General features: G+C 55.2%; 2 protein-coding genes across 10 annotated transcripts in view; one reads left to right on the top strand and one right to left on the bottom strand.

Moving 5' to 3' along the window:
- Positions 1–677: 677 nt before the first annotated feature.
- On the top strand, positions 678–41,017 carry TMCC2 (transmembrane and coiled-coil domain family 2). 7 transcript variants are annotated; one of them, XM_078441224.2, is made up of 7 exons: positions 26,189–26,732; positions 29,648–29,714; positions 30,262–30,330; positions 34,072–35,615; positions 36,585–37,525; positions 38,756–38,891; positions 39,434–41,017. In XM_078441224.2, exons 4-7 carry the CDS (start codon positions 35,574–35,576, stop codon positions 39,743–39,745), a joined length of 1,431 nt encoding a protein of 476 aa, XP_078297350.1. In that variant the 5' UTR covers positions 26,189–26,732; positions 29,648–29,714; positions 30,262–30,330; positions 34,072–35,573; the 3' UTR covers positions 39,746–41,017. The 7 variants fall into 7 exon arrangements, with proteins under 7 accessions (XP_060500242.2, XP_060500243.2, XP_060500244.2 ...); XM_078441225.2 differs by lacking the exon at positions 26,189–26,732 and adding an exon at positions 27,594–27,683; XM_060644259.3 differs by lacking the exons at positions 26,189–26,732; positions 29,648–29,714; positions 30,262–30,330; positions 34,072–35,615 and adding exons at positions 678–1,503; positions 13,481–14,017.
- Positions 41,018–63,242: 22,225 nt separating this feature from the next.
- The window catches only part of NUAK2 (NUAK family kinase 2), an 18,512-nt gene continuing 12,962 nt past the window's right edge, over positions 63,243–68,792 (bottom strand). For 2 of the 3 annotated variants that reach the window (XM_060644267.3, XM_060644269.3), the window contains exons 5-7: positions 67,055–67,174; positions 66,348–66,480; positions 63,674–65,398 (exon numbers count right to left, since the gene is read on the bottom strand). In XM_060644267.3, the coding sequence (XP_060500250.2) occupies positions 64,335–65,398; positions 66,348–66,480; positions 67,055–67,174 (1,317 nt within the window). In that variant the 3' untranslated portion in view covers positions 63,674–64,334. Of the gene's footprint in view, positions 65,399–66,347; positions 66,481–67,054; positions 67,175–68,792 lie in introns of all 3 variants that reach the window. The other variant, XM_060644268.3, reaches the window with a different exon arrangement.

Below are 68,792 nucleotides of genomic sequence, written 5' to 3' on the forward strand. Positions count from 1 at the left end.
CTTTTTCTTCTCTTCCATATGTATCAACCTCCTGCCATTAACACGCCTTCTTATTTAAAAGCCTTTCCACAGTTTGCAAGGGCTCACACATATTATTGCGTTAAACAATGAAATACATTCTAATTTCTGAGCATAAAGCTAAAACTCATATGAGATAGTCACTTCAAGTGGGAGAAGGGATGATGGGGCAGAAGATCACCCCCTCCCCTTCTGCATTTGCTGCTGGTAACATAGGCATAAGGTTTGTGTTTCTGACCATGTGAGCTAGAGGGGATCACTGTCTTCCTCACCTACGAGATGTGTACACGTAATGTGCAAAGCTACAGCAAAATGCACTGATGATAAACATCCCTATCTCGCCCCCTCCCTGGCAAATAAAACGAGTGGGTGGGGGGAATCCCGGCAGAGTCTTTTCGGGGAGGGTCCCTCGGGCTCCGCTACAACCGCGTCTGGGTGGCGCGCCGCCCCGCCTCTACCCTGCAGCCCGCTCTCTGCAATGCCAAAGCGCAGCAGCACAGCCCTCCAGACCTCTCCTGGGGGACCGCGCGGTGCAACCAACCCTAAAGACGTGGCCGCGCGACGCCCCCTCGGCCCTCCGGGCTTCCCATTGGCCCGTTGCCGCTGTCACTCCCTCCTTGCCTCGCCTTCCCCCTCGCGGGCGGAGGCAGCGGGCGGGGTAGGTTGCGCGCTCGCCGCTGGCTCGGGCCGCGGCCGCGGCTTTGCAGCAAGCGGCGCGGCGGGCGTGGAGCGGGGCGCGCGGGCGGGGAGGGGGCCGGGCGCGCTGCGGGCTCCGCGGCGGGCCCGTGCGGGGCGGGGGCCGGCGGCAGGGCCGGGGGCCGCAGCCCGAGCCGAGGGCGGCAGCCAAAGACCTGCCCCGCCGGCTGCCCGGTGCCCCGCCTCGCCCAGCAGCCCGGCCCGCCGGGAGGGATGCGCGGTGCCGCCCGGCTCCCCTCCGCCCAGCCGACGCCCGGGAGCAGAAAGTTTGGGGGGCCGGGGGCTGCCTTCCTCCTCCCGCTCCAATGACTGCCCAAGGACTCCTGCTGCCCAGCCTCGACTGTGACCTGCCTCCGCTCCCCAGGTCGTAATGAACTATTCCAGGCTGTAACCAAGGCTCCCTGTCCTCGCCCCTCCCTCATCCTGATTTATCTTTCAATTCAAGAAATTGTGACCCGCCGACCCCTCCCTCGTTACTAATTCAGACCCCGGGCCTCGTTTTCTGAGTGCAAGAAGGGGTGCGGTCTCCCCCAAGACGGCGCGTTTGGAAGGACAGATTCCCCTTGCCGACCCACATACACCATGAAGAGGTGCAAATCGGACGAGCTGCAGCAACAGCAGGGCGAGGAGGATGGAGCTGGGCTGGAAGATGCCGCTTGCCACCTGCCGGGCGCGGACCTCCGGCCTGGGGAGGCCACGGGTGCTAACTCTGCAGGCGGGCCAACTTCAGATGCGGGCGCTGCCGCGGCGCCGAACCCGGGGCCCCGAAGCAAGCCTCCTGATTTAAAGGTGAGCGCAGACCTTCCCCTGGCAAGCTCAGCCGGCGACTTAGCTCCCCCGCCCCACGCTGAAGTGCTTTCACAGGAGGAAAGTGATGGGGAAGCCAGGCAAAGGTCAGAGAGGATGTTCAGCCAGAACCCCGGGCTGGACGTCAGGTACCATTTGTGCCTCCGTCTTTCAGCCCCATTTCAGGCCTCTGTGTTTGTTCCTCATTATTCAGCAGACGTTCTAGTGACTCACCCACCCGAGATTGTTTGAATAATGTGTGTGAAGTGCTGTTCGCAGACAAAGGGCTGGAGAATTCCAAGATGCTAACTAAAAAGTTGACATCACTTTCCCTCCTGTAAGATGGCAGGGGAAGAAAATTGCAGCGTGGGAGGCCAAGTAGAGGACCATTCGTTTCCTTTGCTGAATTAGTTTCCTCCTTTTGGGACCTTCCTGGATGAAGCTCAGTTTGCCCATCTGTGAAAGGGGAGTGTGGATTTCTTGCCGTTAGGTGGAGCCAGAGGTTAAGCTAGTGCTTGGAGATCCCTGCCTGCCTGCTGAACCAACCCCCAGGGTGGAGAACTGACAGGTGGCCAAGCGGTGCTTGGGCTGGCTCGGGGCACACATGCTGAGCCGGCAGTTAGAACCAGAATCCGAAACAGCCGATCACATGCAGCTGGGAGCCCTTTATTTTCCGGCCTGCGGTTGCCGACACAATTATCGAGCTATGTTGAATATGTCTCTATATTAATTAAAACAGAAGCGGGGATAAATAATGCGCCTTTGCTGGAGCTGCCACAGGGACTGCAGGCTCAGGATTTGCAAGCCGGCTCACCACGGGGCTGAGCGAGATGTCAGCCCAAGGAAGGAACTTAGATGCCTTGGAGATTGATGCCTCCGGAGAGATAGTCTCCAGAGGGGGTGCAAGGTCTGGGCTAGGGGAGCAAAAGGACTCCATTATGTTAAATAAAGCCCGTATCCTATGGCAGCAGCCACTAAGGAGCTTACCAGAATAAGCCAATGACATTCCTCGTTTGGCCTGAGCAGCTCAGAGTCAGGAAGTCAGAGCGCAGGTGAGTGTGCTCTTACCTGGGTGTGTTACCTGTCTGTGTGCCTCGGGGAGGGGTAGAAAGGGAGACAGCTAGCTCCTTGTGTGCACTTAAAAAAAAAAAATTGTGGCAGTTATGGGAATGTGACCTCTTGCTCTGCAGGTGCCCTGTTCCGATGTTTGGGGCAAGCCTTCTGTCTAAAGATGAGCTCCATTGGGTAGGCTGTGCACAGGAGGTTTGTTCTCTCGTCAGGCCCGAGGCATCCTTGGCGCCTGTCCCAGCTGTCACCTCTGAGCCCACCCTGTGTGGTCAGGAGGTGTGGTTCCTATTTTAAGTGAGGTAATGAACAGAAATGGGTGCCCTTAATGTTGATGTGGGAAGGAGGTGAGCCTTCTGCTGCACACTTCAGCCTCATTCTGGGCCCATCCAGAGGAGTCTGGCCAGCAAAACCTGATTCTCTGACCAGATGGGACCCTTGCCCTGAGTTTATGAGAAGCAGCCTTGGAAACTCCCCCACTCTCCAGTGCAGGCCAGCAGTGGGAACTGCCAGCCCCATTCATATCCCCCGCTTGCCTACGTGGGGGAAGGTGGGTGGGCTGGTTGTGGTGTGGGGGCTGCGGTGTCTTTGTCTCTGTCGATAACGCTGCCTTAAGAAAGCTCGTTCATCTCCACCCTCCTCTATCATCTCTCTTCTTTGTCTTTTTTATTTTTATTAGTGTGTGTGTGTGTGTGTGTGTGTGAGTGACGCCCTCGTTCTGGTCAGGCAGATGCAGCAACAACTCTACACCTGATATTAACCCCTGAACTTCCCTGAAGCAGAATTGAGATCAGATGTGAGAAAAGGAGCCTCACTGCCCCCTCCCCAAAACATATCACTGAGGTAGATTACAGCCATGTGGACCCAGGCTGGCAGCAAGGAGGAGAAAACATAGCTGCTGCTTGCTCAGTAGGAGGATGGGGAGACGAGCAGAGCCCTTTCCTGTTTATCTCTGTCTGCTTTATCAAAACATGTTTACGAGGTAGGGACTTCAGAACCAGATAAGGACTGGGCCATCGAAATTTGATTTGCTGTGTGCTCTCAGGCAAATCACTCAACTTTTCTGAGCCTTTTTCTCGGAAAAGGGAATAGGAAGACTGAAGTGTCCAAACTTGGTCTCCAATGCTGGAAAAAGTTGTTTACCAATGGTGGCACAGTTTTCCCAATGATGGAAAAATTCCATGACTGGCTCCAACACTGGCTAGAAGCAGACTTGTTTGGATTTGATGGTGATACCAGAAAGGGGCAAGTTTAACTTTTTTTGTAACACCTGTGTCTGGCCTAGAGCGACCAGCGGTTCTGGCTTGCTTTTGTTTTCATTTTAAACTTTGGAGATGGAGACTTTTGGTCCCTTAGTCCCACTTCTGTTTTCTTGTGACAGCTTCAGGCATTGTGATAGATTAAATGCATCGGAAGAAATCATCTTGAGAAAGGGGCAAAAAAAAAAAAAAAGAGGAGGCTCTTTGTCTGAAGCACTTCCATGGAGGTTGGGTTGGGGGGGGGGGATTTTAGTCTTTGCCAAATAGATCTGAATGGTGCCCTAACTAGTGGCACCTACAGGTTTCAGGGGCTCCTTTGGCCTCCCTTCAGTGTTGTGCAGCATATGACTCTGTGCTGTAAGTTTCTGCTGCAGGGGCCTGGGACCTGTAATTACGGGGTTGAGGGCCAATGAAAAGAAGGAAAAATAGTGAAACAGCAATCGTAAAGGAGCAATTATGTAATTGTTACTGAAAAATCACCTGCAAATGGACATTGCCCCCCAGGAGGTTCATGGGGGTACTTTGGGGGCCTTCTTAGCTCCTCAGCACACTTGACGTGGCTTCCCTACAACAGGAGCCCAACAATCCAGAGTCCCGTGGCCCCCTCCCTCCACTCGTGGCTTGGATTCCTATTTAAGCACTTCAGTTCATGTCTCGAGTCATTTGTCATCATCATCAAGTCCTTTGCCACTACCAGATTCCCTACTAGTCGGGAGGACAGGCCAGGATGGCCGGCAACAGAGAGAGTTAGCTGACCAAAAAGTACACTGGAATTCTCCAGGGAGGAAACCCAGCTCCAGTGAGAAAAGGGAGTGGGGAGGAGCTCAGAGGAAACTGCAGAAAGGGACACGGGGCACACATTCCTGTTAAAACTACAGTGGGTGGTAGCTGTTGCTGAGGCCTGGGATGAGTGGCGAAGCATAAGAGTCAGCTGGTTCTGTCCTGGGTTCCAGAAGCCTCAAGGCAAGGAGGAAATCACCAGCCTCACCACCTCTCCCTCCCCTTGTGCAGCCAGAGCAATTGAGCCTTTCCTGAAAGGGAGACTGAAAGTGCGAGGCCAGAGGCCTTCCCTTGACGTTCTCTTCCCCTCACAAAAGCCCCTGCGGATAATTTCCCCAGGGATTTCTGGGCACTGTTAATACTTTTCCCAGAAGAAAAAAGGGGGTATGCTGGAATCCCATTATTACAGTCCTGGCTCGAAGTGCTTTTGACTTTAGATTCATTTGGGTTCCAGCTGATGGTCTTCCATTCACCCCATGCACTAGCCTCCCTGCCTGTTCAGAGTAAGATGAGAAAAAGCGATTAGAAGCCACATAGCTGGCCGAAAGTCCCGGCCGAATCCTGTGTGGTTCCCCTTGCGGCCTCCCCACCTTTATTGGCGCTCACAGGTACTTGAGCCTCTCCCAAATGGCCCGGGTTCCTTCAACCCTCCCATAGAGAGTCCACTGGGGAAGGGATCATGGGTCAACAGATACCGAACCCCTTCAGTGGGAAAGGCGCTGTTCTAAAGTGTGAAATAAGACGTGTCTGGAAAAGTGTCTGAAAACGCATACGTATCGTTTACAACAGCAAAACAGACACCCCCTTTACCTACATCTGAGTCGAGAAAGAGAACGTTGACATTCCCAAGAAGCCCCTGCTTGTTTTTCTGTTCCTTTTTTTGTTTGACGTTTTGTTTTTTTTTTTTTTTTGCTTTTTTTTTTTTTTTTTTTTTAATTTTTTTTTCAACGGTTTTTATTTATTTTTGGGACAGAGAGAGACAGAGCATGAACGGGGGAGGGGCAGAGAGAGAGGGAGACACAGAATCGGAATCAGGCTCCAGGCTCTGAGCCATCAGCCCAGAGCCTGACGCGGGGCTCGAACTCACGGACCGCGAGATCGTGACCTGGCTGAAGTCGGACGCTTAACCGACTGCGCCACCCAGGCGCCCCTTTTTTGCTTTTTTAAGTAAGCATTACATCCAACGTGGGGCTTGAACTCACGACCCCAAGATCAAGAGTCGTGTACTCTACTGACTAAGCCAGCCAGCAGGCACCCCTTGTTTGTTTCCCCCACCCCCCCTTTTTTTTTTTAAGGCCATGGCTCTTGATCAGATTTCTGGGTTTCAGTTTCTCTACTGCATCAGTGGAGGAGAAGACAAGTTACTTCACAGGAAGGAACGTGTGTGCTCTGGGATTCTAGTGGAGGGTTCTGACGGTAGAGTATGGCTCTACATGCCTTCTCCTACTTCTGCTTTAGGAGTGATATGTTCAGGCATGAAGATTCCTTCAGTCTCACGCAGGGGCTGAACCCCTGGGATAAATTTCATCAGGGAAGTAGGATTGCAGTAGATGTAAGATCAAGGGAGGCGGAAATTAGGGGAAATTAGTTCTTTGGCAACAGGTAAGCCCCCAGCCAAACAGGATGAAATGCTTGCAGGAAAATCACCCATCAAAGCACACATAAGTGTAAGAGTGCTTTGAGCATCATGCAGTGGAGTCAGAAACATATGGGGTCGATCGGAAGAGGTGGGCTTAGAGCAAGATATTAAAGAAAGGGTAGGGGGCACCTGGGTAGGCTCAGTGGGTTAAGCATCCGACTCTTGATTTCAGCTCAGGTTGTGATCCGAGGGTCGTGGGATCGAGCCACGTGTCGAGCTCCCCACTGAGCGTGGAGCCCGCTTCCGATTCTTTCTCTCCCTCTGCCCCTCTCCCTCGCTTGTGCGTGCTTTCTCTCTCTCTAAAATAAAAATAAAAGATAAAAAAAATAATAAAGAGAGAGTAGAATGTTAATTACCAAAGAAGAGGAAAGGGGTTGGGGCACCTGAGTGGCTCGGTCGGTTAAGCGTCCGACTTTGGCTCAGGTCATGACCTCACAGCCCGTGAGTTCGAGCCCCGCGTCAGGCTCTGTGCTGACCGCTCGGAGCCTGGAGCCTGCTTCCGATTCTGTGTCTCCCTCTCTCTCTGCCCCTCCCCTGCTCATGCTCTGTCTCTCTCTGTCTCAAGACTAAATAAAAACATTAAAAAAAAAAAAAAAGGAGAGGGGCTTTTTTGGGGGGAAAGTGGGGCCAGTGCCCTTTTTGACTAGAATACAATTGTTCTCCCAGCCCTGTAAATAGTCAGGGATAGTGCAGGGGTGTGAAAAATGCTGAGGTTCCCTGGTTTTCACCCCACCTGCACCTAAGGTGCAGAGGGCGGAGGGTCCCGAGGCCCAGGACGGCCCCATCCCCACCCCTCTTTGCCTCCAGTAATATTCAGAGCAGCCCTGTATGTGGGCTCCGGAGGAATTGGTGACCGACGGGAAAGCACGTGGCAAAGGGAGCTCTCCGTTCTCCTGCCACGTATGGGGTTCTAGATAAATTCCCAGCTGCCCTCGTGGCTCTAGTGGGAACTGTCCCGCAGGCTCAGTGTTTGCCGAATGTACTTCTTTTTTTTTGTGGATCTAATTGTCCTTCGTTGCCAGTCATGCTAACAAGACTGTCTCCCTCAACAAGGAATTGAAACATCTCCTAAGACCTGGATTTTAGGTGGAAGTTTTAAGAAAAAGTGTGAGTGTTGGGAGCTGGGGGAAAAGCTCAGCTGGCTTCTCAGTGGTAGTTTTGGAGGCCAACTCAAAATTCTTCCCTGTTTTCGTCTCTCTTCTAAGAGATGGCCCCTGCCTTAGAAATCCTCAGAGACCAGGAGGGTGCATTCTTAGAACGCGGCCAGGACTGGACAAGGTCCACCGTTATCAGCCAAACACATAAGCCTCTCTCCACGTTACGAAGTTAGAACGAAGCTGTTGAGGGAGAGCAGGTATGTTTTGTGATTGTGTGAGAAGAATAATAGGTTACTTTTCAAATTGAATGGCTAAAGGCTTCCTTATTCCAGCCACGTTAACTGCGTCATGTCCACCCTGGAAAACAACACTGGCTGTGAGCACCTGAGCCCTGACCCCAACTGTGTGTGAAGACGGTAAACACGTTCAGGCTCCCGGGTCCCTGTTCATCTCCTTCCAGGCCAGTTCAGCCTTGGCCGTTACTGGGATGAGGTACCCTGAGATAAGACTTTGAACTGTAGCAGGAGGGATCTGGGTTAGACACAAGCTGCCTGGCTGAGCATTTTATGTCTTTGGAAAAGGTCATTGTCTAGGGATTAAGTCCTCTTTTAAGATGGTTTTGTAGGCTTGGATAGTTTCCACTCCGAAAATAAAGAATTACGCAGCAATTGTCAGGTAAAATTAGGGACGCAAAGATATAGATGATAGAACTCTTGCCCTCCGTTGAGGAGTCTGTCCATAAGCAGGTAAAAAGTTGGATAACAGTTTGAGAAAGCACTAGAAGCCGTGTCACCAGGCACGCGATTAATTGCAAGGTGAGCGGTGCAGATAATGAGCTCTCTGGAATTCAGAGCAGGGCAGTGAGACCTGGTGGGGGATGGCTCGATGGAGGGGGCAGGCAGTGAAGGGTGGGTAGGAGGAGAGGAGGCGGAGAGAGGGCGCACCACACGGGCAACTTTTAAATCTTCCGGGCTGGTATATGTCGAGTCAGTTCTGCCTAAAGACCCAGGGGAGGCGGTCGCCTTCCCAGACTTGCATTGGCACCAGGCAGAATTCTCTACGCAATAAAGGAAGGAGGAATTAAAATAAAATCGAGAATGGGGAAGTCATTTGCCCCTGTGTTGAGATCTGCCTTTTTTTAAGTGTCAGCTGTGATGCTGGGGGAGAAAAAAATGATTCCAAAAATCTTTCATCACTGTGTTTCTCACAGAAACCCCAGACAGGCCTGAACGCTGGCAGCTACTCACTTCTCTCCGTCATTCTCCTCGTCGGTGCCAGACCTGGGGCAAGGCTCCCTCTCCCAGCCCCAGGCCCCCCACCCAAGGCTTCTTAAGGGCAATTGGAGACTTCCTCAATCCACTTTGTATCCTGAGAGTAGGACTCTGTGGGTTTTCACAGCGATTAGCTCTCTAATGCTGGCCCTGTTTCCATAGAGACCCTATAAATAGAGAAACGTTGGCGACCTAGGCTTGCTAAGGCTCATGGTGACCCAGTCACCCCCCTGCACCCGAGGCTGTGGTGGGGCGGAGGGAGTTCTGAACCCAGGTGGGAGGAAGGGATGTGCATTCAGCTGCCAGGTTGGGATAATTTGCTATCGGTTATCATGACTTGTTAAGATCCAGCTTTTCTGGGAGTTAAGAACACAGGGACCTGTAGGAATCAGAGGCTGCTTTTGGCTATTTTTAAAAAATGTTTATTTATTTTGAGAGGGAGAGAGGGAGCGCGCTCGTGGGGCAGGGGAAGGGCAGAGAGAGAGAGGGGGCGGAGAGAATCCCAAGCAGGCCCCGCACTGTCAACACCGAGCCCAACTCGGGGCTCGAATCCATGAACTGTGAGATCGTGACCTGAGCCGAAAATCAAGAGTCCAGCGCTTAACTGACTGAGCCCCACAGGCGCCCCGCTTTGGGCTGTTTTTAACCAGATGGTGCCAAAGACGCTGTACCCTAAAGCATTTTACTTCTGATCTCATGCAGCTGTGTTTGCAGATTTTGGAGCAAACTTCCCCTTTGGGGGACCCACACCCAGGGAGGAAAACAGATGAAGCCTGTTGAGACACCACAAACTTCTCAGGAAGGATCTTACAAAAAATCATCCAGCTCATGCTTTCTTCCTGAGAGGATGACAGCACCCTAAGGAGAGGGGGTCCTTTCTGCCCTTAAAAATAGTTCCAGGGGGAGGAGACAGCAAGTGTCCTCTCCTCCCCCTCCCCAGGTGTCAGCCCCCGGCCTGGAAGCTCTCCTTTCTGGCTAACTGCTGGCCTCCGGGCTGTTCTGGGACAGTTCTCGCTCATTCTACTAGGTCCGGAGAGCTCTGTTTATGCCTCACCCCTGACTCTGAAACATCTCGGCTCTCTCCTCCTAATCCGTGGCTTCGTTTGGCCACCACAATGGTTCCTGGCAGCTGGGGAAAAGCAAAAGTCAATGTGGAAAAGCAAGTGACATTTAGGAGCTGGAACCTGTTAGTCAGAACAGGTGGCGCTTTCTGCTGCGTTGGTGGCCAAGTTCTCTCAAGCTAGTCACCATGGTTTTCCTCATTTCCAAAACTTGTGGCTGGTTATGTGTATGTGCTGAGCTGTGTTTTTTGTTTTTTGTTTTTTTTTTAAATACTTACCACGTTATGTCAAAACTTCTCAACCACCTCCTCTTGGACGCCTATATGCAGAAGCGCCCCAGCTCACGGGTCACCCAGCTCTCTTGTCTTGCACTTTGTTAGTGAGCAACACCCCCGTCTCATTATTCTTTGGCTGCTTTTTTGTTCTTTCCCCTCACGCCTACCATAGACTTTAGCAGACTCCTCGGTACTACGAAAGCAAAGGTCCTGTGGTCAGCCAGTCACCATCCTGGGCTTTCCTTCACCTTCAGAACAGACGGGGAAGAGGGGAAATGAAGGCCCACTGTGGTTAAAGCCCTTACCCAAGTCCTACAATGTGGCATGGGCACATCGGCCATTACGGTTCAGGGGACCCGACTCCCCCTGGCCCAGGCCTTTTTAGGTTTGTTGTAATCCTGCCTCTGATACTGTTCTGGGATGCATGTAAATACCACATCTGCTTTAGTCTTAGAATCAGTGTGTGAGCCAGTGAGGGTAAATTAGACTAGAAGTTGGGGGACTTGCCCATGTAACTTGGATGAACCACTTAACTGTGCTGTGCCTCAGTTTTTTTAATCTGCAAAATGGAGACAATTGATCTATACCTGTCCCGTTCTCCCTCCTAAGGTTAGGATGACAGCATAGATTGGAGAGCACTTTAAAAAATGCTGCATGATTTTAAAATAAATTGACCAAGGATCTTAGGATTCAAGGCAATATAGCAGACAGTGTGGCCGCTGTCCACAGCACCTCTGCCTGTTTCCCAGGGCTCAGAGCTCTGGGACCCGGTGAAGTCTTTTGAAGGGAACTCTTTTTACCTGAGCAGATACAGAAGATGGGCCTCTGAGTTGGAGAAGCTGGGTCAGGAGTGGTAGGGAGAGGACAGAGAGACCTGGAATGGGAAGCTGGGAGGACAGTTTGTAATATGTAATGACTGTTTGACAGGAGCAGCTCGGCAAATGCCAGAGCCAGCTGGCCCCATCCATGATGCCTGGAGGGAGGTCTGGTATAGCTTGGGCCTCAGGAGGAAGGAGTGTCCTGGCCGTCCCTGGTCTGGAGGCCACAGGATCTGGCCCCTTCCAAGTTGATGGCAGAGTGCGCTCCCCTGTCCGTCTGCCCTGGACATGTTGGCTCTGCCAGGAGCAGATTCAGGGGGGCCTCCTGGCCCTGCCTCAGGCTGGCCCTGCGGGGACAGTAACTCCCGTGGGAGAGCCTCACACTGTGTAACCTAATGTCTCCGGGGCTGCCCCAGAATTAAATTCTTGAGAAGCAATGGTGGTAGCCTTCATTTCCTCATCTACAAGTGGGGATGTTGCTACTGTTGCTTTTATTAGTGTCCGGGAAAATCAAGTGAGATCATGTAGAAGAAAAAAAAAAAAACCCTTGAAAACTGTAAACCGTGAGCCCTTAGTGACTTGTGCCGAGGTAACATATCTGGTCTGTAAAATGGGTGATGGAAGGTTGCCTGGCTGCCTACTTTGAGGATGGTGGGGAGACTCAAATGAGGCCACAACTGAAAGCCCTGAACTTTTACACAAATTTACGATAGCTTAGCTACTGACACCCAGAGGTCAGTGCAGCTGTCTCCACATACAATCCTGAGGTAGAAAAAACCAAGAGCCAGGTCAGCTAATTCACATCTAACATGGGCTTTTTTTTTTCTTGGTTTCTGCATGGTCTAAGGTTTTCTGTCTGTGAGTTTATTTCAAGAAGAAAAGAAAACTCAGGGGCACCTGGGTGGCTCAGTCAGTTGAGCGTCTGACTTCAGCTCACGTCACGATCTCACGGATCGTGGGTTCAAGCCCCGCCTTGGGCCCTGTGCTGACAGCGAGGAGCCTGCTTGGGATTCTCTTTCTGCCTCTTTTTCTGCCCCTCCCCCGCTCATGCTCACACTCTCCCAAAATAAATATTTAAAAATGAGGCTGGCTCATGAGACTATGGGTTGTTCCTCCCAAGTGAGGACCTGCTGGGGCTCACTGAGCCCCAAATGGCCAGGTTCCGAATTTTCCTTCTTAGGAGTTCCAGAGTGTGGCTTCTCACCTGGTCCCGCACGACCCAGCCCTCCCTTTGGCTCTGAAGCTCTCTGCCTAGGGCTCGGCCTGGCCAAAGAAGCCAGCCCCCTGACAGGCACGCTGTCCATCTCTGGCCTGAACAGTCCTGCCTGGGGAGCAGCAGAGCTGAGAGGGAAGGCTGGGGCCAGGGCAGCACTGGGCTCCAGGGCCCCTTTGGTCCGTTCCAATCTGAGGCGAAAGACGCTGACTTAGATACCTCATTCCGACAGGGATGCTGAAGAAGTGGTCACGTTACTGACTGCACTGTGAGGCATGCCCACAGAAGTAATATTTATTATTTATTTTTTGTTTACCAGTTCGTTACGAAGGGTATTACAAAGGATACAGATGAATAGCCAGATGGAGAAATATACATGGGACGAGGTCCAGAAGGGTCCCGAGTGCAGGAGCTTCTGTCCCGGTAGAACTGGGGTACACCATCCTCCTGGCATGGATGTATCCACCAACCTGGAAACTCCAGTAAAACTTCTTTTATTGCCAACTACATCAGGAATGAGACTGGCTGCAAATAACAGAAGAGCGTGCTAAGATAGGTACGGTGTTGTAGACAAAGACAGGTTTATTTATCTCATGTGGCCAGAATCCCAAGATGGGCATTCAGAACTGCTTTGGCATCAAGTTCCCAAACCTGTCGCTTGCGGCTCTGCCGTGTGTGTGTGTGTGTGTGTGTGTGTGTGTGTGTGTGTGTAGCCCTTCGCCATCATGCCAGTCATCTTGTGGTTGCAAGACAGCAGCTATGTGTCCAGGAATTACCGCTACATTCCAGACCTGAAGAAGTAGGAAGGGCCAGGAGCTTTAGCAGGAAAGCAAAAGTGCTGCTAGAAACTCTCACCTTGCTTTTCATTGGCTAGAGCTGTCACATGTCACTCCTAGCTGCAAGGGAGTCTGATGAAGTATAAGAATTTTTAGCAAGGGGCGTGAAGGCCAGGCCGTTTGGTTGGTAAGGAAGGGGAACACGTGTTGGGTAAGCACTCAGCAACGTCTTCTACAACAGTACAACCTGATGGTCTGACCCTGATCTTCTCAGAGAGCACCGCAAGGAGGCATCTTTGGAAATGGGTGCCTGGTGGTCTAAAAGAGCCAGCGCAGCTCGAAAGAGGACTGAACTTAGAAGGAGGGACAGACCGGAGGGCAGGGGTGGCGGGAATCGATCCAGAAGGATACAACCCCGTGAGCCTCAGACTAGTCACAAGATCGCATGACCAGTAACCCTGAACCGTGTGTTGATCGCGAATGTCCTGTGGAGGGCTGTGGGGGTACATTTCTTGGGGAATAGAGACTGGGTCAGGGTTGCTTGCTGCCTTCCTGCAAGATGCCCTTTTAGGCATGACAGGCCATTCGCAGGGATCTTCCAGGTTCAGACAGCTGTAGTAGCTCTAGTGATCTCCCAAGAGCACACCCCCCCCCCACCTCTGTCCCCAACAACTGGGCATTCCAGAGCTTTCCATTCACGAGGGTTCTTCATCTCTCCCCGTTAAGAAAATCCAGCAGCTCTCAGAGGGCTCCATGTTTGGCCACGGCCTGAAGCACCTGTTCCACAGCCGGCGCCGGTCTCGGGAGAGGGAGCATCAGACGTCTCAGGATTCCCAGCAGCAGCAGCAGCAGCAGCAGGGCATGTCCGACCATGACTCCCCGGACGAGAAGGAGCGCTCCCCGGAGATGCACCGCGTCTCCTACGCCATGTCCCTGCACGACCTGCCCGCGCGGCCCACCGCCTTCAACCGCGTGCTGCAGCAGATCCGCTCCCGGCCCTCGATCAAGCGGGGCGCCAGCCTGCACGGCAGCAGCGGGGGCGGCGGCGGGGGTGGCAGCCGGCGCACCAAGAGCAGCTCCCTGGAGCCCCAGCGCGGCAGTCCCCACCTGCTGCGCAAGGCCCCCCAGGACAGCAGCCTGGCCGCCATCCTGCACCAGCACCAGTGCCGCCCCCGCTCCTCCTCCACCACCGACACCGCCCTGCTGCTGGCTGACGGCGGCAACGTGTACCTCCTGGCCGAGGAGGCCGAGGGCGGCGATAAGGTGAGGTGGGGCACGAGGGGGCGTGGCCTCGGTGTGGTGGGGAGGCACTCGGGCGCGAGAGCCATCCGCCGAGGGGCCTCTGGACCTGCGGGGGGCTGAGCTGGGGGCCCTGCCGGGTGGGTACCCACACCCTGCTGCCCACAGAACTGTCCGCGGGGTTGGACCAAACCCAAGGCAAGAGATGATCCCCAAAGGGTTCGTTTCTCTTTGTCTCAGGGTTTTCAAAAATGAGGTTTTGCTCAGGCCGATGTTAATTCCGGCTTGTTTACCTTAAACAGGCCATCAAGGAGCAGTACCGGCAGTTGGTTCAGAGCCCAGGCTGGCGCCAGCCCTGGCTCTGCACTTAGTAAGCTGCGTCAGTCACTTAACGTCTGTGTGCCTCAGTTTCCCCAGCTGAAAGCGAGGATAATAGTAGAGTTGCTCTAGGTTCGAATGGGTTCATGTATGTATGAATGTCTGGGATGGAGCCTGGCACAGTATCGTTTTTATTATTATTACCAACCAAAGAAGGTAGGAGAGGAAGCCATGAGGGGTAAGGAGAGGGTAAGGGTAAGGAGAAACGCTAGTTTGGCACTTCCTGAAGTTCTGTCCTCATTCCTTCGTTCATATGACAAGTGCTCACTGAACGCTTGCTAATGCCATAAGAATGAACAAGCCGAGGTACTGTGTTCATGAGCTTACTGAATGGGGGGCGGGGGCAGATGGGCAACGGACAGAATAAGGTGGTAAGGCTGTGATAGAGGCTGTGAGGCCTTTGGGAGCAGGGGGAGGGAATTGGAGTTGGTAAAGACCTTCTGGAGGAAGCCATTGACTTGAGCCTTGAAGGAGTACAGGTTAGCCCAGGAAAGAACCAGGGGAAGAGGGGGGAGAGGGAGTAGCATGTACAGAAGTCCGCGAGCTGGCGCAGGGGTCCTCCTGGCCTTCGCTGTGGTCACAGCATCCAGCTGTGTTGGGGACCGATGGGTAGGCAGAGGCCAGACTACACAGGTAGTGTGAAGGTGTCCATGGGTGTTAGGCAGGAAGCTGGAAGGAAGTGGTCCCTCTGGATCTCAGTGTAGACAATAGACCGGGAAGGGGGTTAGGAGTGGAGTCAAGGAAACCGGTTTTGGAGCTGCTTCAGGAGTCTGGGCCGCAGCAGTGAGGATGGAAAGGAGGAGACAAATCCGGAAGACATTTGGAAGTTGGAATCAGCACTGCCAGGTGAGAAAGTGGATAGGAAGACAAAAGGAAAGAGGAGAGGATGATTCCAGGGTTTCTGGCTTACCAACCTCGCGGATGGGGCATCTTCTAGTTGAGGAAACACGGAAGTAGGAGCAGGTTGTGGAAGGAGAGTGATGAGTTCACTTTTGGACGCGTTGAGTTGCAGGTGCCTTTGGGAGCCGTCCGACTAAAGAGCTCCAGCGGGCGGTCGGGTTCATGGGTGAGAGGTCTTGACTCGGGCTGGCACTCTGGAAGTCAGCACTGAGCTTGAAATCATGGGTATAGAAGAGACCCCTGAAGGGCACGTGTCGAGTGAGCGCGAAGCCGAGGACAGATGTGACATAAAAGGGACAGAACAGCCAGACACAGAGGAGTCACCATGGAGAGAGAGAACCCTGAAGCAGGAGGAGGGAGTAGTCAAGAGAGTGAAACGGGGCAGGAGTGACAGGTCCTATCTGGGTATGGAAGTGTGACGCAGAGGGGGTCATTGGTAACCAGCAAGAAACCCGTTTCAGTGGATTGCAGAGCCGGTGGAAGTGGGGGCAGCCATGTGTTGCCCGTGCGGGGAGACAGGACAGCAGATAGTGGGTTGAGGCACTTTGGGTTTTATTGGGTTTTTAAAGATGGGTGGGGAGAGTTGTGGGTCACCTAGGGCCTCATGGGCCAGGAAAGGGGCTTCTGACTTTTTTCCCCAAGTGAGATGGGAGGTCATTAGAAGGTTTTTGTGCAGATGAGTGATACCTTTTCAGAAGACCACGCTGGCTGCTGTGTGAACAGGCTACGAGCCGGGGTGTAAACACGGAGTCCAGCCCGGAAGCTGTCGAAATACTCCAGGCACGGGGCGGTGGTGGCTTGCAGCTGGGTGGGAGTGGTAAGAGTGGGGAGAAGTGGCTGGATTCTGGATTTGCTTCGGAGATCGGGCCACGTCCACCTCTGACGGTTGTGGAGCGTGAAAGCAGGCAAAGACGGCACACGGCTTTTTGGCCTGGCAGCTGGAAAGACGAAATCGTCATTCACGGAGTTGGGAAAAAAGGCAAATGGAACAGATATCTGGCAGGGGCCGTGGTGGGGGGGGCGGGGGGGGGGGCGCGGGTGGGCAGAAAGCGGAGCTGGGTTTTGGACCTGTTATGTTTGAGACGGCTATTAAACATCCACATGGAAATGCCAAGTAGGCAGTCAGATGTATGAGTCTGGAGTCCTGGGGAGAGATCCAGGCTGGAGGCATACAGTTGGGAGTTGTCGGCGTGAAGATAGGATTCAGATGGATGGCACCGGACCATTTGCAAGCCCTAGTTTCAACTGTGGAGAGTGCGTTCCCAGAGTGAGATCTGCATGTGTTGGCTGAAAGGGCTTGTGGAATGGAGACCCCAGAGGGGCCGGCAGAATGAAGCAGCTTACCAGGCCACAGTGAACAGGTGCTCTGCGTGCAGCTGGACCCACCTCTCAGCGCTGAGTCAGTGAAGACACTTGAAAAACAAAAATAGAACCGTCCTGCCAGGCCAGGGTCCCCAGTACCACAGCTCCTTTATGAAGAGGAGCATGTGAACCTTGTGTTCTCTGGCTGCCTGAGCAGACGGAGCGGGTGGGTGGCTGGCCCCGTGAGAAGCTGGTGAAGGGTTGTTGATGTTTGCTGACCTCGAATGCAGGGGGCTGGGGGGCGCCGGGGTGGGCGTGTCAGCCGGGAAGCTTCTCCCCAGGCTTTTGCACGTGGCTCGTGCGGACACTGGCCCCGAGACAGCCGGGGTTCTTCTCTCGCTGCCGGTGAAAGACCGGGGCCGGACGCTCTTGGGCGAGCTGCCAGGCAGGACGGTGCCCTGGGGGACATGATTGTTCCTACAACTGTCTTATATCCTTATTTAGAACTTTCAGCTCTCCCCAACTCTGTCATATGTGTTGCCCAGTTAATCTGAACAACCTCCCTGTGAAGTTGCCAGAGCAGGTGTTCTTATCCCCATTTTCCGGATGAATAGACCGAGTCCTAGAGGAATCAAGAGACTGCTTGCCTGAGGACACCCAGCTACTTTCATGGCAGAGAGGAGACTAGAGCCCACATTCGAGCGTGTTCGCGAGACCAAACAGACGTGAGGTCACTGAAAGCACCAGGGGTCACGTGATGCAGTATCCATAGGGAGCAGACCTGCCTCGGCCCAAGAGGGTGACTTTATTGCTGGGGTACCGTTCCCCCTTCCGTGACACAGCTTTCCAGCCCTGTAGCTGTTCCTCCAGAGATAGGCGAGGCCTGGGGAGCTCCTGAGGAGCAAGGGGGTCTTCCAGCCAACCCGGCTCTGTCAGCTGACTCCCCCAGACCCAGAGGCCATTGGTTGGTGTGAGAAGCTGTGGTGGTTCCACCCCGGTCTGGGCATGAATAGAAGGTATTCTTCTCTCTAGTAAACACTGCTCCGCATGCTCTCTGCAAGCTCCCTGGTGATTACTAGCATCTATTTTTAATTCATAAGCCTCCCCCACTACCCACACCCCTTGCCATTGTTTGGAACTCACCAGCTGGCTTTCGGACCAGAGCGGCCCCAGCGGGGGTTGAGTTACTGGAACAGCCTGGAGGCAGCTATAGTTCCTCAGCTGTCATGGAGAGGCTCGCCCAGCCCCCACCCGAAGAGAGCAGGGGACCTGGAGCCCCAAGGACAGCAGGGGAACAGATAGGGGCTCATGGTCCTGGGAGGCAGCTCAGCCTTGGTGACATTGTTGGCTATCATTTGTTCCCTCCAGTTAGCTGTTTTCGACGTTGTGCCTCAAATGATTTCCCCTAAAAGCAAAATCGGGGGCACCTGGGTGGCTCAGTTGGTTAAGCGTCGGGCTCTCGATTTTGGCTCAGGTCCTGATCTCACGGTTCGTGAGATCAAGCCCCACGTCAGGCTCTGTGCGGAAAGCACGAAGCCTGCTTGGAACTCTCTCTCTCCTGCTCTCTCTGCCCCTCCCCTGCTTATGCGCACATGCGTTCTCTCTCTCTCTCCAGAATAAATAAATGAACTTTTTTCTTTTTTAAAAAGAAGCAAAAACAAATGCCCATCTCCGCCCCACCATCCTGCTTTCTACTATTTGTATAGCACTGAGCAAGTTAGCTACTCTCTCTGCCTGACATCTATAAAGCGAAAACAATTGTCATCATTTGTTGGGGCACTGGGGCCCTAGGTGCCCAGAGAATGCAGGTGACATCTGGGTTCTCCATCTGTATGTAACGTAGCCTTAACCTCTGGGAAACTCGGGCCGCAGGGGCTGCAGCAGGAACCACTGGTTACATGGGCAGCAACAGTGGAGTTGAGTGTCCCCCAGCAGATGAGTGTTTATTTTCTCTCTCTCTCTCTCTCTCTCTCTCTCTCTCTCTCATTCTCTCTCTCTCTCTCCTGAGCAGCAGTTCTGAGAAAATGTGTACTCTCAGAGAAACCTAGTAACTCTTCCCATCCTGCCTTTGTGTCCTGCTCCCAGCGTTTCAGGGACCAGATTAGCCCCTGCAGGGATCAGAGGCGTATATTCCCTTTTTCTCATTTGTTCCACATCTGATTGGCTCATTGCTTCCCTCTTGGTCTTATTCAAAATTTTCCCTAAGCTGCTGCCACGTTCCTCTCCCCACTTCTAGGCTTGTGCAAGGTGCACCCAGCTGGAGGGTCTCGGGAGGGGGATAATGCAGGAGCACTGGGTTTATGGCCAGCCCTGCCAGGCTGGCTCCTGGCCTTGCTCTGGTTGCCCTTCCCCCTCTGTGTGGTGTGGTTGGTGGCCTCTGAGGACGAGGAACAGCGTGTGGGTGGGAGCCTAGAGCTCGCAGAAGGTGTCTAGACAGCCTTCGGAGACCAGCACAGAGTTGCTCAGTGCCAGGACTTTTACTGACAGGCCAGCCTGCTGCCCCTGCTGAACCAGGGCAGGCAGGGTGGGAGAGAGGGCCGGGTGCACACGGTGAGGTGCAGAGAGTGGAGAGATCGTGTCACGCTTGGATGCTTCCTGTGGCCTCAGGAGGTCTTATCTCCAGGCTCCAGGCAGGGAAACTAGTGGGGTTCAGCTCATCACCTAAACCAGAGCAGACTCTGGACATCCTGTTCTTCCATATACTGCCCCACCAGACTTACTCGACAACAAGATTTTTTCTTCTCTGCCCCGGCATAAATAAGCACCCCTGTTTACTCCGAGGGATGGCAAGTGAGAGGCCACCCTTAGCCCTAGGCTCTTGCCAAGAAGACAGATCTTGGCAGGTGCCAAAGGAGCCTGGTTTATTTACGTCTGAGATCCTGCTGGGTCAGAGGTGGGTGGGGCTGCCCTGCCGACCCCTCAGCAGCTGGGGGAGGCCAGACCATGCATCTGGGGGGCTTCCTCGTGTGTCTGAGCTTGCAGGCCAGACTACACGAGAGGCCGAAGGGGCCCTGCTCTAGGGTCCCGCTGCGTTCCTCGGCCTGTCCACACAAATACATCCACCTTCAGAGCCACATAACACCCTGCCCGTTCAGTCATTCATGTATACACTCGGGTCTGTGCCAGCCGGAACTCCTACCCAATTGCTGGGGAGGACAGCCGCCTTCTCTGTTCCGTCTCGTCCCCTCGTCTTTTCTCTTCCTCTCCACATGCAAAGGCTCCTTAGGTGGACAGAGAACCAGAGGCAGCCAGCCGCTTGCCAGGCCAAGACGGGGCAGCTCTGTGATTTGTCGTGAACCGTTGTTTCCTGTCTGAATGATTAAAGACATGGGGCGCCTGGGTGGCCCAGTTGGTTTAGCGTCCAACTTTGGCTCAGGTCATGATCTCGAGGTTCGTGAGTTCGAGCCCCGTGTTGTGCTCTGTGCTGTGTCAGTGGGCTCTGACCCAGAAGCAGCCTCGACCGCTTGGAGCCTGGAGCCTGCTTTGGATTCTGGGTCTCCCTCTCTCTGCCCCTCCCCTGCTCGGGTCTGTCTCTCTCTGTCTCTCAAAAATGAATAAATGTAAAAAAAAAAAAAAAAAGACTATTTTCCTGGGTTCTTCGGGCCCCACCACAGCAGTATATCTTGTAGCACCTGGCAAATCAAATTCTTCTTTTAGTCTGATTTGCGGTCCTCATATGCAGGAGAAGCACCTTGCCTTTTAGGGGTCCTGTCCAATCAGGAGAGGGGCTAAACAGTGAGGACTCTGCCCCTTACCTAAAGCTTGGGCCCCAGAGATCATGAGCTACAGCCTTCTCTTTTAGAGCAGGATCCTGGGCTCAGTTAGTTGTCCCAGGAAGGACCTGGCTTTTCTAGAATTAGCCTTTATTCATCTTCCCCACTGACATCCATGACTTTCTTTCTAGATAGAAAATTCCCCCTGTTCTCCAGAGTAGCCCTGGCTTCTGGAAGTACAGAATTCCCCCGGGGGGGGGGGGGCGGGGTGGTGAAGTTAGATCATGTCCAAGTTACCTCGCAAGACCCAGTTTCTTGCATTTTCAGCCCCCTTGTGGCCTAGCTCAGGCTAAAACCTTATGGGAGACCCTGTGGCTCTCTGCAGCCCCTGGAGTGAGGACTCCAGCCCAGATGCAGGTGGGAGACTTTCAAGTCCCCAGCCTTTCCCCTTGGGACCCTGAGCGCATAAGATGCACCCCAGGGGAAGGTGTGCTCCGGGTTTGGTTATCAGCCCCACGCCGGAGCCGGCAAGAGCAGCAGGAGGAGCTCTCTGTCATCCCGCTCCAGACGGCGAGGAGCCAGTGCTGGTGGTGTGGGCATGGGTCAAGGGAGCTGGCACAGGGCTCCCCAGCCACCGTGCACATTCCTCCCTGTATCCACCACATCCCTGAGTTGGGACACACGATCTCGGTTCCCTCTGGTGCCAGATGAGGCAATGGATATCTAGTATCGCTAACCTGATCCCCGCTTCTGCCTCTTTCTTCTCCTGGGCAGTCTGAGCTTTCTCTGTTTATACGCCACAGGGCACAGGGCTCTGACACAGAAGCAGTGATGAATACATACACCCGGCCGCATTCCTGCTGGGCTCCAGGGGCCAAGGGCTGTCATGCCCTGCAGTGTGGGGGCTGGAGGCAATGAGTGATGTTTCTGGAAACCGTAGCCCTCTCCGACCACCCTTCTCTCCCCAGTGACAGGCGCTGGGGCGTCTGACTGTTCTTGGCCCCTGCCAGCCCCTGTTTCCCACATCCTGCAGAGGCCAACTCTCATGTCTCTACTTCTTTGACCTTCTTTTGGTCAAAGAAGGTCTTTTGTCTTTTGTCCTCTTTGACCTTCACCCAAGTCTGGATAGGGGAGTTCTCACTGCATCCTTTTCCACCTCTGCAGAAACCCTGCTACTGGGACCCCAAAGCTGGGCCAGTATCCATAGCTAGTGAATAATTAAGCATGCCCAGCAGATGCTCAACAGATCCAAAGTGATACTGTGACCTCCTTCTGGTGGCCGGAAAGGTGAAGCCTGCCCTGGAAAAGCTCTGTAATATTAACTTCATTATATAAGGTTTCTTCACGGCCTGAGCAGGCGGCTTCAGAGCCAACTATGAGCTGGGCCCCATGCCTGTCTACTGACTTCTCAGGGGCCCGGTGGCATGGCGGGCATGTGCCTCGGACTTGCGGGTCGTGTCCCTTTGAGCCTTGCTGGCTTTGGCACTCAATCGAACAGCATTTTGCAGCTTGCGTTCCTCGTTTAATCAGGGCAGCTCATGTAAGTGAGGAGCCCTGGAGTCAGCAGGAACCCCCAAGAGTTCTGCATGTCAACCCTCTGCTTTTAGAAAGGAATCATTCTAAATTCTTCTTGGCAGGGGCGCCTGGATGGCTCAGTCAGTTAAGCGTCCGACTTCGGCTCGGGTCCTGATCTCACGATTCGTGAGTTCAAGCCCCACATCGGGCTCTGTGCTAACAGCTCAGAGCCTGGAGCCTGCTTCGGGTACTGCGCCTCCCTCTCTCTCTGCCCCTCCCCTGCTCGCACTTTGTCCCTCTCTCTTAAAAATAAATAAATGTAAAAAAATTTAAAAAATAAATTCTTCTCGGCAAAGAGTATCGAGTGGGGGTGCTCTCTTCCTAAAAACCACCCAAAAAGAAGCTGCTTCCTCTCTGGGTCACTTTCTCCTACACCTGTCCCCAGCGCCCCCACCACCAAGGAAACAGTGGCTATGAAAGGCTTGAAATCATCTTTTTCTATCCACCTGTCACCCATTTTGATTTTCCTAAAAGAGACCAAAGATGAGCGGTTCTCTCCACTGCCCAGCATCTGGCTCATGACTTTGCCCGCAGGGGGCTTCCTGTAGGAGTGTCCACGGCATCAGCCGGGTGGAAAAGCACCAGGTGGGAGACATGGCCTTCTCCCTCCCTGGAAGCAGCTGGAGGGTGGCCTGGTGTGTGCGTGCTGGTCACCCCCCAGCTCTCTCCATTCTGGCCTTTTCTGTCTGCCTTTTCTATCCGCTCGTGGGGCCAAGCCTCTCCACCTGCTCCTATGAAACATGCCCACTCGGTTCCTGTAGTTCACCCTGCAGACTATGAATCTTCCTCCCCTCCTGCCTTTCGTGGCGGGGGTGGTGCAGGGAGGACGAAGAAGCTCTCTGCTGAGAAATGTGAGTTTCTAAGAAGATGCATCTTCTGGTCGGGTCAACAAATGAGTGTTGGAGGAAGGACTCTGAGTGCCGACCGCTTCCCAAAGCCCTATTTGCAAGAGGTGAGCATTAGCAAGGCAGCAGCCTGCCACGGAGGGATGCTAACTGGGAGATTTTCACAGCGCACCTGGAGCGTGAGATTTTGAAGGCCTCACCTTCTATTCTGAGCTGCTAAATTTAGCTGTCTTTAGCTTCTAAAGCCGATGGCTTCTCAGGTTTCCCCTCCTTCAGAATATGTGGTTTGTGCCTTTTTTTTTTCCCCCCTAAGAGAAAGAAGAGTAAGTAGGAAGATTAAAAAAGGGAGGAGCTGAAGAACGATAACCAGAGGAGAAGAAGAAAAGAGAAAGTGTGAAACTGACAGTATTAGGGGAAGAAGGGGCCTGGCCTGAAACCTCAACGAAGAGGAAGGGGAGACTGAACTGAGTGGAGCCCAGCGACTATCCGGGCTTCCCTCCAGCGTCCTCTTCCATCTGTCACCCCTGGGCTCAGGCTAACCGGGAGGGTGGGGGCAGTGTGACCACAGACCCCTGGCCCAGCCCAGCTGCCCGCGCTCATGGGCCCGAGCCACGGGGGCCGCCCCACCTTGGCTGACATGGGGCCTGCATCTCCGCCGGGCCAGAGGGGGTGACGGCAGGGGAGCGGGACGGCCAGGACTTAACAGCAGGTACACGTGATGGCATCCTCTCAGGGGCACCCTCTTCTTCGCAGAAGGAGGTTGCCTTGTGGCTCGTGTGCTGCCTAAGCCCCCAGCCTTACTGCTCACCGTAGCCCTTCCGCATCCACCTGCCACCCTCTCGGCAGCCACTTTTGTGGCTTCCTCTGTCCCAGGCAAAGTCTCCCAAGTAGCGTGTGGTGTGTGTGTGCGTGTATGTGCACATACACGTGTGGCGAGGGGGCCTCGGCGCTGGTCGTCTTGTTCGGTAAAACCGACAATGTGTCAGGCATGTTCCCAGTTTATCTTCACTGCAGCCCTGGGAGTTCATGAGCATGCGTGCCATTTTGCAGCCAGGAAAACTGAGGCTCGGCTACGGAGAGTCTCTCACCTTCCCCTCCTACCTCCTGATGCCGAGGGTCTGATTCCTTAAGGCCTCTTCCTCCAGGCTGCTGCTTTGTAGGCCTTGGTGCCTCCTCCGGCAGCTGTGACGGAGCACCCGCAGGGCCTGCCGAGGCCAGCGAGTGGCAGGGTGCGGGTCTGTGGCAGGCCGCTGACCGCAGGCCCTCTGCCGTGCCACTGAGAGGGGTAGCCCTCCCCCACAGAGCCTGGCCTAGGTGAGTCTTCCTGTGATACATCCCCCTTCAGCCAGGGCTTTTCAGCCCCACCCCCCCCACCCCCCCCCCACCCCCCCCCCCCCCCCCGCCGCCCTCCACTCCCGCCTCCCATTGCACTTGGGGACACTGAGCCTCAGGGCGTGTGGGAGCTTGAGGTCCCAGAGCAACTGTGGAACTGAGACCCAAATCCAGGGCTCACATAACCTTTCCCCACCCCAAATCACGGCGCCTTGGGCTCCCTGCTTCCCACCCGCAGGACAGGAAGCTCCGTGGCCTTGGCAGGTCTGGGAACATTTCATGCGCGTAAAGACAAGAGCAGACTCTGGAGGGAAAGGGATCTCTCTCCCCCTGGCCTGCCTGGCACACCTCCCCCTGGTTCCTGTTTGTTCCTTTTCTCTTAGCAGACTACCGGTTCACCCCTAGCTCCTCCCCCCTTTTTCCTGCTGTTTAGTTGTTGTGCTGATGGGTGGTTGTCCCTGGAGGAGAGGAGCCGAACCCTCCCATCGGGGAGACCCCCCGGCTGCCTGTGTCCTGGGGGCTCTCCTCAGGGTTATCTTGGTGGTGCAGTGTGCTCTTGCAGGAACCTCTTTCTGGTGCTTCTGAGCCTTCATGATCGGGAAGTCCAGGGAGGGAGAGAGCTCAGGAGAGAGCCCCAGGGCTCTCCCCACCTCTGGTCTCCTGCTCACTGCCACCTTCTGTTCTGCTTGGAAGGAAAGGTTACACATCTTAGCTTGGTGGAGCCTAGAAAGGAGGGAGGCGGGGGAGAGAGGTCTGTTTGTTTGTTTCATTTATTCCACCAACATTTCTTGAAGTGCTTCTACACGTTATGCTGAATTTGACTTGACACGTTTTAAAAAATAAGGGCTTTAAAATGACCGCCTTTTTGGGGGGGCACCTGCGTGGCTCCGTCGGTTGAGGCTCTAACTCCAGTTCAGGTCATGATCTCACTGTTCGTGAATTCGAGCCCCACAGCGGGCTGTCTACTATCAGCCTGTCAGCGCAGGGTCCGCTTCGGATCCTCTGTCCCCCTCACTCTCTGCCCCTGCCCCGCTTACTCTCTCTCAAAAAAGAAAACATTAAGACTATGTGTATATACTTAGGGCTTGTTTGATTTGTTGTGGATGTGTTCCAAGTAAAATTTCTTAAGTAGTTCAAAACACTTGCAGGGACACCTGGCTGTCCCAGTCAGTAGAGCGTATGGCTCTTGATCTTGGGGTGGTGAGTTCAAGTCTCACACTGGGTGTAGAGATTATTTAAAAATAAAATCTTTAGGGATGCCTGGATAGCTCAGTCGGTTAAGCATCTGCCTCTTGCTTTTGGCTCAAGCCATGATCTCACAGTTCATGAGTTCAAGCCCTGCAACAGGCTGTGTGCTGACCATCCAGAGCCTGCTTGGGACTCTCGCTCCCTCTCTCTCTGCACCTCCCCCACTCTTGCTCTCTCTCAAAAATAAGTCAACATTAGAAACATATTTCTAAAAACCCGAAAACTTTTACAATGAGAAATACGGGAGGAAAAAATCAGTAAGAGCTGCCGTGGATTTAGAAAAAGGTAAAGTCTGGGGCGCCTGGGTGGCTCAGTTAGTTAAGCATCCGACTTCGGCTCAGGTCATGATCTCATGGTTTGTGGGTTGGAGCCCCCACGTCAAGCTCTGTGCTGACAACTCAGACCCTAGAGCCTGCTTCGGATTCTGTGTCTCCCTCTCTCTGCCCCTCCCCACCTCACACTCTGTCTCTCTCCCTCTCCCTCTCTCAAAAATAAACATTTAAAAACATTAAAAAGGAAAAAAAAAAGTCTTTGGATGATCATTTCAAAGTAACCAAAATGTTATCATCTAGGCTGCGTTAAGAATGAGTGCAAAAACATGCTTTTAAAAATTTTGGTCCCAATATACTTTGTCTTAGATATTATTTTACAGGCTTGTCACTAGTTCTGGAAGAGGAGGGATGTCTTAGTATGAGAAGACCAGGCTGTGGTTTGGATGCCTAGGACAAAGCTGCAATAGACTGTCTGTTACAGCCCCATGAGATAGGTCATTCAATCATTCTGAAAGCCCAGGGAGGGTCATTCTAATGCTAGGCCCAGCGAAGGGCTCGGACGTGTTTAAGATGTGATTCCTGCCTTCCTCGGGAAAGTAAGACCGAAGACCTGTTTGCACATAACCACTGTGCGAGAGGAACAAATGTTGGGACGTGATGGAAGTAGTCTCTGACCCTCATGTCCCGGGCTGCACATGGCTGAGCTGGCCCCCAGAAATCGGGACCTGTTGATGTGCTTTTGCTAGGTTCCTGTCCTCACAAACCCCAAGTCATCGGCCACCATTAATGTTTGTAAGGTTTCCCCAAGCCCAGGGTGTGGGGACTCCTACTCTTGGTTTTGGCTGCACGCCCTGGCATTGGGCCCCACAGATACGGCTGGGACCTTCTTATCTCTTCGCACCTTCTTGGGACCACCCTACCACGTGTGGAGCCTGAGTATTTAAAACCTGAGTCCTTCGCCTGGCTCACATAGGTGCAGGAGCCGTGTCTTTGGTGATTCCGCCTCAGAAGCCTCCCTGAGAGACTGAGCTGGGCCCTCAACTCCGCTGGCCCTCCTGTGCCCCTGCTCAGAGCTTGCTCGCCTCAATTGTGGCCCTCTAGCCCCCTCTGCTGGCCACTCACAGGATTTCTTGCTGGAACTGCCCAGATGAAGTCCAAGGAGGAAAGGACTGCTGTGAGTTTGCCATCTGTGTTTGATCCGGGGTGTTTATGCCTGGGCCATGCTGGGGGGAGGCGGGGGGGGGGGGCATGGAGGAGAGCGGGGAATAGGGAGCAGAAGCCAGTGGAGAAGGAGCTGTAGTGGTGTCTGAGCAGAGAGTGGATTTCTGGAAGAATATCTCAGAGCTGCGGGGGTCCCCCAGGTGATGCTGGCTGAATTCTGATCCCTCCAGGGAGTTCTTGGCTAGGGAGCATGGCTTGGGAGTGATGGAGGCTTTAGCGGGGCAGAAGGGAGAGAGGTAGGGTACTCCAGGCTGAGCTGGCTGTGTTAGGATCCAACAAGAAGTCCCCTCCAGGCTCCAGAGACCTCCTTTTCATCCTGGCCGGGAGCCCTACTTCCTTTAGGAGGTGAAGAAGGGAGCCAGTGGACTGTGCCTCTGTTTGTCAGGGGGGCTTCTGATGGTGGGAGGCATTTCTGGGCTTGCACTAGGTGGGTGAGTGATGCAGGTGTATGTCTCCATGTGCTGCACCCCCCACGGGGGCTGGAGGTGCTGCCTGTCACACCTGGGTGTCCTCATGCACACTGAACTCATGGTGGCGACAGCTGGGCTTGGGGATGGGCAGAGTGGTGGTGGCGGGGACACCTCTTTAGAGCTGGGTCTCCCCGCTCAGTGATCCTGCCTGTCTCCTCCCAGATGGGAAGGAGCAGCCTGTGAGCCCCAGGGCAGGGGAAATCTCCCAGAGCAATCCGTCCCTAATCCCCAGGCTGGGCCTCAGGCTGGAGATGGCAGCTGCAGAGCCTGGGAGCTTGGGCACACCTGCTCGCAGACCCCGGCTTCCCTTGGCAAGCCCCGTGCTGCCCAGGGACTGCGACCCCGGGGGCCTGGCCCAGCCCCTGGAAAGCTGGAGCCTCAAAGCCTCTGGCGCCCCGTCACCGGCACGGCTTCGGGAAACGGGACCCGCACAGGTGAGGCCCCTGGTGGGTGGAAGGGGAGAAGGTTACTGGGCGGGGATGGGAGAAAGCCATTTGTGCTGCTTGCCGGGTGGCCTGTGCTCACCGTCTGGTCTCTCAAGGTGTAGCCCCCGCTCCATTACAGAGAACTCTTTGTGGGAGGGTGGAGGGGGCGAACACCAGGCCTTCAGGTCTAGGCTGAGGAGTGCCCGGAGGGCCCCTGGGGTGGGGGTGGGGGCAGGAGTCTTATGCAGAAGCACGGGTGAACCCTGGCTCAGAAGCCTCTAGAAACCAGTAGGCTGTACGTCACTCTTCTTGGGGCCAGAGGAGCTGGTGTGCAATTAAGTGGAAGGGGTGTGCCTGGATGTGGTCCCTTCTGTCTACAGAAAGACTTGGACAGGGAGAGCGGGGTGTGAGGGTCCCGTGAGCACTGACCCCAGGTGGACGGTGGGGAGTCCAGAAGGAACCAAGTGCTTGGGCGCCTGGAGCTTTTGGAGAATTTGCAGGGTGGAGAACAGAGGAGGCCCCGAGGCAGGAGCCTGTGGGGGTGAGGAGGCAGAGTGTGCGGGACATTCGTGTGGAAAAGGGCATGGTTCTCACCAGGGCAGGGAATGTGGTAGCTGAGCGGAAGGTGTAGACTGGGCCAGAACCTATGGGTGGGCCTGTCAGCAGGGACGGGAAGCTGAGGGCTGGGGGAGAGAGAGGAGAGGGTAGCCCTGAGGCCCGAGTCTGGGCAGGGGTGGGTGCCTGCTGGCTGCAGGCAGAGGCTGACGGAAGCCTCCACCCGGTGCCCAGCTGCCTGGAGATCGCAGGTGCTGTCTGAAAGGGCGAGCGAGCGCATTCCTCGGGTGTCTGTGCCCTGCACTCTGAAATCCCAGGTGGCAGCATGGGACTCTCTGTAAAGCCGCTGAGGGCCTATGCCTTGCCACAAGGGATGGGGTGCTGCAGGGAGGAGCCAGGGCCCTCAGGCTCCTGCCTCTCGAATCCCCCTTTTAGGGGCTGGGGCCTTGCTGCAGGAGTTTTTCACCCCACTGGACCCCCCGTGAACAGACCCGGGTATACATACTGCCCCACGTGTACTTCATTAAGTGCCTAAGCATTTGCCTCCCTGCCCTCCGGAGAAAAGCCGCTTAGGCTCCCTGGCACCGGAGGAACCGCTGGGTGGGCTGGTACCTTCCCCTTCTCCCCTCCCCTGCGCCTTTCCCACGTGGGGGTGGGGGGGGCATGGGTCAGCTGTGATGGGGTGTCCAGAGCTGGGACCGAGCAAGAAACCGCAAACTGCCCCCACCTCCTCACCAGGAAGAGAAAGAGCCAGCAGCCCGGCAGGCTGTGCCTGCTGATTTGGAGGAATGGGGGCAGTCCCTGCCTCCAGCACCGGGGCTTCGGGTCATTTTTCTGGCTCTGGCTGGAATATCTAGTTGGTGTGGGAGACGTCAGGTCCCTTCCTCCCAGCTTCCCCGCAAGGTCAAACTGCCTCTTTAGGCAGAAGGATTTGAGCTGGCCATGAATATTCCTTTCCATCTTGGCCCTGGCCTTTCCCTCTGGGGATGATTAGAAAAAGTGAATGAGTGTTCTTTATCCCTAGAGGGGTGCTCAAATCAGAGTCACGGGGCCAGAAGTCAGCAGATAGAAGCACCTCTGCTGAGTCACGCGGGCCCAACAGCCTCCATCACACTTGGCCTTCTGGGCTCTTAGCGGCTGGAAGCCCAGGCCCTGCTCAAGAGCAACATCCCATGTGGATCTCAACCTGCTTGGCCAGACCCCAGACCCTCTTGTTCCCCGCCCTGGGAGGGAGCCTGAAGGCCACCTGTCCCAGGATGACGGGGACTGCCCTGCTCTCCCAAAGGGAAGCAAAGAAGCTCCAAAACTCTTTGTTTCCTCCCCTCCCCTCTCCTTGTGTGTGTGTGTGTGTGTGTGTGTGTGTGTGTGTGTGTATCTGTCTGTCTAAGAGTGACCTTCGTGTTGGCTTTCCTGAGCAGAGACCTAGGACAGGAAGTCCTCATCTTCTGTGTCAGCCTGCCCTGGGGACCCTAACAGGAGTACTTTGTAAGTTCAGGAAGGGGCTGCTTGTCCCCTGGGGAGGGACGTCAGGCTGGGAGCCCTCTGCAGTCTTGTGGGAACCTGGGAGCACAGGTGGAATTTATTCCATTGCCGAGAAATAGCACCACGCTCCACATTTCACAGCAGCTAGTACCTTCTCCTCCCTGCACAGAGCTTCATGAAAGCCTGGATGCTTTCTGTCCCTACAGAGTATACTGTGTGCTCCCGGCCTCAGGGATCTGGGCGGCTGGGCTGGTGTGCAAGACGGGGAGCCATTGCCCCTATGGCAGGGCCCCGGGTTAACAGAGGACATGAGCTCAGGCCTGGGAGGAGGTGGGAGCCCTGGGAGGCCCCCAGGAGCCAGGGCTCCTGTAATCTGGCAGCATGCCTAATCCGGCTTCGTGCGGAATTGCCGGATGGGGACAGGGAAGGGAGTCCACGGCTCTGCGAGCCCACGTGGAGGGGGTGCTTCTGGGTGCAGGAAGCAGGGAGGGGAAGTGGGAAGGTTGGACCCTGGACACTTAAGACAACGTCCCATCTCTGGCTCTTCCAGAACATTCACCAGGACTTCTTGGACCTCAGTCACTGTTTAGAACAAGGTCTGTGACCTCAGCCCCGGCTGGTAGGTACCATGAGCGGAGAGCATGACATGGCCTCCCTGGTTGCCCGGCATGGAAGGGCATCATGGAAGGAAGCATGGCCCTCCCTCCACCATTCTCCTTGTAAGAACTTGCCTGGCCCACGGGCGGGGATCAATCTTGGGGTCAGGTACCTAGGAGAGTGGCGTGGGAAGGCCATGATGCTGGGGCCGCAGCTCCAGGTGTGGTGCTGGCTGCTGGGCACGGACAGAGGGCTGAGTGGCCTGGGCCAAGTGAAACTCTGTGACAATTTGGAGAGAGGAGCAATGGTGCCTCTGTTGCCCACTCGCTGCCATGCTCCAGCTGGGAGACCCAGGGAGTTTTCACCCACCACTGACCGGGGGTTGAGTGATCTGTACCCGGCCTCAGGACACGGGATTGGGAGTGAGTTAGAAAGAGCTCTGGCTCTGTTGAAAATGAGACAGTGATTTGAAGGACCAGGAGACCCTCCCACAGACCAACCCTGTAATAGGACATTGGTTGGAGCGGTGGCTGGAACCAGCAGGTGGGAGGACCCCTGGCCTTCTACATCCAGCTTTCTGTAATCACCACTCTGTCTGGCTCCAGAAGATTGCCATCACCCCCAAAAGAAACCCAGACCCATTGAGCAGCCACTCCCCACTCCTCCCCTGCCCCCCAGCCCCTGGCCACCACTAATCTGCCTTCTGTCTCTATGGCTTTAACCTTTCTGGACGTTTCATATAAAAGGAATCCTTCAGCACGTGACCTTTTGCATCTGGCTTCTTTTGCTTAGCGTGATGTTCTCAAAGTTCATCCACGTTGTTGTGTGTGTATCAGTGGGACTTCATTCCTTTTATGGCCCAATGATGTTCCACTGTATGGATGTACCAACTTCGTTTACCCATTCTTTGGTTGATGGACAAATGAGTTGTGTCCACCCTTTGGCTATTGTGAAAAGTGCTGTTATGAATACATTTGTACACGTACTTGTTTGAATACCCATTCAAAATTTTTTTTTTCTTTAAATGTTTGTTTTTGAGAGGGAGATAGAGCGTGAGTGGGGGAGGGGCAGAGAGCGAGGGAGACACAGAATCCGAAGCAGGCTCCAGGCTCTGAGATGTCAGCACAGAGCCCGATGCGGGGCCCGAACCCATGAACTGTGAGATATGACTTGAGCCAAAGTTGGACACTTAACCGACTGAGCCACCCAGGTGCCTGAATACCCGTTTTTAATTCCTTTGGCTATATACCCAGGAGTGGAATTGCGAGATCATGTGGCAAATCTACGGCAAATCCCCCAAACTAAGGGACCCCCCAAACTGTTTTCCGCAGGGACTTCCCCTTTACATTCCCACCAGCACGGTATGAATACCTGTGGTAGTTTTTCTACATCCTTGCCAACACTTGTTATTTTCCTTTTATAATTTTTTTTAAATGTTTTTATTTTATTTCTGAGACAGAGAGACAGAGCAGGAGTGGAGGAGGGGCAGAGAGGAAGACACAGAATCGGAAGCAGGCTGCAGGCTCCAGGCTCCGAGCTGTCAGCACAGAGCCAGACACGGGGCTCGAACTCACGAGCTGTGAGATCGTGACCTGAGCCGAAGTCGGACGCTTAACCGACGGAGCCACCCAGGCACCCCCTGTTATTTTCCTTTTAAAAATTATGGCCACACTAGTGAATATGAAGTGTCACTTAATTTTGTTTTTGAGCACCTGCTGTATGCCCTGAGACTGTACCGATTCTTGCCTTCACTTACTGTTTCATTTCATTCTCCTGACAACCCTTTGGGGGTAGGTCGAATCCCCTCCTGTTTCCGGGTGAGAAAATAGAGTAAAGTTAATGACATACCCAAGGGCACGTGGCCAGTGAGGGACAGAGCTAGGGTTCTAAATTGGTGTCTGACTCCAAATTTGGTGCTCTTTCCATTGCCTTGCATGGGCTCTCTGTCCTGTCTCTGTGCTGTTTTTTTTTTTTTTTTTTTTTTAATAGAAGTATAATTAACACACAGTGTTATGTTAGTTTCAGGTGTACAGGGTAATGACTCAACAATTCTATGCATGATACAGTGCTCATCATAAGTGTACTCTTTTTTTAAAGTTTATTTGTTTATTTTTAGAGAGGGAGAGAAAATGTATGCGAGGAGGGGAGGGGCAGAGGGAGAGAGAGAATCCCAAGCAGGCTCCGCGCTGTCAGCACATGGGGCTCGATCCCATGAACTGCGAGATCATGACCTGAGCCGAAATCCAGAGTCGGGCTCTTACCTGACCGAGCCACCCAGGCGCCCCACGATAAGTGTCCCCTTAGTCCCCTTCACCTGTTCCACCCCTCCCCCACCTCCCCTCTGACAACCACCAGCTTGTTCTTTGTATTTAGGAGTCTGTGTTTTTTGTCTCTTTTTTGCTTTGTTTGTTCTGTTTCTTAAATTTCACGTATGAGTGAAATCATGCCGTGTTTACCTTTCTCTGACTTGTTTCACTTGGCTTTATACTCTCTAGTTCCATCCCCGTAGTTGCAAATGGCAAGATTTCACTCTTTTTTATGGCTGAGTATTATTCCCCTACGCACGTACTCTGCCTCTTCTGTATCCATTTGTCTATGGACGGACATTGGGCCAGCTTCCACATCTTGGCTATTGTAAACAATGCCACAGGCTCATTGCTTTCCCTTGTGGTTTTTTTTTTTTTTGTTATTTTGTGTGTGTGCTTTTTTTTTTTTCCAGATCTCTTTCCCCTCTTCTGCTTTTTCCATCCTTCATAGTTTTGTCATCTTATGCTTGAACTCTCCTTCCTTTGTTAAAGTATTCTCCTTCTTGGTGCCTCTGCCTGCTGCCTGCCACCTCCTTGGCTTTCTTTCCTTTAGCCACTCTGTCGTGGTTCAGTCCTGAAGGGCCACTGGTGCAATGGGGAGAGGGGGGGTGTCCTGGGGTGGGAGGTGTGAAGAACCCCCCGCCTTCCTCCGTGGGGGAGGACAGGGAGGGGGTGTTCTGTGACTGGAGGCACCCAGCGGGGTCCAGGTGTGGCAGATGCCAGTGGAGGGGCAGCAAGGAGCTGGCGTCCTGCTGAGGGACCCCCGGGCTCGAGTCTGGGCCCCAGGGCAGGAAAGAGGGGCAGGTGAGGGGGCCAGGAGCCCAGCCCCAGGCCACTCCAGCCCACCGTTAGGCCCCAGCTTGTTTTCCCCGGAATGTCTGTTCTCTCGTTCCCGGGGATTTCGCAGCCAGCTTCCACTCGGCTTTTCCATCTGTAAGCTAGACAGACTCTAAATCAAGGGAGGAGAGACACTAAGCTGCAGGAGTAAAGCCAAGGTAGGGGGAGAGTTGCTATTTTACAGTCCCTCGGAGTCCCAAAGCACTTCTACTTTTCACGGCATCCCTGTCTCATTAGCTGCTCGCATCCCCCTCCTAGTCCTTGCGGCAGGTTCTCTGCTCATTATAGAGACAGCCGAGCACCGCCGAGGGCCGAGCATCAAGCCATGTTTCAGACCCAAAACTCACCTTCTGGACGTTTTTTCTCCCCCAAAGAGGGAGAAAGAGAATTGAGCCTCTTTGGAAGCACAGCAGCCTTAGAGGAGGACCAGATTGCTTAATCTTAAAAATGGTGTTCCTGGATAATTTAATTTTTTATAGTTCAATATTTATGCTATAGTATCAATATTGACTGCACTGGTAGGAGGATAATCTCTTTTTTTTTATGAATGAATTTTCAATCTTGGACCCTAGGTCTACACTGTTTGTTTTGTTTTGTTTTAATGTTTGTTTACTTTTGAGAGAGAGAGACCGAGAGACAGAGCGTGAGCTGGGGATGGTCAGAGAAAGAGGGAGACACAAAATCCGAAGCAGACTCCGGGCTCCGAGCTGTCAGCACAGACCCGACGTGGGGCTCGAACTCCCAAACTGTGAGATCATGACCCGACCAAAGTCGGAGGCTTAACTGTCTGCACCACCCAGGTGCCCCTGGTTGGTGTAATTTCTTAATTAAACTGCATTCCCCTGCCCCCCTGAATTGTGCTGCCTGGATCCAGACAGCATTTATGAGTGCCTTCTGTATGCCCCACACTGGGCTAAGTGCTTGCTAGGCATCATCTTGTGTAACCCTCACAGAGACCTGAGAGTAGATAGCATTATCCCCCTTCTCAGGTGGGGATACTGAGGGTCAGGGAGAGACAGGTTTCATCACTGCAGGACATAGCACAGGAGGAAGGGGTTTAACTGCAGGACGGGGTTTTAAGTCACACTGGCGTGACAGACCTTGGGACAGATCATTTAAGGGAGGTGGTGGAATTGGCCCTTCTGGTACGCGAGTTCAGAAATTCAGAGGTGCAGGGTTCTGAAGACATGTGCCCCTGGAGGGAGGGCCAGGGGACACAAAGGGAGACCCAAAGCCAATGTAAGGGGCAAGTCCTGACTTTAGGAGAGATTGGAGAAGGGATCGGCATTGTCCCCAGCATCCCCAGCAGAACTGTGACCTGGAAAGGCCCCAGAGGAAGCCCACAGAGGAGCCACCCGCCCCCGTCCCCTCCCCGGCTCCTGATTTTGGCAGGACTGTTGTTTTCACTAGTGTTTTCCAATAACTTTGCACCTCGGCAGAAACCGGGTCCAGTGACTTCTGCCTGTAATTGGCACAGGCTGCTTCCAGTTCTGGTGTGGGTAAGCGGGCCACTTGCTTTGCGCTTATAACCCCTTCCCCCACCTGTACCTCATCCCGCCCCACACACACGAAGAGCGAAGGATCTGACCCGGCCGTCCTGGGGTGTGCTGTGTGTAAAAATACATGGGGTTGAGCCATTTCCTGCTGCTTCCGTTCTTGCATGGCGATAAGACACAGGGGACTCAGCTGTGGACAGAGAGGTTCTCCAGCAGCTGGGGTGGGGGGGGCGGCCCTGGGAGAGCAGGACTCCAGGCCCGCCTGCTTTCTTCTGACCCCGCGGTTTCTCATCTTTCCTATCTCCTGGGACCTTTCCTTCCTTTCACCCCGACCCCCCAACCTTTCTCGGCTTCTCTTCTCCTTTGTGCCACCCTCATGCGCTTGGGAAGCCTGCCTGCTGCTTGGAAAGGGACCGTCTGCTCCGTCCTGCACATTTGCCCCCTCCTGAGCTAGGCCCTGGTACCTTCAGGCCCCCAGACTGGTCTCTGCTGCCCTTGGCCCCCAGGGGTTGCTCCTAGGACTTGAGTCCTCAGGACCTGGCCAGCACGGTGGGTGGGGCTGTGCTCCTCTCCCGCATCTGAGAGAGCGTCTGGGAGAGCGGGCAGGGCCGGGTGCTCCTGCCGTCATGAAGCGGAAGAGGTTGCTGACGACTCAGGAGAGCTGGAAGGTGATGGAGGGGCTGGAAGGGGTATCCACAGAGGCAGGAGACCTGCTGAACTGCATTAGGAAAGCCGGGGTGGGACGGGTGGGGAGGCTTCCTGTGCCTACGTAGGGCCAAAGTGTAGGCTTTGGCCAGCTCTGGGGGAGAGGCCTGTTTGAGGCAGGAGCCTTTGGGGGAGGTGGAGTCCAGAGGGACAGCTTGTCTTGTCTCTGAGAAGTCAGTCCTGTGACTCTCCTCAGGCATGCTTGGTCCGTATGATGGAGCAAGAAGAGCTCTGGGCTGGAAGTTCTGTGTTTTCGTGGCTGTGTGTCCCGGAGCAACTTGCTTGAACTCTCTGGGCCAAAGGAGGGGCAGATCTGCCTAGACTGCATTTTAGGGATGTTATGAGGATTACGTGGATCGCAGCTGGGACAGCCCTTCAAAACTGGCCATGGGTAGGGGCACTTGGCTGGCTCAGTCAGTGGAGGGTGGAACTCTTGATCTCGGAGCTGGGAGTTTGAGGCCCACGTTGGGTATAGACATTACTTAGAAAAAAAATCTTTTTTTTTAAATTTTTTTTTCAACGTTTATTTATTTTTGAGAGACAGAGAGACAGAGCACGAGCAGGGGAGGGGCAGAGAGAGAGGGAGACACAGAACCTGAAGCAGGCTCCAGGCTCCGAGCTGTCGGCACAGAGCCCGACGCGGGGCTCGAACTCACAAACCGTGAGATCATGACCCGAGCTGAAGTCGGACGCTTAACAGACTGAGCCACCCAGGCGCCCCAGAAGTAAAATCTTTTAACACAAAATGGCCACCATAAAGGAATACTGCTACGGTTGTGGTTATTTGGGGTCTTGCCCTGAAGCTTCCTATTCCTCCTGCATCCATCTCCCAGGCAGAGAAACCAAGGCCAGAGGTGTCCACGGACGTAGGAGAGTATCCTCCCACAGTGTCACGATTTACCGACGCTTGCTTTTCTTGCCTCCTTCCCCAGGTTGACAAGGGAGACCTTGTGGCCCTGAGCCTCCCCGGCGGCCCCGGCCACGGTGACGCCGACGGTCCCGTCAGCCTGGACGTGCCGGACGGGGCCCCCGACCCCCAGCGGACCAAGGCTGCCATCGACCACCTGCACCAGAAGATCCTGAAGATCACCGAGCAGATCAAGATCGAGCAGGAGGCGCGGGACGACAACGTGGCCGAGTACCTGAAGCTGGCCAACAATGCGGACAAGCAGCAGGTGTCGCGCATCAAGCAGGTGTTCGAGAAGAAGAACCAGAAGTCGGCCCAGACCATCGCCCAGCTGCACAAGAAGCTGGAGCACTACCGCCGGCGCCTGAAGGAGATAGAGCAGAACGGGCCCTCGCGGCAGCCCAAGGACGTGCTGCGGGACATGCAGCAGGGCCTGAAGGACGTGGGCGCCAACGTGCGCGCCGGCATCAGTGGCTTCGGGGGCGGCGTGGTCGAGGGCGTCAAGGGCAGCCTCTCGGGCCTCTCGCAGGCCACCCACACCGCGGTGGTGTCCAAGCCCCGGGAGTTCGCCAGCCTCATCCGCAACAAGTTTGGCAGCGCCGACAACATCGCCCACCTGAAGGACCCTCTGGAGGACGGGCCCCCCGAGGAGGCAGCCCGGGCGCTGAGCGGCAGCGCCACCCTCGTGTCCAGCCCCAAGTACGGCAGCGATGACGAGTGCTCCAGTGCCAGCGCCAGCTCGGCCGGGGCGGGCAGCAACTCCGGGGCTGGGCCGGCGGGGGCGCTAGGGAGCCCCAAGTCGAACACGCTGTACGGGGCCCCCGGAAGCCTGGACGCTCTGCTGGAGGAGCTGCGGGAGATTAAGGAGGGACAGTCCCACCTGGAGGACTCGATGGAGGACCTCAAGTCTCAGTTGCAGAGGGACTACACCTACATGACCCAGTGTCTGCAGGAGGAGCGCTACAGGTAGGCGCCACCCCTCCCGCACTGCCGCCGCCCGGCCGGGCCTCGGCCGGAGCGGCCGGGCGCCGGCTTTCAGACTCCGGCTCGCGGAGGCAGGTGGAGGTGCACATAGAAGGGTCCGAGGCTGCCGGAAGGAGCCAGAAGAGGCCCCGGGAGGCCTTCCTCCAGACTGGTCAGAGCGGCTGGGAGATAGGGTTAGGGGGCCTGGCCTGCCGATGGAGAGAAGGCTCTGCCTGTCTCAGGAGCTCTGAACATCCCTGCTTGATGGTTATGTGGTCCGTGTACAGAAGGGGGAAACTGAGGCAGGGACACGGCCAGCTACGTGGCCTCTCCTCCGGAAGGACTAACGGCACTGACTCTCGAGCCAGGTTCCCTGGGTTCAAAGCCCAGCTCTGCTCTTTCCTGTTTACCTTGAACAAAGCACTTAGTGCTCCCCACAGCTGCTCTCCGGGTCTGTGCCGCGGCAATAACACGGATCCCTACTCCTAGGGTTCGTGAAGGTTCGACGAGTCCAAACCTCTAAAGTCAAACTGTGTAAACCTCTGGCACCATCAGGTTAAACATTTGGCAGAAGCTGGAGTCTCCAGCCCCTCCCCGCCCCGCCTGCTCCGCGCCCTCTTGCTCAGTGCCCCTCCTGTGTCATTTGGTTGTCACTTGCTCTCTGGGATTCTCGGCGAGCTTTTCCTTAATTAGCTCTTTTCCTTTTTCTTCATATATATGAAGAAGGGTTAGAAAATTGGGGGGGGGGGGTCCCTGCCTGAAAACTAACTACCCCTACATGAGAGTCACCTTTTGATACTTTGTGCCGGCAGAGCAGGGATCGTGTCGCTGTGTCGCTGTGTCCCTGGTGACCAGGAGAGCATCTCAGTCCAGGGCTTACAGGCTCGCGCCGAAGGCGTTTAATCCCTGAGTCCTCCGTTCATGAGCTGTGGGACCTTAGGCAGGTTCCTTAACCTCTCTCTGTCCCAGTCTTCTCATCTGTGAAATGGGATGATGCTAGTGCTTGTCTCGTGGGGTTGAGGGGGGTGAGGATCCTGGGAGATAATGTGGGTAAAGCCTGGGCACAATGCCTACTTGGAAGCAGAGCCATATAAAGAGTAGCTTTCGTTGTCGTTGCTGTTCAAATTGGAAGGGGACTGAACGTGTTGCGTGTTTTGAGGAACGAAATCGATCCTGGGGAGAGAAGGGAGGTCAGGGGGCCAGGACTGAAGTCACCCCTTCTCCCTCTGCCAGGTACGAGCGGCTGGAAGAACAGCTCAATGACCTGACCGAGCTTCACCAGAATGAGATGACCAACCTGAAGCAGGAGCTGGCCAGCATGGAGGAGAAGGTGGCCTACCAATCCTACGAAAGGGCTCGGGACATCCAGGTACGACCAGAGACTGGCCCTGGGGAGGCCCCAGACGTGCCGAGAGAGCTGTCGGCGGCCGGAGGGTGAGGGCTTTACCAAGTGGGGGGTGATGGGCACAGGTGGGTCCACTGGCGGCGCAGATGGGCGCGTGGCTGGAGAGGGCAGTGTGGGGTGGAGATAGGAGCCGGGCAGGCCCGAGGCTGGATTTGTGCGAGCCGACGGGCGAGGGCCGCCCATGCCCCCAGCTCTGTGATGGCAGCCTTGCCAGTGAATAATCGGGATCTGCGGGCTCCAGGCTGCCTGGAGAGGAAGCTCCAGGGGACTGGGCCAGCTGTGTGTCCCCTCTCCACTCCCCGCACACACACGAGTCAACCACATCCGTCTCCTACCATCTTCCCTAAAACGTCGTAAAGCACTGCCCCCAGCTGCAGCCGATCAGCCTGTACCCCCCGCCCCCCGGCCTGGCCTTTGCAGGGGGCGCCCTGTGCACGGGCACCTTCTCTGAGGGGCGGGGAGGGTTCAGCCCACCCTGAGCTCCCACGCGCCCCTCCCCCCCGCAGGAGGCCGTGGAGTCCTGCCTGACCCGCGTCACCAAGCTGGAGTTGCAGCAGCAGCAGCAGCAGGTCGTGCAGCTGGAGGGCGTGGAGAACGCCAACGCGCGGGCTCTGCTGGGCAAGTTCATCAACGTGATCCTGGCGCTCATGGCCGTGCTGCTGGTGTTCGTGTCCACCATCGCCAGCTTCATCACGCCCCTCATGAAGACACGCCTGCGCATCACCAGCACCGCCCTCCTGGTCCTCGTCCTCTTCCTCCTCTGGAAGCACTGGGACTCCCTCACCTACCTCCTGGAGCACGTGCTGCTGCCCAGCTGAGCGGCCAGCCCACCCCTGCCCCGTGCTCCCCCCGGCCCCGAGATGGCCACGCTTCTCCAGGAGGGACCCGGGGACCCCCGAGTCCCTTGAACTTGTTCGTGTGTCTGGTTTGGCCTCTTGCCCAAACTGTCCATTCCAGCAGCTCCTGCCCCCTTCTCTGTTCTTGCTTCTGTCTGACGCCTTCTCCCTGTTGGCCTGAAGGGAGCCTCGAGCGCAGCCCTGGCCGGGCACAGTGAGGACATCCGTGGCCAAATGGAGCAGAGGAGGACACCGGGATGGACCGTTCTGATTATTTACAGTCACACAAGGACTTCTCCCAGCGGACTCAGGATGCAGCAAGTCAGGAGGGTCAAGAAGAGGAGCAGGAGAAGGCCACGCCCCATCCTTCCAGGGAAGAGCCCAACCTGGAGGCATCCACAGTTCCTTCCTGCGGAGATGGTCAGGGTGAAGGCCAGACGGCAAGCGGGGGGTGGGGCTCTGCTGGCCTCAGAGAATGCCAGGGAGAGAGGGCAGGTCCCCCCAGCCTCTGGGCACCTGCCGGGCCAGAGGGCAGGCTCGGTCCACCCCTGGTTCCTCCAGAGCTGGTTTGAGGCTCACTTCTGGGCTGGGCCCTTCCCGGGATATGAAGGACGCAGGCTCTGGAGGCCAGGTGGAGTACAGCTTTTGGACTTGTGTTTTCCCTATTGTTCTTTCTGCCTGTCACTGGATCTGCTCTTTTCAGGGAAACAGGCCCCAGGGGCCCCCCGAGCCTCAGCCTAAGCCCTTAGGCCTCTGGGAGCATGTTGGGTTCTATTTATTTATTTATTTATTTGTTCCTTTGTACCTTGTCCCCCCTGAGCTCCAGGGAGAGGGAGAGGCCCTGCCCCTGTCCTCTCTCGGAAGCCAGGGCCTTCTCCTTGGCTGTTGGGCACTTCCATACCATTTCGCCTCTGGATAATCCTGGCTAGGGGAAGGGGGGCGAAGCCACCCAGCCCCACTCTCCCAAAGCACCCCTCAGCCAGGACGGGAGGAGCATAGCCTCTCTTTTATACATCTGTTTATTTTGTATGTGTGTATTTGTGTGGAGGAGGTTGTTTGTTGCTTTATTTTTTTAAGGCTTTGGAGTGTTGTGTATGGTTTCTCTTCACATCCCAGCCTTCCCACGGGCACTTCCAAGAAAAGAGGGCATTTCTCGCAAAACAAAAGAGAAATCCCTTAGAGCGGAGGAGGGTAGTGCCTGTCAGCTGTGGTGGACCTTCCTGAAAAATAAATATCCTCTAAATTTTCAAAGCATCCTGTCTAGTGTTAGTTGATGAGGCCATCCCCGTGGAAACCACCGGGTCTCTCCCCACACCCAGGCATGCTGGGTAACACTCTGGGCCTCCCCTGTTGGCCTGAGCCCTTCTTCCTTCAGGATCCATCCCTGAACAAGCCATCGTGCACCCTTCCCGTCCTACTTTGCGCAGCCAAAGCTCTGGCCTCCGTGATAGGGAAGTGAGGTGATACCACCCCCTCTGGCTGGCCAGAGCACTTTCTAGGGGGAGGGGATTGGGAGATTGCTTTCTAGGGCTTGAAGAAGACAAACAGCCCCAAACCCAGACAGCAGCGGCCAGGCCTGGTGTGGCCACGAGAGGGCAGCAGAGTCCTTACTCACCCTTTTCTCGGGGTTCAGTTCCGAAGAGAGGCATCTGCTGGACTTACCGGGGCCTGATCATGCTGTGCAGCCAGACCACAGATCACCTGCTCACCAGAAGCCTTGAGCGTGGAGGCCAGGCCCTCGGCCTCTGCCCCTGTGGCTGCAGCTCCCAACCCTGGCAGTTAAGGGCCCTCACAGAAGGCACTGGATTCCCAGCAGGAACCCTGTAAGACCTTGGGGTGGGGGGGGGGTGGTGAGTACCACCTGAATCTTCCTAGTGAGAGGAGGAGGCTGGGTGCAGGGGGTGTGTGGGAAAGGCACCCACCCCAGGGTCCTGGCCCGTAGTTAGAGCACCTGTGGCCAATTCCCGTAGCCTCTCTGGCCTCGGTTTCCACATCTGTAACGGGGGATGGACGCAGTAGCTGCTGATTTCGAAGGGCTCTGACATTCTGTGGTTCTGCGGGTCTGAGAAGTCACAAGTTGCAGTTGTGCCTGTGGCCTTGGGCTCGAGGGGGCTCTAGGAGTCAGGGAGCACTCCCTAAGGGGATCAGAGAGAGGACCATGGTGGCCTCAAGGAGAGCAGGCTTTAGTTTCATCTTCACCCTCTGTGACCATGTAGGAGTTTCAGCAGGTGACCTTATGGGGCCCTCCAACACTTTAGCACTCTGGGCCCTGCACCCCACCCGCGTGCACACACACACACACACACACACACACACACACACACCTCCCATGGGGGCCACATTCCTGGGCCCCAGGTGTGTGTGTGGGGGGGTGGCTGCTCCAGGCTGCAGACATTTCCCACATTCCTCCCCAAGGTCAGGTGCCTTCCCTGCATTGGCTCTCAAATGTCGCTGCCAGCCCCAGTCCCCACTGAAAGGGAGGAGGGAAGAGGGAGGGAGGGCAGGGGATCATTCTCTGCTGATACTGAAGCAGCAAGTCCAAGAAGAGGGGGCAGATCGCCCCGGCCAGAGGCATCTGCAGAAAGGATGGAACTACACGGGCCTCCTATTGACAGGGAGGTGGCTAGTAAAGCCCTGCCTTGTCCCGGCTGGGAGTTGGGTTTTGTTCCTCTGATGGTCACCGACACTTCCTTGTTTGTGTCTAGCCTCTCTTCCCTCTGTAAAAAGGGAGGGAATCGCTCCCACCGTGGACCTGCCTCCTTCTCCCACCAGGGTTCACAGGGCCACCCACCCTGCAGGGGACTGGCCTCCTTCAGACAGCAGGGCCTGTCGGGCGGGGGGGGGGGGGGTGGGTGACAGTGCTGGGGAGCAGGCTCCTTCCTGGAGGATCTGGCCTGCAGGCCCCAGCCCCGCATCTCGGCCTGGAGTGGGTGCTTTCGCCCTCCAGCTGCGCCTGCCAGTCTGGCCCGGAGCTAGCGTGTTCGCAGTGCCCGCGTGCGGCTGGCTTTCCGGGCCAGCCCGTGGAAAGGGCACCACTGGAGCAGGTGCAGGCCTGGCAAGCACAGAGCCCTCCGACAGCAAGATGGCGGCACCACCAGCAGAGGGAGTTGACTTAACCCTCGCTGCTCCAGTTTTCTTGGGCTGATTCTGAGGTGGGAAGGGAGGGGGGAGAGGGGACAACTGGGGTCACAGAGCGGGAGAGTATGAAACTGTAGCTGGGGCACCTGGAAGGTCCTCGCGGCAGGCTTCATTTCCCCATCAGTGGCCGGGCCATTAAGTGCGGTCCAGATCCTGGTATTAAGAGCCTGACAACCTGGGTTCAAATCCCAGCACCGCCGCTCACCTCAGACAAGCCTCCGGCTGCCCTCGGAGCACCTCGTGCACGTAGGAGTGCAAGTGACCTCTGGCTCACGGGTCTGGGGTGTGAGAGAGAAGGCATTCTGCACATCCAAGACTTTGGTACAGTACCTGGAAGGTGATCGGAGACTAACTCAGGGCAGTTGTGATTACTCTTCATCCCAGACCCCAAGGGGTGTTCGGGTGTGGAAGAAGCTGCTCGGGAAGTGTAAGGCAGAGCCTGCGGAAACTTTCCAGGCTGAGGGTGACTCGGGAGTCAGCCTCTGATCCCTGACAGCCCAAGAGAGGCCCTCACGGCTCCCCTTTCCCGGGAGCGGAGAACCTTCTTCATTCCAGAGGCCTTTCACCTAAGTCTTACAGACAAAGCCGGCTCAGGCCCAAGGGGTCAGGCCCCAGCTTGAGGGAGAACAGGATGAGGCCTGCCTGCCCGGCCCAGGCCTGCTGCCACCATCCTGGGCCTATAAGTATGAGCACGTGGGGCCCTCCCTCCTCCGGCCCGTGGGCCAGGTATGGGCTCGGGAGTCAGCATCAGGAGGCCCAGGTTTGAGGCCTGTGAGGTCGTGGGCCTCAGTTTCCTTATCTGAAATGCGGTGGTGTTCGTGCTGCCCAAGTGGCAGGACTTTCACGAGGCTCAGAGGAGATGTTGGATGTGGGCGCCTGCCACAGGCCACCCCCAGGTCTCCCCAAGGGGAGATAACCTGCAAGGCTGCCACTGGACCATCTGGGGGCGGCAGGGAGGGTTCTGACCTCCTTGTGGGCAGGGCTGGGCAGGGCTGGGCAGGGCTTGTAAAGGTGGCTGACAGTGACCCCTCAGCCTGAAGGGCTGTAGCCAACCTCCAAATAAAAATGGAGAAAGCTCTCGGCCCCCACCCAGTGTGCTGGGATGGCATTTGGGGAGGGAGTGGAGGCTGGGACTTGCCCCAGCACATCCAGACCTGCAGGCAGGACCTGACTCAGCCAGAAGGGCAGCCCAGGTAGGTGACGCAGCGCGGCCTCCCACACTCGGCTCCTCCGGGGAACGCTGTCCCTCCCCCGGCAGCCCATCCCTGCCTTTGACTCCCCCCTCCCCAGGCCAACTGTCCAGATGAGGTCTCCTGGGGCCCGGGGGTAATGGAGAGGCCACCTCCACCATGACCCTGCCTCCGGGCAGCCATCTGCCAAGTTAGCTGTTTCCAAAGGTCCCTGGAAGGGATTCCACAAACTGGTGCCTAGGCTTTGCTGTTCATCCACCTCCCAGCTAAAGGCCCCGGTTGCCTTACTTTGGTTGTTCTTACGGCAATTCCAGATCACTGGAGACGAGCCCGAAGTTAATGCTTTGGACGGATCTGGGTCTCTCTGGCCGGTCTGGGAGCTCTGTTCTTTGGTCTCCCGCAGGAAGGCTGAGTTTGCTCGGTACCACCCTCTTGGTGGGTCCCTAGCTCCATGTGAGAAAGCACCCACTTTACCTGGAATTGGGTCTTCTTGCCCATTTTCTGGCTGAGGTCAGCCCCAAGCACCCAGAGTCGGGGTGGAGGTGAGGAGGAGAGGGTTTCCCACGCAACTGGGCATTGCGTGAACTCACGCAAGAGATAAGTCACCAACACAGACCTGTTATGTGTCTCCAACTGGACCTTGGTCCTCATCTTCTCAGCCGGGGGGGGGGGGCGGGGGGAGCAGGTCAGGCCGAGGATGGGTAGAGCTGACAGGTGCAACATGGCTGCTGCTTAGGAGAAAGGGCCTGAGGACAGGTCCCATCCCTCTCCTTCGTTGGGTCTCAGAGCTCTCGTCATAGTTTAGCGGCCCGAGGTTCAGGTGTGTGGCCTCCAAACCAACCCCACTTTGGCTCTGCTAAATTCAAGAAGCACGGTTTAGAGCAGTAAGTAAAGACAGACACGGTCCATGCCCTGATGGAGCTCAGACTACTGGGGGCGCACGTGCGTGCACACTCACGCACGGATGTGCACGCACGCACGCTCACATATGTGGATACACCCTCACACACCGTCGGGCGCACACCCTCACACACGTGCACTCGCACTCGCGCACACACACGTCTGAAACACAGCAGGCAGAGATAAACACTGCAGTGGGGGCCGGGGTTGGGAGGTCCAGGGAGGGAGAGCGTCAGTCTGATGGAGAGCTTCGGGAGGGTTCTCAGAGCACTGCAGTGTGGGTCAGAGGCAAGAAGGGCGAGTCTCCTCCAGCACGGTGCTTTGGGCCAGGTCCTGGGCTTGCAGGTGGGACAGAAGACATCGTTCCATGGTGTAAAGGGATATGTAGCTCAGGCATCAGTCCTGCCCAGCCCACACCTCGGAGGGCGGGATACTGGGGAAGGGGCTTCTGAGTCCACTCACTTCACTGGGAAGGAGCAGGGATGAGGGCATCTTTCAGAGAGGAAAGGGACCCCTCACCCCTGAACTTCTGACGCGACGCGTGGGGGCTAACACTCAGCTGTTGTCTGTGACCCCAAGCAGGTCACGTAACCTCTCTGGGGCCTCAGTGACCCCACAGCCACACGAACGGAGAACTGAGGATGGAGAGGTCCATGTGGCTCCTGAGTTTCTGGGAAGATCCAGAAAGGTGTCTCTGCGTGAGCCTGACTCAAGGGCAGGCTCCCTGCTTGGCTCGGGTGAGTTCTGTGAGCGGGAACATGTGATGACAGAGGGTCGGAGGGAGCAACGAGAGGTCTGGGACCCATGTTCTTTTCTTTCTTTCTTTCTTTCTTTCTTTCTTTCTTTCTTTCTTTCTAAGTAGGCTCCACACCCAGCCTGGGGCTTGAACTCATGACCGTGAGATCAAAAGTGGCTTGTGTCTACCGATTGAGCCAGCCAGGCCCATGCTCTAACCACCACAGGGGTCCAGGGGTCCAGGGGTGGGGGGGATCCCAAGTGTCTGGAGGGCAGTGAGAGGAGCCTGGCTCCATGGGGCATCTTTCCTCCTGCAGGGGTGGGGCTACAGACGAAAGAGATACCAGGGTTCTTTTCTCTGCTTGGCAGCTGTACGATTAAAAAGGACGTGGCTTCCGTGCACAGCCATGGTCTATTCGGGTATGACTTGAGGGTGGGAGAAAGCCCCACCCTGGCCCAAAGTCATGGCCATTTGACTGAAATTGCCTTTTTCTGTCTAGGACCTTGACAGCTAGCAAATGCTTTTTGTGTGCACTGATTCATTTTCTCTTCACCTCAACCCTAGAGTGTGGCAAACCCTAGAGATGAGCACACTGAGCCTCAGGATGAGGGGAACTTACTCATGGACACAGCTGGTGAATGGCAGACCCAGGACAGACCTGGGCTTGCCGAAGCCTGACACCCACCGTTGGGTGAAGCATTGCTTCTTCGTGTGCAAAAGTAGGCAGGTAACCTGAAGAAGAACAAAGCCTTGAGCCATTCACATCTTAGTATGAATTAGGTTATCCCCTCGGACGCTTTCTTTACTCTGCCAGAAAAAGATAAATTTAGGGGTGGGGGCGGGGTGGGGGGAGTTGAGGGGGGAAAAAAACACTTTCAAAGAGCTAGAAATGGAAGACAAAACTTAAACAAATTTCATTGCCTTTCTATGTTTTTCTATGCTTTCCCAAAGCCGGGTTATTTAAGCCCCAGAATGTGATGGAATGTTCAGCCTCAGAGGGGACAGGCTAGGGGGGTCCAAAGGAACCATTCATTCCCCTATTCATCAAACCCATATGAATATCTGCTTCGTGCGACAGATGGAGAATGCCAGGGAGAGCCACGCAGACTTTTTCTCTTGGAGCATCTCGAAATCTATCCCAAAAGAATGACAAAAACAGACAAGTGACAATACAGCTTGGTGACTGCTGAAATGGAATTAGGGGCTAAGGAAGAGCAGGTAACCCGGAGAGGAGGTGGATTGGCAAAGCTCTCTTCACTCGATGACACATCCTTTGTCACATGTTTTTCACCCAACCCAGAACCTCATAAGCCTTCCGGCCAGCAAGTCCTTCTGGCTGACTTACTTGAGTCCCTCTTGCCAGTGCACCCGGCCCTGCCCGTGATCCTAGCCCGTGACCTCAGCAGCTAGGTGAAGGGCCGTGGGCCTTTGTGGAATGTCCGGCCAATACTTCCATTATACAGATAAGGGGACTGAGGCCCAGAAACAGCAGGTGACGGCTCAAGGTCGCCACAGGGAGGCGGTGCTGAGCCTAGGCTCTCACCTGCAGGTGCCCACCCATCATGACACACACATCCGACCGCTCTGTACGCGGTCAAAGACGGAAAGTCGCAGAGGGGGCCCCTACTACGGCCTGAGTAGAGGAAGCTCTGAAGCCAGGCAGGAGAGAGAGGGTTGGGGAGAAATCTCCCCGCCCGCCCCAGGCGTGCTTGGGTGATGACAGAGCTTACTCCTCAGACCCAGCGTCGCCATTCGGTCTCATTGGAACCTCACAAGCCAGGGCTGCTTAGAACTCAATTTAAATTCGTCAAAATTCAACAAAATCAGAAATTCATTTCCTCGGCGGCCCATTTCAAGCGCTGAGCGGTCACATGTGGCCGGTGTCTGCCGTGTTGCACGGCCCAGATAGAGAACATTTCCATCGTGGCAGGAGTTTGTATTTGGACCGTGCAACTTGCGACTTGAGACATGTTACAGATGTCATTTCACGTCAAACTTTTTTTCTTAGAGGCGCCTGGGTGGCTCAGGCGGCTAAGTGTCCGACTTCGGCTCAGGGCACGATCTCGCGGTTCATGGCTTTGAGCCCCACGTCGAGCTCTGCCCTGACAGTGCTTGGGATTCTCTCTCTCTCCCTCTCTCTCTGCCCCTCGCCCTCTCCCACTCTCCCTCTCAAAATAAATAAATAAACCTAAAAAAAATTTTGGTGGCTCAGTCGGATGAGCGTCCGACTTCGGCTCAGGTCATGATCTTAGGGTCTGTGGGTTCGAGCCCCAGCTCGGAGCCTGGAGCCTGCTTCGGATTCTGTGTCTCCCTCTCTGCCCCTCCCCTGCTCGCCGTCTCATTCTCTCTCTCTCTCTCTCTCTCTCTCTCTTTTTCTCTCTAAAAAATAAATAAAAACATTAATACATGTTTGTTGTAGAAAATTTAACAAGGAAACTCCAACCACAGGTGGTCCCTTCCACTATTAGCATTTGGCATATGGTCTCCCTGTCTTTTTTTTTTTTTAATTTTTTTTTTTTTAACGCTTATTTATTGAGACAGAGCATGAACGGGGGGGGGGGGGGGGGGGTCAGAGAGAGAGGGAGACACAGAATCTGAAACAGGCTCCAGGCTCTGAGCTGTCAGCACAGAGCCCGACGAGGGGCTCGAACTCACAGACCTCGAGATCATGACCTGAGCCGAAGTTGGACGCTCAACCGACTGAGCCACCCGGGCGCCCCTGGTCTCCCAGTCTTATGCTTCCTTTATAAGACACTTCAAATCATGCACGGTCATTGTAAACACTGCAAACAATAGAGGGGCGTAGAGAGTAAAAATATCCCTCAAGACCCTCTGTCTGGCAGAAAGCATGGTCAGCAGCTTGGCATGCATTTGTCCTCAGCCCCACCATCTCGTGGACACCAAGAGGCCACCGTGAGCACACAATCCCCAGCTCACTGTCTCTTGCCCTCATGTGCTTCGAGACTTCTAGTCCTTCCCCTTCCACTCACCCAGGGCCACAGGCAGAGGTGAGGGTCCTCAGGGTGGGTCCCTGGCCTCAGAGCAGCCCCCCTCAGCTGCCTCTGTTTTGGACCCTCCTGGCGCCTCAGCCGGAGAAGCCCCTCGTCCTCTATCTTCCCCCTCCCAGGAATGGGGCTCTGCTCCCTGCTCCCGGCAGGGTCCACTCCCCCACGACATTTCTCCCAGCCATCCCTGGAGACAGCAGAGTGCGGCAGAGTGGTCGAGAATGTGGCCCTGGGAGCAGTTGCGGGTCTACTGCCTGCCAGGATCCCCGGGCCCCTGCCGGGTGTGGCAAGGCACCCCCTTGGTTCTCATGTTGCTCATCTGCGGGAGAGAAGAGCGCCTCCCTCACAGTGCTGCTCTGAGAGTTAATGAGACGAAAGATGTGGAACGTTTTGCGTCGCGAGACAGATATTTCCTGTCGTCTCACCGCCCAGAAAACTGAGGCTCAGTGAGATCCAGGCATCTCTCAGGGTCCTGCTGGCGGGAGGGGGCAGGAACCGGGGTTCTGACCCATGTCTGTCTGGCTCCAAAGTCCTTGCTGCTGCCCCCGCCGGGAACTCCTTTCTTAGCCCTGCCCCTGCACTCCAGAGCACCTTGACTTGGGTCCGGGGCCCACGGGGAAGCCAGGAGGCACGCCACCTCCCCACTGCCACATGTGTCTGCCTCCGTGGACCTCAGTTTCCCCATATGTATAACAACCCTGTCTGTCATCTGTGCTTCGGTGACCTCCAAAGCCAGGAGACGTCGGGGGCCCAGACTTGGGCTGGGAGGCCAGCCCTGCTCCTCGGACCAGACCGGGCACTGGAGAGGGGCAGGGGTGGCCGCTGCGGACACCGACCTCGAGTTAGCCTCGCTCTCCCAGGCTCCCCTGGGGCCCTGAGGTAGGGTGGGGTGCTCGACAGGCCTGCTAGGTGAGAGCAGGTTTGGAAGGAGTTTAGGAAGGGTGCGGCAGGGAGGGAGTGCCTCTCCGGCTCAGGTGCGATCACCAGACAGGGACAAACCTGCCAGCTTCCTCTGCTGTGCCAGGCAGGGCAGGGCGGCCTCTTCCACAGGCCGTGCCTCTGGCTCCGCTGCGTGACCACCCCGAGCCCTTAGCAAGGAGCTGGACATCCTCCTCCCAACATGCATCCGATGCCAGCTCAGCAGCCCTGCCTTCCTGGGGGAGGAGGGCCAGGGAGCCAAGCTCTGATTGCCCCCAGAGCTGTGAAGACAGGAGTAGGGAGCCTGTCCTCACAGGCCTAGCTGGCCAGAGGCTTTGTCTCCCCCAGCCACCCTCCCCCAGAGGGAACAGGAGCAGACAATGGCCATGGGTGACTCACCCATGAGCCATCTTCCCAGCCCCACCCCTTGGCCCAGCCCTTGACAGCCCAGGTTGTCCTCCAAGGGGGCTGGAGACCAGCCTTCCTCAGTTGCCAGCTTCCTCTCTCCTTACCCAGCCTGCTCCGCGCAGCGCCCTACATCAGGGTCCTCGGATGGAAGGGTTTGACCACAGCAGAGTCCTTTGTCAAAGCCAGCAGAGGCCACGGGACCTGCTCTCTTCTGCTCTCCCGCCCCCTGCTCCCCAGGGCATCACCCACTGTCCCTGAGTGTCTGAGTGGTCATTGTTATTTTTCCATCTCCTTCTGGGGTAGAGCTTACCCTCTACCTGCAATTTATTCCCTTCCAGCAGGCCAAATATGTGGGGCAGTGAGGAATCCCAGTCCATCCGCTTCGTGAAAGACAGCTTACTATTAGAAAGCATTTCCTTTTGCTGAATTGCAATCTGCCCCCCTGTAGCATCCACTAGGCAGCACTTCAGGAATTTAATGTTCACTTCCAATCCCCATCTATTCTCGAATTCTTTGTTCTGAGCCAAATACCCTCAGTTTTCAGTTATTCCTCCTAAGATTCGTTTTAAAACCTTTTGACGGTTTGGCCTGTGTCCTCTGGAAATATTTCCATTTATTTGAGTTCTTGGAACACGGTGTCTAGAATGGGGCATGGGGCTCCGGCCAAGGCCAGGTCAGCATAGAGAGGTACTGAAACGTCACCGCACAGACTGGCACAATGGAAATCTCAGGAGCTCTGTTGTCTGGCTGGCCTGCATTGAACTTGGAGTCCTCGTTGGCACTTTTTGGAAACATACGGCTGTTTAGCCACGTTCGTGTTGGATGAGTACGCATAGGTCACCCCGACCTGCATGACTGCTGCCTCTAAGGGTGTGACAGCCTCTCTGTCTGCCTGGTTGTGAGGGGTTCCCTGGCAGATAACCCCCAAGGCACAGGCAGTGGCTCTTAACAGGTTTTTACTCAGGGACCCCCTTGAGGGCCTGATGGAAAACTGCTTTCTCTACCCGGAAAAATGTACCTACTCCTAAATTCTGCAAATCATCACCAGGTCTTTCTATAGACCATTGCCGGACTCCAGGTCAGGGATCTCCGTCTGGAAGCTGATGTCTGAAAAACAAACTCTGAGTTTCCCTGTACAGACTGTGGGACCTAGGGCACATTCCAAGAGCTGTGCCTGACAGCTCACAGAGCAGGTTCCCATCCTTTGCCTGAGACAAACCCAGGGTAAGGATTATGACCGAACAAATAGGAGGTCGAGGCCCACAGAGATCCAGTGACTTGCTCAAGGTCACACAGCCAGTCTGGGCAGAGCCGTACTGGACTTTCCTACCAACATGGCGTCTCAGAGAAACCCAGCGAAGTCTGCCCGCCAGTGGGGAAGACACAACAGAGAAACAGCCACACTTGGCTACTGGGGAGACGGGTCCTGAACGTGGCCAGAGGGCTCCTGCTACTGCTCTGCAGAGGCACACCTCGTCCCAGCCTCTGTGATGAGCTGTGGTTCTAGAAGGCCTCCCTCCTGGCAAAGGCAGAGAAGGGTCAGGCCGCCAGGCTGTGACTTGTAGGAGGGGAGGGACAAGGGCAGAAACCAGGCCTGGAATCTAAACCTTAGGAACCCAAGGGGCAGAGAAAGAGGCCCTGGTCCCCTCCTCTCCCTCCAGGTGAATGCAGACACCCCACTTGGCAGGGAGCACACACCCCAGAGAATAAAATGTGCCGGGGGTGGGGGGGCTAAGTGGGGCTCAGGCTAGAGTGCATCTGAGTGCATGAGGTTTACATACAGACACCAGACTTGACTATTTGACGTCAGTGTTAAATTGCCAAGAAATTCTTGCCTCCTAAAACCCCCTTACATGACCCAGACAACTCCTCAGCCTGCAAGGCCCAGCTCACACCCTTCAAGAAGCTTCCCCGAGTGGCCCTTGGCTGAGGGCCTTGCTCCCTCTACCCGGTCCTGTGTTTAGAACCACTCAGGCACTGCCTGGTCACTATCTGATGCCCTTAAGGACCGTGCTCCTAGCAGGTGGGAGCACTGGAATCAATATTTCACCTTGGCCCCCGGCAGTAGGGGCTCAGTCCATGTTGATTCAATAAGCTCTAGATACCAGAAACGAAAAGTATCTTCTGCCTCCATTCTGAGATTTCAAGCTGGGTCCCAAACCCCCAAGGTCAAAGAAGGCCAGCCCCACTCCCCCACGCACTTCCCTCTTAATGAGAAGCCAATGATAGTCTTTTCAAACCCTCTGCAAAAGCATCTAACTGCTTTTCCTAGGCTGTGATGGGTGAGGGAGAAGACTCCAGGGAGAATGTCATTTTTATGTTCTTTCCCAAACCGAGTTATTTCTCTTTGCTCCAAACAAACAATTGGCAAAGCTGCCTGGGCCGAGAAGGGGTCTGGAGCCTGCAGTATTGTCCTGAAGGCAGCCGGGTAGTTCTCTGTCCTCCCTAGGTCTACGGCCTGAGCCAGGGCTGGGGAGCTGCTGAGGGAGGGGCTCAGGTTTGCTTGGGCCTTCGGTTATGAACTCATCACAGTGAATTCATGAATTTGTATTGGTTTTCTGCTTTTGTCCCCTCCACTGGACTTCCAGGCTCGCTCCGGAGGGCAGGAACCACGTCTTCTTCAATCCAGGATCCTCAGGGCTGGGCAGAATGTCAAGGACACACAGTAGATGCCTACTACGTGTTAAAGAAAACTTAAAAGACCCGGAACCTCCCCGCCAGTCTTCTATCTGGGGCACACCTGCCTCCCTTAAGGGAAAGGGCTTCTTAGAGCTCCCCCAGGCTGACGGGCGGAGGGACTCGTCACTGGCCCATCCTCCCTCCATTCTCTTAGCGTTGGAGGGAAGGGGCCTTCCCTGGGCTGCTCCTGAGGCCAGCTCTTTGTCTCTGTTTATTTCCAGCCCCAAATATGCTTCTTAGGTCTTCTAGCCACCTGGCCTGAAGCCCCAGCCACTCCAGCCTCAACTCCGCACAGCCCCACCCAGTTCACCTCCCCCCAGCCACCTGACCGCCCTTGACTCTACCTCATGCTCAACTATTTTTAGCAGAGCTCCGGGGGAGAGGAGAGGTGAATGACCTCACTGCCTCTTGTTTTTGACATCCTCTCCTGCCCCCACCCACCCGTCACCCTCCCCTCCCCCCCGCATGTCACTTCCCCCTTCAAATAACAACAACCTAAGAGACGTTTCACTTTCTACTGATTTTGCGCTTCAGCTGCCTGGGTCTCCGGGAGGGTGGGTGAGTCTTGGGGCCCCGCTTCAGGCAGATCCTTTGTTCCCTCAGGCTGTAACCCTTGGCCCCGCGCATCCACAAGCCAGGGACACATTCACTTTTCGTAAAGCTGTCCAGAATAGGGAATTCTTCCCGCTTTCCTGGGTCAGAATCCCAGTATCTGGCCCAAATTCTTCTCAACCTAACCTAAATTTTCCCTGCCATCAGGGTTGCTGGATCTAGCAGATAAAAATGCAGAGGGCTCATTTAAACTTGAATTTCAGGTAAACAAATAACTTTTTAGTTCAGCATGTTCCAGGCAGTATCTCACGAAGAAATTATTTGTTGTTTATCTGAAATTCAAATGCAACCGGGCGTCCTGTAGTTTCTGTGGCAGCCCTAGCCGCTGTCTGCCTTCTTCTGAAAGCAGCAGTTTTCAAGTGTTCTGGCCTCAGGATCACTTTATATTTATAAAAATTATTGAGGACACTCGAAGAGCCTTTACGTGGGTGAGTTGATGTTTACCAGATTAGAAATTAAAACAGAAATTCTAAAAACAGTTGTTAATTTATTTTTCAGGTAACGGTTAAAAAGTAACAGTAAAAACTCATTACGTGTTTATATAAATGAAACATGTTTATAAAAATAAACTCTAGTTTTCAAAACAAACAGAAAAAAGTGAGAAGAGAGGCATTGTTCTACATTTTTGGTGTTTTTTTTCTAAGAAAACGATCTTTAAAAATTTTTTTAATGTTTATTTATTTTTCACACACACACACACACACACACACACACACACAGTATGAATGGGGGAGGGGCAGAGGGAGAATGAGACGTAGAATCCAAATCAGGCTCCAGGCTCCAAGCTGTCAGCACAGAGCCCCAACGCAGGCCCGAACCCACGAACCGGAGATCTTGACCTGAGCCGAACTCGGATGCTCAACTGACTGAGCCACCAGGCTCCCAACAAGTGTTTTTTTTGTTTTTTGTTTTTGAAATTAAATGTTTATTTATTTATTTTGACAAAGAGCCCACAGGTGAGCCAGGGAGGGGCAGAGAGAAAAGCAGAGAATCCCAAGCAGGTTCTGAGCTGTCAGTGCAGAGCCTCTGATGCGGGGCTTGAACCCACAAACCGTGAGATTATGACCTGAGCCAAAATCAAGAGTCGGATGCTTGACTGAGCCACCCAGGTGCCCCTTTGCAAATGTTTTTTTAATGTTTGGCTTAATGAAAGTGAGCTAGGTTCTTTTCTTAAAAATTAAAAAAAAATTAAGTTGCGGTAAAAAATACATAACCAAAACTTTTCCATTTTAACCATTTAAAAAAAATTTTTTTTTTTAACATTCATTTATTTTTGAGAGAGAAAGCGACAGAGCATGAGCAGGGGTAGGGGCAGAGAGAGAGACAGGGAGACACGGAATCCGAAACAGGCTCCATGCTCTGAGCTGTCAGCACAGAGCCCGATGCGGGGCTCGAACTCGTGAACCATGAGATCATGACCAGAGCTGAAGTCGGATGCTTAACCGACTGAGCCACTCAGGCACCCCTCCATTTTAACCATTTTTAAGTGTGCAGTTCACAGTGTTAAGTACATTCACATTGTTGTACAAAATCAGATTTTTCTATCTCTTTCAGCATTCAGTCTGTTATGATATCATATACCCTGAAGCCCCCGGAAAATTCCACTGTATACTTACTAGAGAAGAGAATGAAAAGGTAAACGGCGTTGTCATATTATTAGTAAAACCGCTTAACCTTCTGTATCCTCTGGAAGGGATTTGGGGAACACCCCCAGGGGTCTCCCAGGACCACACTGTGAGAACTGGGGCTCTAGAACAACACCAGAGATCTTAGTGATGATCAGTACCAGCTCTTTTGCCCCTTAAATTAATTCGGGGTGGGGAGGGGGTGACATCGAGCCCATCATCTGATGGGATTCCAAGCTGGTTCTTTCTGAGCTAAGCGGTGGGGGTGGGAGGAAGCTGAGGCTGGGTCCCTCACCTCACTAGGGATGAAAAATTGGACGTAGTGAGATGCTGACTCCAGGCACGCGGGCATGGGACACAAGCGGAACAAGCTGATTCAGCTGGGAGAGAGCTGTAACTCTGCCAGGGCTTGGGGCTCTGAGAGGCATCCCAAGGAGGGAAACCCCTCCAGGCAGGGAGAAAAGAATGGATGAGGCTGATGGTGACTCTGGCTCCTTGGGAACAGGGTTGATGAGGCTCCTCTTGCTGCCCCACCCTCCCCCAACCAGGGCTGGCAAGAGAGGGAGGTGACCAGCTCTATCCCCTGTCCCTCCTGGGTGTACATCTGCTCATTGGGACCCTGCCCGTTGTTTCCCGTGAGAGGTAGCTGAGAGTGAGTCTAGCTATCTGACCCCTCACATCTCAGCTGGGTGACCTCAAGTGAGAGCCTGCCCCCAGGACGGAGGCACCTCGAGCCCCCAGTCAGCAGGACTTATCCCTTTACTGACAAAGCTAGTGACCAAAGAGTGCGGACCCAAAACAGCTGGTGGTCTATCCCTCGTCCATACTGGTGGTTCCCTTACAACCAAACCCAGTGGGACTTGAGTATCTTAAGATTTTTCTGTGCCAGACACACACCCTTGGCACACTTATCTCGTGCTGTTCACGATCATCCTGTAGGTGCTAGTTTATAGCTTCAGCTTTATTATATAGAAATTCCTTGAGGGAGGGGACCGTCCCTTTATTGCTTCTGTATTTTCCGTGGCACCTAGAACAACAGGAAGGTCTCAATACATGTTGATGGGTTTATTAGGGGATGGGTTTTCACTGATTTAATGATCAGATTCCCCTTTATAAGGGGCTGGGGCTGGGAAAGCAGGCGGAGGCCCTTCATTAAACATTTATTGAGTACCTACTCTCACTCCTTGGGTTTTCTTTGATGAGGTATCCCTTACGGAGTGTGTTGACGCATTGTCTCATTTAATCCCCGCAGCAGCATGATAGGCGGGAGTAAACTATGAGTGACTCTCTAAATAACGACAGTGTGCTCTCCTCTGCCTCAAGAAAGGATGCACTAAGCTGGGGATGTTGTCTCCGTGGCACTAGGGATGTGTGTGTGTGTGTGGGGGGGTTCTCTCCAGAGCCGTGCGGGGGGGAAGGGTGTCCTGCTCATGATTAGCCAGAGTATCCTGGCAGAGGAGAGCCTGGCATGCTGTGAAAACCATTCCGCGTTCCTGGCCCAGCTTCCACGCTCTCTGAGTTACGTTCCCGCTGAACTGTGGCCTCCCTCGTGTGAAGCTGCCCACAGTAACGGTGCCCAGCAGCAAACCCAGGGGTCTGGTTGGTTTGACAGCAGCCATTATTTTTCATTATAAATCAATGGGTTGGCACTTGGATGGTATCTGTTCATCTCCCGGAGCCTTGTGAGTCTGCCCCAGACTGTCCAGCACCTGTTGTAAGCAAGGTTTCTGCAGCAAAGCGTAAGCCAGCCCCTGAATGGTGAAAGGGTCTCAAAAGAGACTTGGCCGCCACCTGAGGCTCTGTTGACGGGCCACCCAGCTCTCCTCAGGCCCCACCTGGCCTCTCCAGTGGCCTTTCCATTCCCAGAGGACTGGGCACTGGGCTGGCAGGCAGAGACAGTGGTGTCCCTTAACAGAGGGAAGATCCATGCTAGTGGTTGGCCTGCTTCGGGTATGAAGTTGCTACCCACCGAGGACCCACCGGCTTGGTGGACAGAGCAGTGATCACAGCCGGGGATCAGGAAGGCTGAGAGACACTGCAGGCCAAGCCAGGAGGGTGGTTCAGAGTCCAGCCAGCCAGGGAGCTGTGAAAGGTCATCGCACCCTTTCCCCCAGCTTCCAGGTGGGGCGTGTGGCCAGTCCTGTGGCGGTGGCTGCATCCAGAGGCCCCGCAGTGCAAAGCTCAGGTCAGTGCGGCCGGGAGCCCGCATTCTCGTCCTGAGGAGAGAGCAGTGATGTGTTAGGAAGGAGGTGGTGCTGAGGCAGAACTGGATACTTCCATCCGGAAATGAGGTTTTGGCCTCTCGGGCTGGGAAAATCCTGGCCGGCAGTGTCTGTTTATCAGGGAAGCTGAGTCAGACTGGAACCTATCTCCTAAAAAGCTTCTGCAATTTCTAGAATTCCATTGGTCAAAGCCAGCCTCCCACTCCCACGCCTTCCTTTTCTCTGGGGAATTCCTCTGGGGGAGGGCGACAGAAGGGAGAGACTAGCCCTTTCCTGGGGACTGGGGACGGAAAGCTGAAATCAGAGCTTTTGCCCATTTATGGACTTGAAGCCCCCTGCCCCCACCCCAAGATGACTCATTCCTCCAGTTTGACCCAAACACCTCGGCTGGGACTGAAAGGGTAACATTGAGGAGGCGGCATTAGCCCTGGGAGAGGACTGGAGGCAGGAGAGACAGGGGAAGAGATGATTGAAAAGGATGGGGACTTCCAGTGAGGGGAGAATTTTAGAGCCAGAAGGAGGCCGAATGAGGGAGAGAGGTTTGTATTCCAGGGAGAAGCTGCCTGCCCAGCGGTGTGAAATTCCTCTAAAGGCAGCAGGCCCCTCGAGGTAGTTTAAGGGCCTTCACCTGGAGTATGTTCTCAAACTCCGGTGGGATTCGGGCCATTTGCCAGTCTTGTTAAAATGCAGATTCCCTGGCTCTCAGCGGGCTGTGCTCAAACTCCCCTGTGATTTGAAGCAGGAAGTTCTGAAACACAGGAAGGGGGCTGGCAGTCAGGGAGCCGGCTCTTTCTTCCGGCCTTGGTTGTACAGGGCGACTTGCACCCCCTTTGCCAATGTCAGAGGCAGGGCCCCGGCCCAAGGGCGACGTTTCCAAGGGTCTTCTGAAACCCGTGAAAGCCTTTGAAGATGTGCGGTTCCGAGTACAGCCCTCTCATTGTGCAGGTGGGGAAACTGAGTCTCAGGAAGGTTCAGCTCCGTGAAGGACATTTTCTCCCCAACCTTCTCCCCCCGCCCAAAGAGAAAGCCCTTGGTCCTCCTCAGGAGGAGAAAGCTGATCCTAACCAGCAAAACTGCCTCCCCAGCTTAGCACCACACATGTCACCCCCCCCACCCCCCCCACCCGCTTTCAAGCTCACGGGCAACTCATCAGCGGTGGAAAGACCTGCCTTCCAATTCAATACAATCCTAGAATCTTTACAACTCAGGACGCCACAGATTGTCTAGTCTACACTCAAAGCAGAGATTTTTTTTTTTTAATGTTTATTTATTTTTGAGAGAGAGAGAGAGAGAGTGGAGTGTGTGTGTGTGTGTGTGTGAACAAGCGGGGCAGGGGCAGAGAGAGGGAAACAGAGGATCCAAAGCAGGCTCTACGCTGACAGCAGAGAGTCTGATGCAGGGCTCGAACTCACAAACCATGAGATCGTGACCTGAGAGGCCAAGTTGGATGCTTCACCGACTGAGCCACCCAGGTGCCCCAGGCAGAGATTTCTTGTAGCAATAACTCCTAAGTCTCTATCTCTCGCCCAACTCACAACTTTCTCCCAAATCTCAGACTCCTTCTATCTCTTATCTCCACTGAAGTCCTCGTGCTCCCTTGCTTCCCTACAGCCCTCCACTTGTGGGCTTTTACCGGCTCAGCTAGTGCAGACGTCATCCCTTCATCCCTCCAGGCCAAAAATTATAGTGTTGACGCCTACCCGCCCCCCCCGCCCCCCCCCCCCAGCTATTCTCAACCAGCAGCTAGAGGACCTTAAAAAAAAAAAAAGTCAGATGATGCCACTCCCTCCCCTTGCTCAGAACCTCCCATAGGCCCCCCCCATTTCACTCAGAATAAAAATCATAGCTTGGGGGCACCTGGGTGGCCCAGTCGCTGGTCTAACTCTTGATTTAGGCTCCGGTCATGATCTCACTGTTCAGGGGATCCATCCCCTTGATGGGCTCCTTGCTAACAGCTCTCTTTTTTTGGGATTCTTTCTCCCTCTCTGCCCCTCCCCCGCTTACTCTTTAAAGAAACAAACAAACCAGTGTGGTGTAGAGCCTGCTTGGGATTCTCTCTCTCCGTTTCTCTCTGACACTTCCCCCCACCCCTCCCCCCACCCCACCCCCTCCTCCCCCGCCTCTCTCTCAAAATAAATACATAAACTGAAAAACAAAAAGCCATAGCTTGTATGATGGCTCGCAGGGCCCTATGTGATCTGAGCCCTCACTCTCCCTCACCTCTCTTGACCCCATCTCTCCCACTCTGTCCTTCTTCACTCGTTCTGTTCCAGCTTCACTGGCCCTTCTAGAATTTGCCTGACCCGCTCCCACTTGGAGGTCTTTGTGCTGGCTGTTCCCTACCCCTGAAACACTGTTCCCCCAAATATTCACATGGTCAGCTCCCTCCCCTCCTTTCAGGTATTTGTCGAAATGCCACCTTGTCAGGGAGGCTTTCTCTCATCATTTAAAATTTGATTCCCTGTTCCCTCCAGCCCTGTACTCCACCCCTCTTCTCCTAATACTTATGACTTGTGAACGTACTGTATAATTTACATATTAAAAAAATTTTTTTAATCTTTATTTATTCTTGGGAGAGAGAGACAGACAGAGTGTGAGTGGGGGAGGAACAGAGAGAGAGGGAGAAGCAGAATCCGAAGCAGGTTCCAGGCTCCGAGCTGTCGTCACAGAGCCTGACGTGGGACTCGAACTCATGAACCGTGAGATCGTGACCTGAGCCGAAGTTGGACGCTTAATCACCTGAGCCACCCAGGCGCCCCAACTTATTATACCTATTGCTTTGTCTCTCTTCTTCCATGAGAATGGAAGGCCCCGTGAGAGCGGAGATTTTTGTCAATGTGCTTCACGAACATATCCCCAGAGCCTGAAACAGTGCATGTTGTGGGCAAGTAAATACTTCTGGAAGGAATAAGCGAACACACTATGCAGCTGACTGCCTTATCTAACTGAATTTTGTGCCTCGGTAGCCCCTCCTCACTGGTCTTGGTCCTGCTTTTTGGGCTACGGGCCTGTGAGTGTGTCCACATTTTCAGAAGACCACCCCTGTCATCTATTATGTGGTTCCCCATAATCGATGCCCCCAAATGCCCTCTCTTGCCTAAAAATGTCCAGACTCTTCAGCTAATCCTTTGTCCTGGGTCCACCTCGGTCCTCAAGATGTGCTCTGGCTGTCAGTCTTCAGATTCTGACAGGCATTGCTGAAGGAGGGCTCTAGCGGGACCACTGCCCCCCACCCATCTGAATTGCCATTTCCCCTTCATGTGAGCCCACAGGAGGGCCTAAGGCAGCCCCACTGCACGAGCTGAAGGAGAAGCTAAGAGGGGGCCGTCCTGATGGTGGGGACAGGCTAACAGGCCAGGGGGGTGTCCCTCCCTCCACACAGAGGAGCCTCGGTTCTCCCCAGCAAAGGGGATTTCCACTCAGGGACAGCCGGAATGGACTTGCCTCAAGGAAGGGCTAAGAATGGGACAGGATTCTGACGGAGACTTTTCTGTCTCGGTTTCAGAAGGCCCCTCCTGTCTCTCCGAGTCTCCCCCTCCCCCGTCCCCCTCCGTCACGCCCGCACGCCCCCCCTTCCCCAGTCCGTTGTCTGAGTTATTCACATTCCGGAAGCGCTGATGTGGCACTAAATATTCCTAGGGCTCCAGCCTTCTGCCCCAGGGGCCCAGCGTCATCTCTCCGAGCCTGCTTTCTGGAATGTTTTTGATACGAAGCTCCCTGGTAGGTGAGGAGAAGGGCCCTGCAGCATGGGATCTGCAGCCCAGAGTCTGATCTCTCTGGGGCTGTGGTAACAGACCTTCTCTCCCACCTAGATTCTTCCCCAGCGGGCTTCCCCCATATCCACTCCCTCTCCTGCCTACCGTGCCTACTTAGAAGAGGTTGAGCAAATGGACCCCGAGGAGGACAAAGACCTCAGGACCAACCACCTCTGGTTCCCTCTCCTTCCCGGAAATTCGAGGCACCCCACCCCCCTTCCCAGATATGCTGATAGGACATGGCTGCAGGCGCTGTGGCCTCTCCCTCCCCCCACATTCCTGGCTTCCCTCCTCTGTGGCCTCCCCTCTCCCTTCCCGTCCTGTCCCCCAACTTCAGCTTCTCCCCACTCCCACTCACCCCCTTTTTTCTCAGTTCCCTTTTGGGGCTTGTGGAGGTGAGGGGAAGGCACTTCGGGAGAGGGAAGTGCCAGATTCCTGGTGCCCGGAAAAGAGCCTGGCATATAATAGATGCTCAACAGGTATCTGTAGTTCCATTCACTGCCCGGCTCCCTCCCAGCCCGATCCAGGTTCGATGAGCCCCCCAACCCCGCTAAGATTTGGCATCCTGCAGATCTGGATTTGGGTTCTGGTGTTCCCACTTGCTAGCTAGGCGAGTCACTTCGTGTTTTCAAGTCTCAATTTCTTCTGTACATGAGAATGATAAAACTTGCACTGAGTTAACGAGGCCATCGCGAGCATCAAGTAACAGACATAAAGTGCTTGATATATATGTCCTTAATAAACGGTAGCGCAATTATTATCTCTTAATTGCAATTCTCTTCCGTCATCCAAACTCCCTTCCGACCTTACCTGAACTGACAACAATTTTTCTGCTGAATTTTATGTATTTTTATGCATGCCAGCTTGCTGGCCGGTCTGCAACCTCCTTGAGGCTGGGATCTTAAGTGTGGCACCAGGGACCCAGCAGTTCTGTCCTCCACAGAGCTTAGCACACAATAGGGCTGGATTCCAGAATTGAATGAATAAGCGAGCACAGCCAACTCCATAGCTGAACTCCATGCTTCTTGAGGGGGAAAGGCGCTCCCTTCTATTTTGCCAGCGTCACCCAGGGTCTCGCCCAGAGCCCCAGCACTCGGTAGGACCTCCGGGGTGCCAGACGTAGGACCTCCGGGGTGCCAGACCGAAACACCCCCGTAGTAAGCCTATGCACCTTCTTGTTTGCTCTGGCATCTTGACCCGGTCGTTGCCTTGCCTCCTCCCGCTTCTGGCCCAGACCCAGTGACTGTGCCTGCCCCCCCGGATGCAAAGAGGAGACACTAAGGTCCAGATGCTGTACCCCAACAGGCACTGACGGCCGGCAGCAGGACAGGTGTGCCGTGCAGCCGGCCAGGACTGGGGATGTTCGGGGGAGGGGGGGGTGTCGGGAGCAGCGAATGCCAGCTGCAGCTTGGGTAGCGGGGAGGGAGCCCGCCTGAGCCGGAGCCAGCCGGCTGCCGGCCTGCACTTTGTCCTTATCCTCCCTTTCTTTCATCCCGGCCCGCTGCGCCCGGGAGTTTCTCAATGGAGCTGGCGTTTGGGGAATGCTCTGCAGGGGGCCGAGAGGGCTGGCCTACGAGGGGGGCATTCCAAGCATTCTTTATGTCCCGGCGGAGTCTGGCGGTGGGGGCCGGAGGGGTGGCAGCCGCGCAGCACTGGAGGAAAGGGGGTTTCTCTGGAGGGAGAGAATAAAGGCAGAGGGGTGGTCTTTAAGCTTGGGGCGGGGGACAGAGGTGGCTGGGGGAGGGGTGGGAGCAGGGCTGTATGATGCAGCAGACTCAGCCCTTCCCTTAGGGCTGAAGTCGAAGAGGAAGAGCAAAGTGGGAACCTCCGTCCAGGGCTCTCCCACCTGTGTGCTCCACAGGCTAGAACCCCGGACGGCCACAGCACGGGAGCCTTTTGGAACTAAGAGCTGGGCTTTGTTGTTGCGTTTTGCTTTTTTTTTCCTTTTTTTAATTAAAAAAAAGAATTTATTTTTGAGAGAGAGACAGTGAGAGCAGGGGAAGAAAAGAGAGAGAGGGAGACGCAGAATACGAAGCAGGCTCCAGGCTCCAAGCTGTCAGCACAGAGTCCGACTCGGGGCTCGATCCCACGAACCGTGAGATCATGACCTGAGCCGAAGTCGGTTAGAAGTCGGATGCTCAACCGACTGAGCCACCCAGGCGCCCCTGTGTTTTGCTTTTTTTTAAGCAGGTGCCCCAGTTCCCGCCTATGACAGCCCAGGGGAAATGTGGGTTAAGAGAAGGCTCGAAGGCCTGCACCCCACCTGCCCAAACAGAACAACAGAGGCTATCTTCCGACCACGGTTCTGGTTTTAATGGAGAGGTTCTTTCTAGCGACAGTGGAAGGGAAGAGGGACCATCAGGTAGACAGAATCAGGGCATGGTGGGAGGGAGCCAGAGACCCCCCTCCCGGACAGTGCAGTGGGACATGTGATTGATCCCCTCCCCCCATGATCAGTAGGGAACCACTGCAAAAATATCTCCCTGTTCACAAAACTTAGGCATCGCAGTGGACTTCCCCAGAACATAGTATTCACATTATTGAAAAGAGCTAGATTCACTTTTTTAAAAACACAGGGCTGAACACATAAAAATAAATAAGGGCGTCCCAGGGTCCGGAAAGCCCAGAGCAATAGACACTCCATTCTCAGTAGCAGGAGCAGCTTGGAGGCCAGAGAGGTTCAGAGTCTTCGAGGTCCAAGGTGGGGTCCAGGGGAATCTGGGCCCCTTGAGATGAAGTCCGATAGCAGCAGCCTGAGCCTTTTTGAGTCTTTTAGATTCCTAGCAGCGACTCCAGGAGGCTTGGGCCGGGTTTGGAGGACGGGAAAGAGGAGAAAACCTTCGAGGAGATAAAGGTTGGGTTCTCTTACTGTTGAGATAAATAAGGGTACACTGTAGGAGACCATTCCCAGGACGCCCCAGGCACATTGCGGGGGGGCGCCACGTTCCAGTTTTAGTGGTTGATGGGGATGGGACCTGTATCTGAGGAGTTCCCATCCCCACCTTAGCAGGAAGTCACCACGCACAAAACTTACTGCAAGAAAGGAGACTGGCACTGAGAGAGTGTTCTTTCCTGGTGTCTGTGGCCCTACTGTGTGAACCAGAAGCGGGCAACCCGGACTCTCGGCCACAGGCCTTCCCCTCCTCCCTCTACTAGCTTTCCCTCTACTCTCTTCTCTGCTCCACAGGGCCAAAGACTTGGAACCCTCAATGCACTTGACTTGCCCACTTCCCGTCCAGCCCTCTCTAGGGCTCAAGTGCAAACCACCTCAGCCTTCCTGGCCGGGATACTAGTCTTAGGAGGCAGGGGCGGTGGTGGTCTCCCCTCAGGGTGCAGCTGCATTTTAGAGCCTACCCAGGATGGGGCGGCGCCCCCCCCAACCCTCAGCTGAGCTTTGAGCAGACCCCCAGTGCCTGTCGGTAGGCCTCTGTCACCTCCTGGCAGTCTGTCAGGGAAAAGCAGCTATCCCCCAGGGGGTCCTGCCACCAGCGCCTCAGGCCTCTGCTTCCAGAACCCTCTGCGGGGGGCTCCTCAAGCCCCATGAGGTTGTCCACAGACACACAGCCCCGCAGCAGGGGCTCGGGGAGCCGTTCAGGCAAGTCCAGCTGGTCAAACGACTCAGAGGACAGGATGCTGTCCTCACTCATAGCCCCGGAGGGGCGGCTGGCCCGGGCCAGAGGGTGAGGGGAGGCCAGTTCATCCAAGGAGCCGAAGGTGGAAGGGGTTGGGAGCTCCAGGGCTGTGCGGGAGAACTTGCCATTGTGTTTGAGGATGCCTTTGCGATGGAGGGGCACCCCTGAGGCCTGGGGGGGCTTCTGATCCTCAGAGTCCCCACTCACAAACACATCGCCGGCGTCCAGGAGCTCCCCAGATTCACTGGGTTCCGGAGAGGAGTAGTAGCCAGATTCCCGCTGCCGAGACTTCTTGAGGATGCCCTTCTTGGGGAGCAGGGGGGCAGCCTGCCCTGGGCTCGCAGGGCCCAGGCTGGGCTCGGGGTCTGCCCTTGCCCCTTCTGACAAGGTTGGTGCCTTCTTCTTGAGAATGCCCTTCGGCAGCTTGAGGTTGCCCCTGCCGGGGCGGAGAGAGGGATCGTCAGCCAGGTCCCCCTGGCGAGACTGGGCCATGTCGTTCTCTTTGCGGGACTTCTTGAGCGAATGCTGGCGCTCCAGGCCTGGGGCGATGCTCCCGCCTCCAGGCGCGTGCTGCTTGAAGAAGCTGCAGACCTTGGCCCCATTCTCCAGGAGCGGGCGAGAGGACCGCCGCAGCCAGTCAGCCATGGAGGCCCGGCCAGAGTCGCTGCCAGGGTGCCCGCCCTCGTGCAGAGCCTCCTGCTCCCCCACGCGGGTGGCGTAGCCCCAGTTGACCCACCAGTGACTGGCCACATCCTCCAGGGTGGCTCGGCGGGTGGGGTTCACCATCAACAGCCACCGGATCAGGCCACAAGCATCTGGAAGGCAAGAGAAGACAGGGGCTTCAGGCTGGCAGCCATGAGAACGGGCACCCCGCGGCCCCTCTCACTGGTTACCCCCATTTGGGCTAAGGCTTCTCAGTCCTGTGTCAGATATGTCCACTCCCACCTGGGCTCCGTACACGCCACAGCCCACGTGGCTCCCCACAGCCTCCAACTTTCAGGGATTGACTCTGCCCATTTCTTCTTCCATCCCTCGACCCCCCAGGACCCCGGCCCCTTCTTAAAAAAAATTTTTTTTAATGTTTATTTATTTTTGAGAGAGACAGTGTGTGTGTGTGTGTGTGTGTGTGTGTGTGTGTGTGAGCAGGGGAGGGGCAGAGAGAGAGGGAGACACAGAATCCAAAGCAGGCTCCAGGCTCTGAGCTGTCAGCACAGAGCCCGACGCGGGGCTCGAACTCACAGACCGTGAGATCATGACCTGAGCCGAAGTCGGAAGCTTAACCCGACTGAGCCACCCAGGCGCCCCCTGGCCCCTTCTTTAGCCTTGTTGTACATTAGTGTATTCTCCTTCTCTTGGCTGAATGCGACCCTGAGGGTAGAGACTGTGCTCAAGAGGAAACCAAGGTTCTCACACCCTGCTTCCTGCCTTCTCCACTGGGTGTGAAAGGACAAAGAGACTTCCAAGGATGAGGACTCAAGCAGGTGGAAATGAGGAAACTGCAGCAAAGACGGTCCAAGTTCAACCACCAGAAACCCTTCCCAAATAGGATATAGCATCTCCCAAAGGAGAGAAGAGATACCCCTTCCTTCTCGGAGGTCACAGACCCTGGAGGCAGAGAGATGACAGCAGGAGGGGGTGGTGAGGAGCTACCCCCATCGACAGTGGGTCATCTTCTTTACTTCCCTGCCCCCACTTGGTTCCTGCCTCAGGAGCTAGGGAAGGACACACGGGGGCTGGATGAGAACACCCACGCCTCTCACTCACCAGAGGGTTTAAGCGGCTCCCTGTAGGACCCGTTGCTGATCTGTTTCACCAGCGTCTTATGGTCCTGCCCATCAAAGGGCATGGTACCATGGACCAGGATGTACAGAAGGACACCCAAGGACCAGCTGTCCACCTGAGGGAGGGCGGGCGAGAGACAGGGAGAGTGTCAGCAAGGATGCCCGCATGCCCCAGGCTGGCGGGCTTGTGGCGACACCAGAGAAGAAAGGGGTACACGCTGGAGAACTCAGGGGCTGGGGCACCTGAGGACCACCTCCTTCTAGTAGTACCCAGGAGCAAAGCTGGTGACACTGTAGAAGGGACTGAGGTTCGTGAGGAAAGGTGTGGTCAATTGCCTGCCCTTGGGAGGGGCAGCCACAGACCAGAGCAGTGGTGAGGTCACCCTTCTGGGCTAGGATGGGGTGGTTGTGAGAGCGCCCGCCTCTCCAGGGAGTCTGGGTGGGTGCCAGGAAAGAGAACGGGAACCCGGAGGGTGAGGGGGCACAGAACCAGACCAGGGGTCAGGAGACATAAGTTCTTGTCCCAGTTTTACTGCTCTTGTGAGGACCTGGCAAGTCACTGAAGGGTAGGGGGCTGAGCTTTGGGCTCTGGAAGGAGGGAAGAAGCTGGAAAGCTAGCCCACCCCTCTCAGAGGATCTAGAGCCACAGGGGGTGCCGAGGCAGGCCGTGGGTGGAGAGTAGAGACTCACCTCTGGGCCCGTGTAGGGTTTCCCGTTGACGATCTCAGGGGAAGCGTACAGGGGGCTCCCACAGAACGTCTGCAGGAACTCGCCCTGGCGGTAGAGGTTGGAGAGCCCAAAGTCTGCAATCTGTAGGGTCGGGTCAGACACAGGTGGGGGTCATACCAAAGCCTGGATTGTTCTGCAGCTCTTAGCCTGCCCCTCTCCCGATCCCAGGGAAACCCCGGCCCTCGCAGGAGGAAAGTGTGCCCGTGCTCCCTGCCCCCTGAGCACAGCTCAGGCCCTGCAAGAGACAGCCTTGTGGAGGTCATGTCCATGAGGAATGCCTAGGTGTGTGGGGTCTCCAGGGTCCTCAGTGTTCCCCAGGCCCCTTTGCTCATGCTGTACCCCACTCCAGGGATGCACTCTCCTGCCTATAAACATCTTCCTGACCCGGCAAGCCCACCTCCCCTGACACCTCCTTTTCGCACAAAGCCCAATGGCTGGCTGTAGTCCCTGCTCATCAGTCTTCCTCCTCATACTGTCCTGTCAGTATGTCCCCCGTGCTCACCTCCTTCTGCCCCTCCCCCTCCTGCAGCTCTTCCCACAGGTGTGACCCATGGATGGGACTCAACAGACAACTACTAACTGAAGGAAGGGTCTACCAGATGTATGGAGAGAATCAACTTCTCATGCCAACCCCATGGCCCTCAGAAGCAAGCCAGCCCCATCAGTGACTACCACGTGAGGCCTGGCCTGCCCTTCCTAACAGAGGGCTCATCTCTGCCCAGATCTGGGCGGGAACATAGTGGCAGGAGCCGGGGGTCAGCCCAGTAGAGCTAAGAAGCAAGAGTGAAGTCAGAACAAAGATCAGAGCTGTGGTCAGAGCTCAGGAAAAGGAATCTTCTCCCAGGATTCCCTGAGCCATCTGATACTTCGGGCTTGAGAGGCCCCAAGCCCGTCTTCTTACTTCCCAGGGAGACACCTTTTCCCCTAACTGTCCTCAGATACAAGCAGAGGCCAATGCCCTGCTTCTCCTGGCCTCTTCACCCCCAGCAGAGGGTCATGTGTGCCCAGGGTGGGGAGGGGCTGTTTATGAAGCTCTGGCTCCTTCATTTATAGTTTTATTGGCCTCTTATCGAGCAGTTACCATTTGAAGCCCATAAAGACGCAGACGATTGGTACAGATGGGAAGGTTCGTGCCTGTCTGGTTACGTGAGTTTACTGGCTCTGGCTCCCCTCCCCCTGCTTAGCATCAAAGAAAGCCCCACCCGGCTCCAGGAATTGGCTGGGTAAGGGGAATGAACTCAGTGCCAGGGTGCTTCAGGGCATGAGTTCAAGGGTCACGGAAGGGAAGGGACTGTGTCCTGGGTTCAGGAAGATTCTGAGGAGTGTCCGAGTGCAGGATCAAAGCCCTCCCAGGTACCTGCAGGGGTCAGCCCTTGCCATTTCCCCCTTCTAGCCCCGAGAGCTGAGCTTATCTCATCAGCATGAACCTCTCAGACCTAAGCTTAACCACTCAGGCATGGGAATTCAGAAGCTGCAGGGGGCAGAAAGCTGGTGCCGGGATGCGTGGTCTATGGAGAAAAGTACCAAAGGGCTACCCAACTGCGACAGATTAATGTGCGTGTGCATGCGCACAGGTGTGTGCGTGCAGGCAGGTGGGGAGAACTCGGGCTGTGACCCTCTCTCCCTGCCAGTCCCAAGGTTATGTGCAAAGGCTGATCCTGGATCTCGACTCCAGTTAGCCTTATGGACGTCAAGAGCA

Source organism: Panthera onca, chromosome F1 (assembly GCF_046562875.1).
Source record: "Panthera onca isolate mPanOnc1 chromosome F1, mPanOnc1 haplotype 2, whole genome shotgun sequence".
NCBI classification, from domain to species: Eukaryota; Metazoa; Chordata; class Mammalia; order Carnivora; family Felidae; genus Panthera; species Panthera onca.

Bases quoted from the DNA above. Each gene is read 5' to 3' on its own strand.
- TMCC2 (XM_060644259.3), top strand. From the start codon at position 1,297: ATGAAGAGGTGCAAATCGGACGAGCTGCAGCAACAGCAGGGCGAGGAG. The intron at 14,018-36,584 runs GTGAGGTGGGGC...CTCCTTCCCCAG, and splicing joins AGGCCGAGGGCGGCGATAAG to GTTGACAAGGGAGACCTTGT. The intron at 38,892-39,433 runs GTACGACCAGAG...TCCCCCCCGCAG, and splicing joins AAAGGGCTCGGGACATCCAG to GAGGCCGTGGAGTCCTGCCT.